At 44.9% G+C, this 54,260-nt stretch overlaps 3 protein-coding genes across 4 annotated transcripts; all 3 read right to left on the bottom strand.

The window, feature by feature from the left end:
• Positions 1 to 1,965: 1,965 nt before the first annotated feature.
• Positions 1,966 to 8,336, bottom strand: LOC122159143 (retinoic acid-induced protein 3-like). 2 transcript variants are annotated; one of them, XM_042816366.1, is made up of 4 exons: positions 8,122 to 8,327; positions 4,768 to 5,738; positions 3,703 to 3,755; positions 1,966 to 3,015 (listed from the first exon to the last, which is right to left on the bottom strand). In XM_042816366.1, the coding sequence occupies exons 2-4, from the start codon at positions 5,690 to 5,692 to the stop codon at positions 2,923 to 2,925; spliced, it is 1,071 nt and encodes a 356-aa protein (XP_042672300.1). In that variant the 5' UTR covers positions 5,693 to 5,738; positions 8,122 to 8,327; the 3' UTR covers positions 1,966 to 2,922. The 2 variants fall into 2 exon arrangements, with proteins under 2 accessions (XP_042672300.1, XP_042672301.1); XM_042816367.1 differs by lacking the exon at positions 1,966 to 3,015 and adding an exon at positions 3,269 to 3,364 and having other exon boundaries at positions 8,122 to 8,336.
• A 15,786-nt stretch (positions 8,337 to 24,122) lies between these two features.
• Positions 24,123 to 32,317, bottom strand: DDX47 (DEAD-box helicase 47). Its single transcript, XM_042816243.1, has 12 exons — positions 32,216 to 32,317; positions 31,818 to 31,911; positions 29,749 to 29,937; positions 29,011 to 29,082; positions 28,431 to 28,549; positions 27,844 to 27,915; positions 27,597 to 27,713; positions 27,290 to 27,436; positions 26,854 to 26,991; positions 25,467 to 25,537; positions 24,836 to 24,965; positions 24,123 to 24,739 (listed from the first exon to the last, which is right to left on the bottom strand). The coding sequence occupies exons 1-12, from the start codon at positions 32,303 to 32,305 to the stop codon at positions 24,617 to 24,619; spliced, it is 1,362 nt and encodes a 453-aa protein (XP_042672177.1). The 5' UTR covers positions 32,306 to 32,317; the 3' UTR covers positions 24,123 to 24,616.
• A 5,380-nt stretch (positions 32,318 to 37,697) lies between these two features.
• Positions 37,698 to 42,941, bottom strand: APOLD1 (apolipoprotein L domain containing 1). The gene is made up of 2 exons (XM_042815868.1): positions 42,743 to 42,941; positions 37,698 to 40,438 (listed from the first exon to the last, which is right to left on the bottom strand). Exon 2 carries the CDS (start codon positions 40,427 to 40,429, stop codon positions 39,689 to 39,691), a length of 741 nt encoding a protein of 246 aa, XP_042671802.1. The 5' UTR covers positions 40,430 to 40,438; positions 42,743 to 42,941; the 3' UTR covers positions 37,698 to 39,688.
• Between the last annotated feature and the right edge of the window lie 11,319 nt (positions 42,942 to 54,260).

Here is a 54,260-nt window from a genome sequence, read left to right as displayed (position 1 = left end):
CCTAGGAAGGGCTTAGACCCATCAAACACAAAAAGCCTTCAGTATCTCACCAACCCCGGCCTGGGTATAGTGATGCTGACAATATGGTTCCCAAGTGCTGGGCTTGCTGATGACGAGGAACATGTCTTCTCTGACTTCTGCCATGAGAAAGATGTCACATGCCAGCAGGGACCCTTGGGCTTCCTGGCGTCCCACCAGGAGGGGCACCTGCAGCTCTCAGCTCACAGTTGGCCTTGGTTGCTGCTTTTGGCCTCTGTTCACCTGCCTCAGAGATGAAACCTCACGACTGAAAAGCTCCTACTATTTATAGCCATATAAGTTCCTCCAGGGCAATGGGATTAACTGGTGATAGCCCAGTGATGTGTGCTCATGGCAATTTAGGCCAGGAACATGCCAGGCTGCATGAGTAAGGGTGATGTCAGCAAGGTGAGAGAGGTGGTTCTTCTTTAGTTAGGTCTTGGGAGGCCGTATCTGCACCTGGTTTTGTCTTCTCTCTGCAGCAGAGACTGAGCAAGATGCATGTCTGGCAGAGGCCCCCTGAGATATCTGGTGGCTGGTGGAGCACATCACCAGAATGAGAGACCCAGGGAGCTGCTCAGCCTCAGAGAAAAAAGGCAAAGGGGGATCCAGTTGCTGTTGGCTATTAAGTAAATGAGGTCTATAGCAAAGATGGGGCCAGGCTTTTCTTAGAAGTGCACAGAAAGGACAAGAGGTGACAGGCACAAGCTGCAATTAGGAAAATTCTGATCAGACACAAAGAAAATGTCCAAATGAGAATAATCAGATCTCCACCTTTGGAGATAGTCAAAGCTTAACTTGGTCAAGGCCCTCACAACCTGGTCTGGTTCTCAAGTCAGACCTGCTCAGGGCTGGATCACTCCCGAGGTCCCACCTGACCAAAACCTTTGTGTAGCTGTGACTCTGATAAAATGCAGAGAAGGGCTGGAAACAAGAAGGGCAGCAGAAACACCCGCTCTGTGCACAACCTGAGTCACCCTGTACACTGCTATGTTTTGAATATCAAAACAGTGAGGGAAGCAGGCAGCAGCATAAGTGATATATAAGGGAGGGAGGAAAGGGAGCGCTGTATGTCATCCATTGCTGGGGGAAGGAGCCTTTTGGTACAGCTTGTGAACAGTGAGGTCCTTCCCCAACATCACCTGCTCTGTGCTCTGCCCCAAATTCTTACGGCACCCCTTGTGCCTGTATTTGCCCAGGTGCATGGAACCCTGGAGAGGTCGTGGTGACGCTGCTGTTCCTTACCCTTCTCCTGTGACACTCTGACCTACAGATGCCAAAAAAAGCCCAGCGTAATGCCTCCTCCACACTCTTGTTTCTTTCAGGACTGGCCCATCCTGCCCCACCAGTTTGATATTACATATTACGGGGCACTGTGTGTGACTAAGTGGCCATCTGGGTTGGACAGCAACAATAAGAAAAAAGGAAACTGCTGCTTTCCCAAAAAGCTTCCCCTGGAGATCTGTGGGGCAGCACCATCCCTTCCCAGCCTGTGCCCAGTGCCACTGAGATCTTCTGGCAGTTAAATCAGCCCTCACCTGAAGCCACCTCAGTAATGAACTATTGCAGGTCAGTACTTGAGCCATCATATAGTGGTTTAAAAATGACTTTGAAATATACTGTAAATCCACAGAGTGGGGAAGAACAATTCTGCAAAGCAGCATTCACAGTAACAATCAATTAATCACAAAAATCATTGTCCCCTGCACTGAGTGCCCATAGTATCTCTCATCCCTCCTTATTATATTGCCTCAAGGCCAAGGTGCATTTCTGCTTCCAAATAAAATGTTATTTGTGCGCAGCACATCACAAAAATGTGTTTTCACAGGCTCAATGAAATATCTACAAGCTTCCTTCCTACTCCCAGTAATGCAAATATCCAAAGGTGCTGCTGCCAACACACCAGTTGTAAGGGGAACCCTACCCCCAAGGAACCACACCGGTCTCTCAAAGTCAGGTTGTTTTTATTAATTAAATATCCCATATACAAAGAACTAAATAAATACATAGCTGTGTCAGATGCCAGCATACCACACACACCCACTTGGAGAGCTCTGTGTGTCTGTATACGAAATACCACAGAAAGCTATTTGCTGAATGCAGAGCAGGATGCGGAGTGATTCAGCTCTGTAGGGCGCAGTCCTTGCAGCACATGGGCGGGCACATGTGTGCACACGCTCGTGTGCACTCATCCCTGGGACAAAGCAAATCCTCCGTAACCTGGCTGCTTGAGAAATGTTGGTGATAATGCCACAGAAACACTCGGGAGGAGGCAGAGCTCGGGATGGGGATATTGCAGGCAGCTGCAGAAGAGTGATTTTGACTGCAGGATCCCACAGGTTGGGATGGTCGGGAGGGTCTGTGGGGTATGGCAAGCCCTGGGGGTGCTCCGCTGGAGCGTGTGGTCAGGGGTCGGAGCTGGGGAGGCGAGTAATACTCAAGAGCAAATCAGAAAATGTGTCAGGGCAAAGAGGTGGGGGTGTTTCAGTGCTGGTACCCACAGTGTACTTGCAGGTGGGCAGCAGTTGGGACACGGAGCGCTGGTTCTGCTGCTCCTTTTCTTGTGACAGATGTGGGGCTCAGGAAGACATGTGGGCCAATCTGGGACAGAGCAGGCCATGGGCCCAGCTGGTGAACTTCCTGCTGCTCTAGCCCTGCAGCATTCCTGCTGGAAATAGGCCAGGGCATGCTCTTCCCAGAATGAGCTCCATCCCACGTAGAAACGATTGCCACAGCCGTGTCTGAGAGGTGTCTTCCAGTAATGAGAGGGGTGCTGGTGGGAAAACTGAGGGAAAACAGGGCTTCTCGTTGTCAGCCTTGCCAGTGTGGGTCTGAGTCTGTCTCTTCTGTGGGATCAGCACTGTCACTGAGTGGCCTTTAGTCCCTTTGCTCCCCGCACAGCTGCTACATGGGGCCTTTCCCACCAGTGTAGTCATGGTATGGGCTCGGGTGGGCTTTGGCCCGAGGGAGGGAGAAATCATTCTTTGTGTCAAGAGTCTGAAAAGGAAGCGAGGCAGTTTTTACTTTTAAAAGATGGAAAAAGGAATAGAATAGAGCTAAAAAAAAAAAAAATAAACAGGGAAGGGAGAAATGGAACGGGAGGTTTCTCAAGGGCGTGACTGATGACACTGTAGAAGAGGATCCTGGTATGGCAAACCAGTTATTGAGATGTGTCACCAGAGGACACGGGAGAACATGGTGTGAGCTGCTGGATCTGGCCAGGCTGTGTGCTGGAGGAGGACTGGTGAGTGCACACAGCGTGACACAGGGTGATGCAGACTGCCGCTCTGGATCTGCATGACAACTTGCAGTCTGACAGCTGATGGGAATACATTCAGGCCATAGGCTGGGGAGAGAAGTACAGACTACTGAGAAAAGGGCACAGACTTCTGCAGGAACCCTGCGCCAAGAGAGAAGTTCTTACGCAATGTCAAATCAATATATATTGAAAACTATCACCTGAGATTTTGCCTCGGGGTTTCTCTCCACCAGGAGAGAGCAGCAGCTCTCTCCTCCCAGCCACGGACACCTCCATGAGTACAGTGTCATGGCATCATCTGATCCAACGGGAAGCATCCACCTGCCTCTGCAGAGACTGCTCTGGACCTATCTGGTTTTGCCCCTTCTCCTTCCCTTCTAGTCAGCCCCTGAACAGAAGCCTACATCAGAGGGCTGTGAGCTTACCTTCATCTGGAGGTGAGCAGAGTACGGGGAGTAGCTGGTGCCTTCCTTGTCTCCTAAGTCACAAGACAAAATGGGGGAAAATTTCATGAACTACTGTTACATGGTAGCTTGGAAATAGCACGTCGAGGGAGACTTAAACAGACCGTGGCTCACATTAGCAGCTGCTTTTAGACTGACCGAGCTCTATGCAACATGCAGTCAGGAATGCATTAAATTCCACTGGTGAGTTTCTTGTTGAATATTTCCATGTGAAAGCAGAACTGACTGGTATTGTAAATAACAGGACAGAGGTGGCCTTGGAGTTTAGATTACCTCATGTTGCCTCATGATTACCACCCTCATCTCCAGCCAAATCCCTCCCACTGGCATGCACCAGACCCCCTCAGCAGTATTCCCTGGGAGATCACACCCTTTCTCCACTAGTCTCTAACAGACTGGGATGTCTGACTGCAGGGGGCAAATGTGATCTCAAGAGCAGATTCACTGGGAGGTCAGTCACACCTCTGACACATAACTTTGGGATGCCTCAACTGATAAAAACTTTTGCTTTTTCCAAAAACTGTATGAGATCTGTACAGTAAAAAAGACCTCCATGCTTCCTTTTTGGGTGATGGATTTTTTTTTTTTTTTTTTTTTTAATGGATCATGGGAACAAGGTCAGAACTGGAAGGAAAAATCTCCCAGGTATAACCTGGAGAAGTCTCAAGTGCTGAAGCATTGCTAAGAGACAATAAAAAACTTTCCTGAATTTTTATCTGAGATTTCCAGACCTAATAGAGTCATAGGGAATTACATCTCAGCCCTGACACCCAGGAAGTCCCTTATTCAGTCATTCCTCCTACACATCTGCAGCTTCTGCTCCGATCTGTACTCTTCTTCTTTGTCTGTCTGAAAATTCCTTTTCACTTGCATTTCTTCATCAGCCTTAAACTTTTGTCTTTCTTACTTCTAAACTACTCATCATTTTCAAGCTCTTTTCTTTTTAGCTCTTCTACCTTTTTTAACTTGTGAGAGGTGCATCTGTGCTTAGGGCTGGGGGCAGTGCAGTCAATCAATTGATCATACCTTGCACAATTTCATCTTGGGTATAGGCATGGTTGTCCACTCCAGCCGCCTGCTTTATGAACGTGGGTTGGCAGAAGTCATTTTCTGGAGGGTAGTCCCCCAGCTTGAGAGGGGCAGTGAGGAAACAAATTTCAGGGATGATATACATTATCAAGAAGACCCATCCATTGGACACCAGAGCAATGGCCACAACAGGATCATCCCAATTAGTTTTCCCTAAAGATTGGTTGCCCCTTGTGAGCATAGTGATCCACACAACCCAAATGGCAATGGAGAACAGGACAGTGACAAAGATGTGTGCTCCATGTCTCTTCCAGCTCTTATATGGCCCACAGAATGTGAACATGGAAACCAGGAAGGTCAAAGCCATCAAGAAGAGCACATAGATCAGAAGCATGACAAAGTCCTTGTTGGCCTCCTCTGAATCCATAGTCAAAAAAATGTTTCTATCTTTTACCATCATGGTGACTAGGTATTCAATGTTGATCACAACTTGCACCAGAGCAAAGGAAACAATTAGTAGCAGCAACACTGGCCAGGAGAAGGACTTTTTTCCTCTCACTAGTCTGACGAGATTGGAGGCATGGGTGAGGAGGCAGGAGAAGCAGAGTGCAAAGAGGACTCCAAACAGGAAGAAGCGAGTGGGGCGAATCCTGTCATTGCTTCTAATAATGAAGGCAAAAGTGATGCCAAAAATGCCGAGTGTGCCTAAGAGGAAGAAGAAACAGATGGAGACCATGTGCCTCTTGCTGTTATCTTGGATTTTACAGATGAGGAAGAAGAGGGAGCAGATGAGGAAAACGGTGACAAGGACTCCAGCTGCAGCCAGTGACTCCAGGACAATCCCCCAGGCCTGATCCATGTCACAAAGTAGGAAATAGTCAGCATGGATGCTGCCGCAACCTCGAGGAGGTGGTGTTGTCATCTTGATGTCTTCTTGAGCAACTTCACAAAGAAATGTTTCCTCAAAGCTGTGGAAATATAAAAGACATAGGCTGTTGGATCAACCACCTGGGTGCTGCAGCAGCGGGGAATGAGAGGCAGGATGGACATCCATTCCCACCTCACTGGGCAAGGACACCACAGTGCTAAAGACATGTGGCTGTGGCAGCTTAGCCATCTCCTTGCTTGGCATTGGCTCTCTATCAGGAGCAAGCCAAACCCTTCAGCAGGTGATGATTCACCTTGGAAGTCCACCACACCATGCCTGGGGTTGTGCAATGTCGTGGCAGCATAGGCAGCAGGGGAAAGTGAGGCTCTTTCATGGGGCAAAGAGGCTGAACTGCTTTGTCACTTTTGTCCCAGGTGATACAAGAGCAAGTTAGTCATAGTCACATTTACACCCTTTTGCTGGATTTAAATAACATCAGTACCTGGCACCAGTGAGCTCCAGAGGTGAGCACTACAGAACAGGAAATTATTCATCTTGTTTTCCTTCTGTTACTTTCTCTGAAACACCTGTGGCTTTGGTTTACGGTATGAGTGAAAGGCCCTGCAGATAGCGTACCTGGATACCTCCAGCACAGTTCCTCTCACTCCAGATTGAACAGCAAATACAGGAAACCAACCATTAGCCACAAACACACAGTCCTTCTTCAGGATAGCACAGCAAAAACAACTATCTCAGACATCTCAGTCCCCTCCCCAGTCTATTGCCTTGTGTGGCTAGAGAACCAACATGTCAGAGCCAATGCTGGCACTGCATGAGGAGTACCGAACAAGTTACTGCTTGAGAAGCCCATGAGCCAAGGATGCACAAGGTCTTCCAACACACCTAGCACACTCCTGCTGTTTCATGTGAAGAGTTAAGTGCTGGCTGAATAAGCCTGAGGTAAGGCTGTCTGGACAGGGGATCACAGGGCTTTTTGGCTGAGCCCTGCCCATTTCCTCAGGGGATTAAGTTGCTGAATCCTTTCTAAGCCTAAAGCACATTCAAACACCACTGCATGAGGATGCTGGACACTGCATGGCACTGAATGAATTTAGATCCCAAGGCAGGTAGTGCTTTCGAGGTGCCAAATTATGCAGTCAGACTCTAAAATCTCTCAGAATGGAGGTTTAAATACAGTGTCAGCATTAAACAGGAGGGAATCTCTCTTTAATGGTGACCTGCACTAGAAAACCAAGGGTTTTCTTTTCTGACATACAAAGAAAAAATGAGTTGATCTTGCAAAATTTAGTGTTTTGTTCTCCCTGTGCCATTTACTTCGATTCCCCCCCATCCAGAACAACATACTTCAATTACCAGGCTAGTTCAAAAGACAGATTCCAGGGAGGGGAGGTTGAGTCCTCAGTAAATGGCATCTGACCCAACCAAGGGATAAACAAAGGGGGAAAACATCACTGAATCACTCTCAAGCCTCACATAACCCTCAATGTTACTTAATTAGAAATAGTGGAATGTATTTCCAGCTTTTAACATCACCATGTTAAAGGAGATGTGCAGCTCTTCAAAAAGCTGCCTGCAGTGAAATGCAAAATATGCAAGCATGCTGGAATCTCATGGAGAGAACAGAGCTGGTGAACAATGCATGCAGGAGTGTTTGAAGATCATTGTTCACAAATGATTTTTGAACAACACTCGCACAAATAGCTGAGAGCTATTTGGACATTTGTGAAAAATCAAAAATGAACATTCTGGAAAAACTAGATAGCTGCAATTTTACCCACAGAAAGTTACTGTTGATCAGATTAGCTTATCTCTTTACTCCTCCGACACATACAGGTCAGTGACAGCTGGAGGGATCCCAGGGCAGCACAGAGCACAGCCCCGCTGCAGGTCCTGACTGGGGCAATTACGATTGTAGCAGATAAGAAAGATAGAAGCTCATTGTCTTGAACTATTGGGCCACTTGCACTGATCTCTACACCCTTTTCTTTTTTTCTAGCATGGATGTCCTTCGGGGCACGAAGAGGCTCTGACCTGTCTTGCTTTTCCCAGAAGCAGAGCTTGCCCATCTAGCCCCTGCATGAGCACTTGGGATTTCCTCGGGTTTCTGCAGTCTGTGCAAGGAAGCATGTGCTGTGGTAACTTCATGCTGTTGCATCTACATCACAGCTCACCCCGAACTGTTGTCCTCACTGTAGTGCTGACTCTTCTCCCTCCAGGCTGTGCCTCCTCTCTCATTCATGCTTTTGCATAAAACATGCCCATCCAACAGAAAATTTCAATCACATCCCAGGAATGTTTGCCCCGGCTCCAGCTGCCTGTCTCAAGTTGGAGCCAGGGCTGGCTCTGTTCACTGTGACACCCCATGCCCCCTCCTCTCCCACCCTCATGGATGAGGTCTTGCTGCCATCCCACCCCAGAGCAAGGGTCTGCCCTGGATCCTGCAGGACATTGTCTGGAATTACCTTGGTGGATCCTGCCCTGAGAAGGCAGCAGGGAGAATCCGGCTGGAAGAGGCTACCTCTTATCACACCAGTAACAGCCACTTCCACTCCTGTGAACCCAGCGGAGAAACAGCCCTGCGCTCACGCTCCTTGGGAGCTTTAAAGGCTGGATGGTTGCGGAGGTGTGGCCAAGCACGCCTATTCCAGTTCCACTACCTCTCCGACGCTGCTACGAAAACATGGTCCCTGTGCCAGGAAATGAAGTCAGACTTCCTCACGTCGGCGGGGCAGTCACCTCTGTGACAGGGTGGGGATAGAGCCTCTGTCTGCCCCAGCCCAGGTCTGGCTGAGTCTGCTCAGCCAGGCATCTGATAAGGCTCCTTTGGCAGCTGGTGCCTGTGGACCATGGCTGGGAAAAGCAGGGTGCCCCTTTCATACTCCAAGTCCTACGCCTACGAGTGTGCTTTCTGACCTGTGCTTGTGAGATGGAAATGGAGGTCTTGGGATGAAGATAACCCTACAGCACATGAAACAAGGGCACCTGCAAGCCCAGCCCAAGACAGCTTCCTCCGGGATCCTGCTGCAACACAGTCTGTGCACATCCCATCATCTCACTGCTCCCAAAGGCAGGAAGATTCACATGCTGCTGTCCCCCTTGCAGCTTGCCTTTCACAGCAGCACAGCTCCTCCAAGCACTAAGCCACAGTATCCACACTGCTCCACAAACAGCGAAGAGATGGCAATGACAAATTCTCCCTTGCCCAACATTGTACCTCTGGTCTGACACACTAATCGGGACAGTCCCTTATGAAACTGGTGTGTCTTCATTAGGGTCATGACTTTGTCTGCTACTTCAAATGTTACTTACCAGGAATATTTTATTATTCTGATTAAGGAATTGACATCTGGGCCTATCCACAGCAAGCCCTGAACTCAGAAATCCCTCCCACCCTATGAAGGATATGATCCTCGCCAGCACTGTAGGAGTGGCTGTAAATCATAAAAAATCACTGAATCATAGAATATCTCAAGTTGGAAGGGACCCATAAGGATCATCGAGTCCAACCCCTGGCTCCACACAGTACCACCCAAAAAATCAGACCCTGTGTCAGAGAGTGTTACACAAACACTCCCTGAACTCCAACAGCTTGGGGCCACGACCACTGCCCCGGGGAGCCTGTTCCATGCCCATGCTGGGGGTCTGCCTATCAGTGGTTATCTCACCTATACATTTGTCCTTATTCTTTTGGTTGTGGGATGCTATCTCAGGTTTCTGAATGTCACACACAGAGATAGTCACAAAAACACGTAAAAATGTGCTTTTCCTCTCTTGTACGTGCACTAGAAGCATGTGCAGGAACTCTTGGCTCATTTAGTGAATGGCAGTGCTTGGTGCGTAACTGTGGGCTGGGCTGATCCTCATGTCCCTCATACTTTCATTTAACCGTAAAATCATGACGCTTTTTGCAGAGAGGCATACCAGGTTTTAAAATAATAATAACAATAATCTTATCATTTAAGTAGGTCCCTGGCTCCGTGAGCCAGTCAAAGAAGGAGGCAGCTGCAAAAAATGAGAGGTGGAAAGGAAGGGGCGATGGAGACAAGTTTAGCACCGGTTCAGTGGGACCCAGCTGGCCAAAGAAGAAATCCTCAGAAGCTTTCAAAGGTCACCAGTTACTCGCCAATTTATTTGCATCTTGTCAGAGCACATTATGGACTGCTAGCTACTTTCCTTGTGTTTACACAGATACACAAAACCCCATAAAATCAGTGTGTCAAATTACATCAGGTTTGTGGGGAAAAATGAAGAAAAGATAAGAAGATTAACACTGACATTTTCCAGAACGTTTGAGAAATCCTTGTGAGTCAGTCAATAAACACAGCCTGTGCTTTCAAGATACTAATGCATGGGGCTGCACTTGTAAAAGCCATCCTCAGTGACCCAGGAGTCCAAGTGCTGCTGGCTCCTGGTAGCATGAGAAGTGGTGTTCATGGCCCTCATGCAGTCTGAGGGCGGTAGAGAAGCAGCTCTGGTCTACATCCACTAGTTGTGAGCTGGGTATCTAAGTTCTCATTTGAGATGCCATAGGATACCCTGCCTGGCTCCTATCAGCTGCTCATGGGTTTTCCATACCTTCTGTATCATACCTTGAAGGTCTTTTCCAATCTAGATGATTTTGTGATTCGGAAATACCTGGCAACCCTGTGCAGATGTTTTGGATATACTCATGCATCTCAAATCACCTTACTAAGAATAAGTGGTTCAGTGGAGTTCTGAGGTTCCACTGGCTATTTCAGAGCTAAGATATCCAGTTTATGTGGATGGGGATGAGGATGCTTACCAGACGGACTTTGTTCTGATGTATCAGCACTGACAAATATGAAAAGGTGTTGCAGAGTAACAATTACCAGCATGGGGTTGGCATATAGGATCACAGTATCACAGAATCATAAAGGTTGAAAAAGACTGCTAGGATCATCTAGTCCAATTGTCAGCCATCCCCAGCATGCCCACTAATCATGTTCCCCAGTGCCACATCCACAAGGTTCTGGAACACCTCCAGGGATGGTGACTCCACCACCTCCCTGGCACTGTGGGACATGGTGCTGATGAGCAGCCAATTGGACTAGATGATCCTAGCAGTCTTTTTCAATCTTTATGATTCTATGATTCTATGATACAGTAGCAAATTAATTTCCTTTAGCCATACCATGTCCCTGAACAGATAAGCTGGCTGCTGGTGAATGAGAGGAAGTAGCAGCCGGGCTCTCCCTCTGTGTTGGCTCCACTCCTTTCGCCTTTCTCACTACTGGCATTGCCTGATCCTGGGTTGCCAATGTCTGGTGCTGTCCACAGCACCCTGCAGCCTGGGGCCAGCCAGGTTTCACCAGCTGCAGCATGGAGCCACCCGCACAGGGCAGAGCACTGTGGCCTTTCTCACCTCAGCTGGGTCCAGGGGACAGAGAATGTCTGGGAGTTTTGGAGAGTGAGTTTGTAACTTTCATTACACCAAGTAATAAAGCAATTAGATGCCTAGGGAGTGACAGTGCATGGTGTTCTGTGATATGTTCAAACAATGTGTTTATTTTTGGTCAGTGATATTGGCTACACTGTGAATACTGTCACTCCTTCTGCTTAGCTACCTGTTCAGCACACTGACAACACAACAAACTCTCTCCTTGAAAAATCCCACCTCCAGCACGTAATCTCCTTCATGCTGTGCTAACAGTGCAACAGCCTCCACCCTGTCCTACCCCTTCCATTTCCTCCGTCTTTAAATCAAATAAGAAATAAACAGTACAACGCCCTTGGAAATAGTCATGGGGCAGAGAAATGGCCCAGAGGTGATAGACCAAGCGGTCAGCTCAGAGCACCCCCTCTTTAGCCAGTGCAAAGACAAAAGCAGCATTTGCCATTTCTGGGTGCCACCTCCTCACAAATTGGACTTTGTGCTGGAGTTCCCAACCATGAACTCCCTGTGTTCTGGTTCTGAAAGCAAGTATTCAAGGCTTACCAAAAACCCCATCTAAACACTGAATGATTTTCCTTTGGACCTGAAATACTTGACACCAAGAAAGGAATGATTTCAAAGAAAAAGAAAAAAGGAAAAAGGAAAAAGGAAAAAGGAAAAAGGAAAAGGAAAAGGAAAAGGAAAAGGAAAAGGAAAAGGAAAAGGAAAAGGAAAAGGAAAAAACTCATGGCAGCGTTCTTCAGAGCTGTTACTTACTTGCAGCCATCATCTCTTCCAAACTGCATGTATTGCTCCCCCATTTTGAGTTCCAGTAAGAAAATAAGTGTTTCAAATACATAACGGTGATGTGCTGCTTTGGCAGAGAGTGCCGGTTGGTGCTTCCTTCTCAGAAACTTCCTTCTATAAATGAGCTGGGTTTGGTCAATCTCTTTCTATTCCTGGCTTCTAAATGCCTGGATTCCTGGTACAGAGGGGTTCATTTTCTGAGAAGATAAGAGATTTGTACAAGAAAAGGGCAAGAGGATTTGTTAAAATATTCAGGCCAGTGCACACTGGGAGATGGTTAGATCTGCCATTGCATGGGCACTGTTGGCGACATGTTTTCCAAGACAGCTCTTCTGCCTTGGAATCAGAGGCAGTGGCTTGGTTAAGAGGCTCTATAGAGGGTTGTTTCTGTGCAAGAAGCATTCCTGGGAATCAGGTTGCACACTAAATCTCTTTGCTCAGTGATACAGAAAATTCTGCTTTGAAGCTCCAACTACCTTATCAAACACCACCACAATGACATAAAACAAAGCTGAGATCCAACACCAATTTTTCCTCCCACTTTAGACTTCATAAAACAAACAAACAAAACAAAACCTGCTGATAGGTTTTATTTTTCTATCAGTGTGCTGGTACTGATCTGTACCTCCACGACAGCCAGCAAAAAAAATCCCAATACCTGGCATAAACTCGCCGCCTTTCCTGGCTAAATTATCAGAAATAACACTACATTTACACGCTTACTCTTAATCAGGCACATCCTGTTGGGTGATATGGCTGTGCACAAATCTGCTGTTGGCTGCAGAACCATGGGATCAGTCAGCAGTTTCTGTCTGTGTGCTATCCAACCAAAGCTAGTCAGTAATGATTCTTCATGAAGGCAATGAGTTACAGTGAGGAAAAAATACAAGGAACAAATGAAAGGTAAAATTGAGGACAATTAGTTAATAGGCTATCGCTCCTGCAGATTTTCTTGCAGTATGGAAGAGGTCCCCGTGACAGGCAGATTGTGATGGCTGGATGTCACCAGTCCCAACGTCACCTCTTGCAAAGATACTGAAAAGCCACCTTTTAAAATCAATGGGAAAATCAAGCAGGCTCCAAGAAGGTGTAACTAATGTATTTGATAACACACACAGCTTTGGTATCAGCCTTGGAGATGGAGTTTCCCTTCTGGATAGTTCAGACTTTATGTTGTACTATAAGGCCAGTGGGCAGCTTTTCTGACCTCCAGGACAATACAAGCCCCAAAGTGCCTCAGATACTGCCTTGCTGGAGGTTTGGGACTACAGCTCATCTTTTTACTCCTCACTCCATAACACATTCTTGAATGAATCTCCCAGGAGAAATCAGTTGTACTGGTGTGAAGATTTTTCTTCGTGTTTCCTCCAGTCCTACCTGCTGATGACAACTGATGCTTTATGTACCTCCAATCCTCTGGTATGACTGTTGACTGACATTAAGCTCCCCAGGGGCTATAGCGATGTTTACTTTATGCATGCCTCTCCATTTGCCGGTTAAGCAGCGTTAAAATCGATGACATCATGATACATATTCAAATAGTTGTACTTGGGAGAAAAAGCATGGGGAAACAGTACCCCATTGTATCTGTTTAACTGAGACAGAAGTTTAAATGGGTGTGCCTGTGATAGCATTCCAGCCCCAGCTGCTTGCTCCTGTGAAATGCTGCCTCTCACTGCAGCTGATCTTGCTGGGCACACTGCTGTGCACAGACACACATTCCTGCACGCAGGCATGCACAGGTAGCAGCAGCCGCACCCAGCCCTGCACACCTGTGGCTCTACTGCCTCTACCACTGCAACAGGTATTAAAAATAGATACAATATGGGATTTGTAAGGTGAAGGGGTTGGTTAAAGCAGGAGCCAGGCAGGCTAGGAGAGAGAGGACAGTTGCAAGCAGCAACATCACAGAAAGTGCTTTGCCCTAAAAATTCACTGCAGGATGTTCAGTATATGCTCCTCTGGGGCAGGAGCTCTTCTTGATCTGCACTCTATAAATGCTGCTTAATGCAGTAGATGCCCTTTGTAAAGATGGAGCACTTAGGCCATCTATTTGAATACCTGCCAGAGAGATTAAGTACTTGAGAAGTGGAGCTGAGGTCCTAATCTAATCCATTTCATTATTCTCTCTTTAATTCTATCATAATAAAGAGTGGAGATCTCAAGGGGAGAGCTGACTGGAGGGTGCTGCAATCTGTGCATAGAATTCTCACTCAGTGTTTTATATTTTCCAATAAATGCAAAGGAAAACCACCTCCTAGCATATGCAGCCTAATGCAAGGAGCAGCTCATACAGCAAGGAGTACGTGCACTCTTCATCACACCAAAAATCCAACCTTCTTTTGAAACTTCAAAAGGAAATTTCCACTGGTGATTCAGACCAGATGGTGGGACCTCCTGCTGCTGGGATGGTTTCTGCTTCACCTAAAGCCTGCATTCCAGATAAAACTGGGGCTGTCTGCTATCACACCGGTGTGTTCGCCTTCCTGTCCTTGGTGGTCATGAAAGACATTGCAAACATGCCACATTTACACAGGCATACCCAAACAATAAGCAGTGATGAGTTAGAAAACAACACGATGCTGGTGAACGTCACATTGAAACTCTGGGAACATCCAGTCTGGTGCTGGGCCCAGGACTGGAAGGGGGAAAGGATATCCAAACCAGGGAGATAAGGCAGGCTGTCATTTCTTTGGCCTTAATTACTTTTCCTCCAAACTTCCTGACAGCCCAGGAGCACCCTGAAGCTAGGGGGAAGAACAAAAATATCCTGTCATTATTAGTAGTCAAATAGAGAGGACTTAGCAGGGAGGAGACAGGTTTGCAAGGCTTCTGGCATGCAGTATGGAGAAAGATAGTACATGCCAGATGGATTTTGTTTGGTCCAATTTGGACCAATAACCTCAACTAAGGAACAACTAAACTCACTCTCTGGACTCCCTGCTTCCTGCTTCTTTCCAGACTCAGCAGCCCTGGACTGCTCTGTTTGATAAACAAAGTGACATCCCCCCTAGTGACAGTCATATTCCAGGGAAAGGTTTAATTTATTGAAGGTGTAGTTGCCAATTAACCTTCTTAGAAATGCAAACACAGCTTCAGCTAATGATAGGAGCAATCCAACAAACATTAGAGAGATGAGGGACTGCTCTTGGTGTGTGTGTGATAGGGCAAACGGAGCTACGACCTTCCCACAGCAGGTTCTGCTCCTCTTTCACAGTCACTGCATTGCCTGATAATCCTTTCCTTGCTCATTATTAACAAACCACTCTAACAGATATTTGTTTGTAGTAATAAAAAGTCTACTGGCAAGGGAACAGCTGTCCTGTGGAAAGGCTTTGAAGTGCTTTTCCAGGAAGCCATGGCCACATACAGGATCTCACCCCAAGGTAACACCTAGCTGCTGTTAAGCACCAGGAATCACCACCATGTTTTCAGAGTAAGCAGTACCACGCCTATGGGACCTGCTGGGTGGCTTATTTAACCATGCGGAAAAATCATCACCTTCGTGTTTACATTTTTAAAAGGCAGAAGGGATCACCACACATTTTGGCTCTGACCTGTTTGGCATGTTGCATATGGCATCACGCGTGGAATGGGCTAAGGTTACAGGGCCACAGTGCACGTAAAGGCAGCAGTTACCATGAGATCTTACACTACAGGAATTAGCGTCTGAGTGGTATTCTGCAGTGAGGCAGCTGATGAATCACCACTAGCCCTATGACCTAGCACACTAGCCTTTCACAGCCTACACAGTCTGTCCTGCTCTAAGGAGCCAGCCACAACCTGACAAGCCATCTCATGGTCGCTTTCCTTCAGCCAGAACTGAAATCACTCAGTGGATCTGAAGCTGTGCTGAACTGGAGCTGCATTATGTTAGGCTTTGTTCTTATGTGACAACCCAAGTAAGAAATAAATCCAACTAATAATGATTCACCTGTCTGATTAGCAGCATGTTTTTCCCTAGAGGTAAAGGCAAAGGGAAGTGACAACCCACGTGTGATTCTGCCAAACAAAACACACATTCTGGATGTGTTACACGACAGTCGGCTTTCTTTAGCAAACAGCATCTGTTGCTATTCCATTTCCAATTAAAAAAATGTTTGGACTTACATAACAGTTGATCCCGAATCTCAGTAGTGGTTAATCTAGCTGTACACGTGGTTAAAAATTCCGCTGGCCAGTTGAAATCTGACTTTCCTATCTAGTCATTTGTATTTATTAAGTAGAGATAAATGAATCTGTTGAGTTCTACTGTTTAGGATGTATCTTGCTCTTTCAATGCAGCAGAAAATTTTGATAGGTTTGCCCTCTATTTAACCGTCCCTTTCCTTACTCACCAAACAAATTAAGTTGCTGAAAATAAATGAATGATCTCTTTCTAACAAGCAGTTTCAGACTGTCAAGCATGAGGAGATTGGTCCGGTGCGCCCAGGCAATATAGTTTCTACTGCCTCGTTTCATTGATTTTATTGTTTTATATCTCCTAAACTCTATAGCATCTATAAACACAGATCTCAGTCCATCATGACTAGATGAGATATGCTTGCAGTTGTGCAATGAGGGAACCTCCACCTGCGTGGGGCTGTAAGTAAACTCCTCTGGCAAGAGGCTTCAAAGCACAGAGGCGTCTCCTAGGTTGCCATCAATAGAGGAAGAACAATTCAGGAACTGCTGAGACAGTTTGCATCTCCCCACACCCTGGAAAACGCAAGACAGGGAGTGCTGGAGGAAAGCTGCTGCAGGCAGGCATCTACCTATTATGCCTATTAGCAAGGAGAAGTGTCTGCAGGACCACATCATGGTGTGATGTGAACAGCAAAACAAAGAACTGGCTGAGTATCTGAGTATCTCAGAGATCTTGCCAAGAGGCAAGGCAAGCAAGGGAGGGTGCAACAGGTGCTTAGAAAAGGGCACAAACAAATGACAAATGCATGAGGCTATCATGGTGAAGGAAGGGAGTCAGACATGTAGGGATAGCTAAAGAGAACAAGGAGATGGCATGTCCCAAAAAAACTCAAACTATTGGAAGCTCAAAAAAGGCATCATGTTTTGGGGCACACCAAGCATGATGAAATCCTGCTCAGAAAAGATCTCAGCAGAGTTCAGCAGGCCTGTGCCAGCTCTAGGAGCAAAGCACTTGGGTGCCAGTTAATTACATGAAGCCCTTGGAACAAATAAGCCAGTGTGCACCGAGTCTGGAAGGCAGGGAAGGAGCTGCACCCTGGGAGCTGTGGGTGGAGGAGCTCCCTGCCCCAGGCCATGCAAGGAAATTCCCTTCCTTACATTATGGCAGAGGTGGCTCCAGGCTGTTCCTACATGGCAGCACCACCCAGGATCTCCGTCACTGAATGCTTCCAAAGGTTAGTGGAGTCCCTTGGTCAGCTTTATCTGATCGGAAAGTGGGAGAGGACTGGGTGGTGATGAAATCCTGCAGACAGCACAAAAAAAGCGGAGCTTGCAACTGTCTGCTCACCTAGGCAATAAGATTTCTCTTATGAGGTAAGCGGGCAGGCTAACCTGCTTGGAGGTTCCAGTACAGCCTCCTGCGTCAGGCTGCCCTGGCTTGTACCTCGAACACTTCTAAGTTAAGCTGGATCTGGGGCAGTGCACACATTCACCAGCAATTTCCTTCAATCCAAGATTCACCATGGCTTCTAGTGCAGTTATCTTACTTCAGCAAAGCAGGCAGAAAATCACACATTTGTACAGTCAGTGTAAGGACAATTAGATGAATGTCCAGATCCTGAAAGTCAGACAACTTCAAGCAAGACAAAGTCTCCTCACCATGGTTGGCTTTACATTTCTGCTTCCAAAAGGTCTTTCCCCATCTAGAAGTAAAAGCTCTATGCAACTTAGCATCCAGCTTGTGAAAAACTGGAATCTCTCACCAGTCATCTTTATTCCTCCATTTTCACATGTCAATAACCACTGCACAACAACCCTTCCTGCAGACTTCAGCATATTTTTGGATGTTAACCTCAGAAGAAAGAAGGAAAGCACCAACTACACAAACTGATAGCACACAGTTCTGTGGAGTTCATCAGAGAAGCGCAGGGTTGACATGGCCAACACAGCTAAGCCCTCCCACCAGGAGGCTGCCCTGGCTCAGGCAAGTGAGGCTAAAGAACATGGCAAGGGAGGGTCCTGCTTAAGGACCTAATCTGTGTCCTGCTTGGCACAGGACAAACAAATACTGCTGCTTGAGGGTTTCTGTCTTCCTTGCCAAGAAAGAACAAGCAAACAGCTTCCCAAGGGGTTTTTTTGTTGTTGTTTTTTTGTTTTGTTTTTAATTAAAAAAAAAAAAAGAAAACACACACACAAAGCAACAAAACAAACCAAAACCCTCAGAACCTCTGCTGTGTGTATGAGATAAAGAGGATTTCACTGAGACTATGCCTGCCAGCAAGGTGCCCTTCCCTTGTTCAACAGATTTATCAACAGCTGGAGGCTACAGAGCCTTGCACCGACCACATCTTTCTTAAAGTAAGCAGCTTCTGTTGATTTCAAAAGAGCCACAACTGCCTGCAGTTGGATTTTCAAAGGAACATGGCAGTCACATACTCACAAAAAGAGCAGAGATCATAATTACAGCAATTGTCCTCGCATCAGCTTAACCATGCAGTGATGGGGAGGGAGAGCCCCCATTAACCACAAAGAGCCATTTATAGGACAGACCAGATGGTAGCATCTGACTTGCAAAAGAAGCACTGGCATTTTCAAAGTGAGGTAGCCCAGAAATCACGGAGGGGGTTTTCAAAAATTCATCTTTTGAACTACATAAAGGCAATTTAACCAGAGTAAAAGTAGTCATATCTGACTGAGAGCACTGGAAGAACCAAAGGGCCAGTGTGCTAACAACACTTTGCAAGGACCCACTACAAACCTGACTGACAAGAGCAAGCCTGGCTGCACCAGACCACCAAACAGGTGGAAGGGAGGCTCTCTCTAAATTTGATTTTAGTATGTGTAGACTAGCAAGTTATTTCTGATATTCATTACATAGATAACAAAGTAACAAATGATTATGGATGATCTATTCTGGACAGTAGAGCCAATACTCTGCATTTTTCAAAACTTTGCATTTTCACCTAAACTTTTATTGATATTTGGAAGAGTGACTCCAAGATTCCAAGTTAATATTAAAGCAGTCCTCATCAAAGGGTGCAGAAAGCCTTAAACAAAGAAACACTTACAGGACTTGAGTATCTAGTGGAAAATTGCCCATAGATCTGCAGAATCTTTAAGAGGCATTTGAGATCTGCAATTGGAGGGAAGGAAAACTAACTGTTTAGGTTCTGCTGGTGGAGTCTATTAGGGCATCTGCTTCATGCTGTTGATTGTATTTTGGAATGACCTGTCGTTAACAACCATACAGAGCCTCTGGAATACACAAAGATAAGCAGCTGTATGCATGCACATGAACAGCAGCAATAGGAAACCAGCCATTAGTGGCAAATTTACCATTCCTTATTTTTTGTTGCTTTAAATAAAACTAAACAAGCTTTTCTCCCAGGCTTGCTCCAGGGATCCTGCACCCCAATTACATTGTGACTCCAGGGAAGAAGTTGTTATTGTGACTTCAACATCGTTGTGCATAGACCTTTTCCTAGGTCAAAACCAAGAGATTTAATTTTTAACTCTGTTAACAGAATGAACAGTAGGACAAGAAAAACACACAAAGGAATCATTCCCTTCTGGAAAGCCAGCATAACCAAATCAATTCAATCTTATCATGAAATCCTCCCTTCTACCTCACACAAATGACTTGCCGAGCAGGATTTGCTCTTTGCCTTTCTTTGCACAAAGATACATTTGTGTGTGAAAAATCTTAACAAGGATAAAGAGAATTTAAATCAGTCCACATGGAAATATGCCAACTAGAGGCCTGTCAACAGGGTTCTATCTCTGCCTTTATAAGGATTTGAATGGAAGATAAAGCATTTACCCTTTCGGCAAAGAAAGCCCACAGTGTGTCTCCCATTCCTCAGGAATACTTGGAAATACCAAGCTCAGTGTGTAATGGAAGGCAGAAGCTTCTGACAGCATTATCTCTGGAGTTTATTTCAAAAAGGCAGAGAAGCAGCAAGTATATCTCTGCAATTATGATGATCCTCCAGCACAGAAGGCAAAGAAAACGTTGCTGTATGCCCTCTTCCTTGTGGGCATGCTGAATTACTCTGTGTCAGCCTCCAGTTAGCTCAGCTTCAGGCTTCCAGATAAATCCCTGAGAAGCACTGAACAAACTCCAAGGGACAACAGGATGGTCCTCAGGAGAAGATACAGCACCGCTGGCATAGCTGTATTTGTCCCTGCACCAGAGAGGAAGAAACCATTCTTTTCAGATACCAAAGGGAAAACAACCTCTGTTTTTCCTTTTAAGTAGTTACTTGGGAGCTTTCATAGTTTGATTAGGAGAAAAAAAAAATCATCTATAGACTAAGAAAACTTCTTTCAACTTTGTTTTTTTCTTTCTCCTCAAAGTTCAGGGGTTAAACCAAAGCTTGGGCTTCTATGTCAGAAACTCATATTCTGTTTCTCTGAGTTTACACATTGAGTTTTTCCACAAAATGAATTGCTAAGTATTTAGAAAAGAGTCAGTAAGAATCCAGAGTGACTACATAACTACTTCTGGCACCAAAACTGGATTTTTACAGTATTTGTTTGCTCTGCAACATTTACAAGAATTACTTGCTCAAATGTTCACAGAAGCTCCTCACATGCTACCTAAGGCAGACCACAATTTCATATTTATACAAGAGTTAATATTTATATAAGATCAAAATGCCTGGTACGTGCCTCTGTCTTCCACAAGTCATGCAATCAATTTCATTCCTCCTCAAGTACTTCCAATGGCTCTTAAGTATGTTGGATATCTTCCTTTTTCCTGTGCTTGGTACAACTGTGAATGTTTTCTAATTTCAGCTTCACTTCATAAACAGTCCTTCCAGATTCCCAATCACTTCTTACTCAGAGTTCCTACCTAAAACTAAGGCTCTTCAAAGCACAGATAAATGGTTCATGGTAGAATGTTATCACATACAGCTCACTCTCTTTGTCATCTCTATTTCAGGGGGTTTGCAATCATAGAATGCACTTCATGTTCTGGACCATGGTGGGATTGCAAAGAATGCTACCTTTTGGCAGCTATCCTCTCAATATTTATGCAGAATAACAAAAAAAAAAAAAAGAAAGAAACTCTAGTTTTGGTTTCCTACAGATAGGTCTGCACACAACACTACTTTCATCCCTGACACCAGTGTTCAATTTCACTCTTCCTCCCCAGAGGCTCTTCCCACCTCTGCTGTCTCTGTAACATTAAATTGAAAGACACAATATCCCCATTCTTTACTGCTTGACGTAAACATCTGCGCAGCATTAGAAATCAAAACTATAAAGCATTTTTTATATCATTACAAGCACATAAACAATCATGTCATCGACTTTGGGAAGTACAGAACTGTTTCAAACTGCAAAAATCTCTTCTGAAGGTATCTTGAGAATACAATTTTTATTGAACTGTTTGAGTTTCAACTACAAAAACTGGCAGGTTGTTCTAGCCTGATCCTGCTTTATGGCACCAAGATTAGTCCTTCACCTCAGCTCTCTGATGTGCAGAGGCTTGAGAGGCTCTCACAGAAGTGTGCTTCAGAATTACCCCCTAAGCGTCCACCTGACTGAACAAACACACTGGCAGTAGTTCTTATACAGAAGCACGAAGCCAAACACATATCAGTACTGGTGTTTTCTATTATCCAGAGGGACAGGTCTTCTTCTTTTTTCTCCCTTCATGTCTCATTAAACCATCTACAGATTTTCCTTTAGTCTGGATGTGAGATGTTTTGACTAAATTTAATCTTTAGACACTCCCTATCCTACTTCAGTTATATAAACACCCTCCAGCCCAACCCTCATAACATCTTCACGGTATGAAACTATTTCCTGTCACTTCAACCTGTTGAGATATTTTTGGTTGAAATTGAATGTGCATACCTGTAGCAGGTAGGTGAGGCACCAGTGAGAATGTGGGTGGGGGCAGACCTTTGCTTTTCTTGCGCCAAGGACTTCTACAGTTTGTCGTGCCACCCAAAGGGAGGTGGCCAACTGTCCAGGGGTGACTCAAGGAGTGACTCTACATTCTTTTTATAAGGAGTAAACTACTACTCTCCTGCACTACTCTTGCCAGTAGAGGACCTTTGATCCCAAGAAGGGTCATGACAGATCCTCCCTGCTGATGCAATCTTCCACCCAACAAATGAGTAGAGGCTCTGTCAATTAAGCATCAGCAATTTCCAGAAAGAATGACCCTGTCCCACCTCCTCTAGCAATAAAATTGCCCTTCACATCATTTTATAAGGTTGACTCTGTATGCCACCTAAGTTATATTGCTAGGATAGTATTGGCAGGCTTATCATCAAGAGACTAGGGACTCAGAGAGGTATAATCTTTGTTTGTTGATAGCAGGTCCAATCCTGTTCAGTTTGTGAATCACTGCATTCAACTATCTGCAAACCAGAAGAGCAGTTGAGAGCTCCCTTGCTCCACAGCATATTTGCATCTCATGCTCACTCAAATTCCTCTATTTTCTCATCTCTGGTATATCACAGATTGGCCAGGGTTGGAAGGGACTTCAAGGATGATGAATCTCCAACCCCCCTGCCACATGCAGGGCCACCAGCCTCCACATTTCATACTAGACCAGGCTGCCCAAGGCCCCATCTAACCTAGCCTTGAACACCTCCAGGGACAGGGCATCCACAGCCTCTCTGGGCAGCCTGTTCCAGCACCTCACCGCTCTCACGGTAAAGAACTTCCCCCTGACATCCAACCTAAATCTTCCCTCCCTCAACTTAAAACCATTTCCCTCTGTCCTGAAGTTATCAACCCTTTCAAAGAGTTGATTCCCCTCTTGTTTGTAGGCTCCCGTTAGGTACTACAGTACTGCAGTGATGTCACCCACAGCCTTCTTTTCTCCAGGCTGAACAAGCCCAGCTCTCTGTCTTCGTAGGGGAGGTGCTCCAGTCCCCTAATCACTCTGTAGCCCTCCTCTGGACCCTTTCTAACAGCTCCCTGTCTTTCTTTACTTTCTTATCTTACGGCTATTTCCTCTTACCTAAGGTAATGACTACTAAAGGCACGTGCAGAATTAATATACTTTGTCGTTTTGCCTCTCTGCAGCAACATCAATAGAAGATTTGCGCACACTTCCTCAACTGTAAGAATATTTTCAGCTGTCAACAGACCTGAGTTCTGTAGCGTTATGTATCTGCCATTGAGCCTACAATGCTTTAGAATTATCATACTTGAAAGTGAATATTTGGAAAATTTGAGTAAACTACTAGAAAAGAAGGACAAAGGACACAGACACTTCTCACAACAGTGAGTACATCTCTTCCTCATTAAGAGAAAAGACAACATAATACATGTTGCCTCTATTTCAAAATAGCTTAGTCAAAACCCACCTTTTCTAGAATGTCTTGCCTCAAAAGTATAAGAACATTCTGACCAGAACAAATGTATATGAAGATACATGCTAATACTATGAAATACCAATTTTGCCATTTTTCAGTATTGCAATAGTTCTTGATTTCCATCTTAAACAATAAAATTTTGATCATCTTTCATGAGCAGAAAGTCCAAGTTTTTTTCTTCTTCTGATGGGCACTAAATTTCTGTGTTGAATGATCATAAAGCAGCTTCTCACCTATCTCCTGCCCAAGAAAAGTGGCAAGCGCAAAAAAATTTATTGCCAATGGGAACTAGCATTAACCTTCTAGCCTGTAGTGAAGTACACTTCCTCCATTTTTGCAAGTCAATAAGACTCTGAACTCGGTACAAGACAGAAAAACTACCAGAGGAATAAACAGGGCGATGCAAAAGAACCCCTTCAAAACCTGTTTGTCTGTCACCCAGCTCATGGGCTGTTTTTCTATGTAAATACTACCCTCTTGTGTTAGTTTGTAAGTATTACAAGAATTAATCGCAAAACCACAAAAGAAAACCAACCAAAAAAAAAACCTCAGCCACCAAATGCAGACCTCCCCTTGGTCTTACCAATCGTTACATACTCTCAACTGAATTCCAGGCTGTGAACAGTCCAACCAGCCAGAACAGGCTCTCTCTGTTGGATCACTCTTCACCTGACCCACTCAAGGTATTTATGTGACATCTGAATCAGTAGTAAGAATGATGTAAGAGGAAAACCTTCTGGTAGCGCTGATATTAGAAATAAGCAAAACAGGTCAGTGACAATACAAATAAAACCAATTTGCTTTAAAATTAAGCTATATTTGGAGTTCTCTGAATCACATGTCCTTTCAGTAAGGCAAAATCATCATGGATGTACAGTGGAAACTTGGTTACTTCTTTAAACTCTCTCATCTCTTCCATCTTCCTTCTGGCAATCCAATTTGACCCCAGAGGTACTCAGTGATTCTGGATACTGAGACAGAGTCAGCAGCAATGGGAAAGCTGCACCCACCTCTTTGGGGATGAGCTGGGCCATACCATTCAGGCTTCCATTCCCTAAGGGACAACTTGGCTTCACTGAAAGAGTGACACCATTATACCACAATGACCAAGCTCAGTCTGCAAACAGTGAAGCAGAAGAGAGGAAGATCTTTTAGGCCTTTTCCAGACTGACTGCCCAATGCAACATTAAGCAGTTCTGAAAAAAATCCACTGCAGATGGCTGTGGAGACTATTTTTGCCAAGCTCATGTAGCCATAAACAGGAAAGTAAAAGTTTGTCCAAACACTGAGCTAGAAGGCTTTTCGTTTCTTCTTTTTCCCACCTGCCACCTTCTTCCTTACACCAAGAGCTTCTTCTGTATCATCATCATCACCATTCCGAGATCGCTTCTTCTCTCCCTGTTCCCTCAGCTCCTGCAATACAATCAAGAGATTGATTAAAGAGTTAGGGCAGACAAGGAAATTCAGACCACCACTGAGAGTACACAAGGATGAAGTGTCACCACTCACCATGCGAGCAAACCTCTGGGCCTCAGCCACACGCTCTGTTAGCATCATAACTTCCTCCTCTTGCATGGGGAATGCTGGCAGCTTCTTGCCAATCAGGTGCTCAATGCGCTGAAACAGCTCTACGTCATACCTGAAAAAAGATGCTAGCCTGGACCAGCCCAACCGGGACGCCTTCACAGTTACCTCTGTCCACAGACACTGCCCCTAATTGCAGATATTTTGTTGGCTTGTGCTAGTGCAGAGCAACTCTTAGATACATCCCAATAATGTCATCCTTCAGGGTGGCTTTGCTGATTTACCTGAGAAGTATCTGGGCAAAGACTTCATTCAGCAGTTATAAAAACATGAAAACCTATTTAACCTGTATCACTTATTACAAAAAATGTACACATATTATGCACTGAAGTTATAAACAAATAGTTCCAATAACTGCATAGCTGCTTCTAGAATTTATCTTAGATCTTTCTCTCTCCCCTCCCTGAATTTCAAATGCTCTCCCTTTTTCACTAAAGAAATCCAACTGGTCCCTCAAAATGAAACACAGTATTTTCCTCTCATCAAGGATGAGGCCAATGCACTCTGCTTTGAAAGACAACTGGGAAGAATAAGTCTGCAACATTTAAACACTTACTGTGTGACAAATGTGATTGATTTACCAGATCTTCCAGCTCGAGCTGTTCTTCCAACACGATGAATGTAATCCTGAAAGCAATTTTCTTGATAAGTGATAGGAAATACACAACAAGCAAAGAGTCTGGGGAAGAGCTGGGGCAGATCCACCCTTATGATTGTTTCTTTCTTTATGGGGAGAAAAGAGTCAGGATTTGATACGCTAACTGTACGCAGTATTAAAGGTTTGATAAGACATTGGCTTGTGGAAGTGTGTATTTGGTTTCAATCTTTGCTTGCTTTCTAAAACAAAAGACCACTACTCAAGACCTTAGGACAGAAGCTGCGAGACACGGATGCTAATGGAACTATCACTTCCTCAGAAAGCTAATACTGAAAATAAAATCAAGCCAATGCTTCTGCCTTCATTCTCAGGATTTAGTTTTCTACCTAGCCTGTCTTGGACATACGCATGCACAATGAAAGGCAGGATGAACGAGAACAGTTTGGAAGCTTCCACTGAAAGCATTCCGTTTATGATTCTGGGCTGTTTTCCAGGTTTTATACTGCATTATGGAAGTCAAAACACTCCATACTGCTGGCAGTACCTGTGGATATCACTAAATCAGGACGTGTTCTATGACACAGTAAGCTGAAAGGGAGGTGCACAAAAACTGTAACAATGTCATTCACGTGACCGCTTCCCAACTTTAACTTTTGCCTTTCCATAATGACAAAATCAATTTCTCCAAGGATGAGCCACTTTTTTTTTTGTTTGCAGTGCATGGTACTTTTGATCTATACAGGAAATAGCAGCAAATCTTGAAGCGTATGTCAATGGTGTGCTTTCTGAAACCAAGCTTATGAACAAAGCCACATCCACAAGATAATACTATGCTTTCTACAAAGAAGAAAGCTAGTAACTCACATTTTTCAGCTTGCTATACATCTGTGATATGGTAGTGGAACATATCAAAGATACCATTCTTGATCAATTGAGCATGTGGGAAAATTTTATATTTTAAACACAGCTTAAGCCTGGATTGCAGGAACACAGATGCCTACTTGAAGCCTGTACTATGTTAAAACTATTTCTGAAAAGTCTGTAATCTGTTCAATGCACTATTACAAAACACTCTTGAGCAGAAATACCAAGACAAAGAACATCCCTCATTTCTCCTCTTCTCTTATGGATTCAGTTTTGCAACCCAGATCGGGCCACTCAAACTGAGATATCAACTCAGTCTTTGAGGCCAAACAACTTCTTTTCATCTACATGAGTGTGAACTACATGCCCCGTCAGCAGGACGAAAGAAAAGAACAAAAAGTTGTCTTTCTTCCTTTGCCTAGCTTCAACACTACACTTCCTGGTGATAGAGGACCCTCAGCTGGCACACAGACTAACTTACCTTAGAGTGCGTAGGAATATCAAAGTTTATCACCACATCCACATGTGGGATATCCAGACCTCTGCTTGCAACATCAGTAGCCAGCAGAATAGACCGTGCCTTTGCCTTGAACTTGTTTAAAGAGCCCAAGCGTTTGTTCTGGAAGAGGGGTGGACAGAAAGGAAATGAGAGAATGTTCACTCTGGTTAATATGCTCTTGTTGAAATACTGACAGGGATGGACTGTAGCAGAAACCACTCAAAAAGAAAAATCTCACTTCTCTAATTTCTAATTACACAAATCAGCAATGGCATCCACATTAGATTAACACCTATGGATCAGTCCAGTCCACTAACTGTGAAATGCTTCTTCAAGGTAGCTGTGACTCAGTATGATATAGTCCATTTTCCAAGTGACATATTTCCTGTCTAGTCCATCCTGCGAGATATGCCCCTACCTGACTCATCTGCCCATGGAGAGGAATAGCAGTGAACCCAAGGTTACGGAGCAGTAGAGCAGTCCTCTGAGTATTGTTACATGTACTACAGAATACCATGAAAGAATTTCCAGCTAGTTCATTCAAAATATAAACCAGGTAGCTATCCTGTAAAGAGAGGGGGAAAAAAGAGAAATTAATAAAGAAAATAATAAAATATGCTACATTAAAGAGTAATTTAACTATAAAGGCAGAGAAAATACTTTGCAGATGTGGGAATAGTAAGACTAGACATAGAATAGGAAAGAAACAGAAGAAGCAGCGATACCTTGAATTTGGATGGGATGAAAATGTAGTACTGCTGTAGCTTTTCAACCGTCTGATATTTGGAAGAAACAGCACATTTAACAGGATTCTTCAGAGCAGCACGCTGGAGTTTTTGAACCTAGGAAGATCAAAGTAAATCAATACTACAAGCTTCTGACAAAGTCTCTGCCCTTGTATCTACATCAGACAGTCTAGTTGACAGTACAGCCTGATGAAAGAATAATTAAAGGAAAGTACTCGCCTCTCACCTGCTTGGTCATGGTGGCAGAAAACAGGAACGTCTTCCTGTCTCGAGGAATCACTTTCAGTATCTTATCTACCTGCAGAAGGAAAATGGAAAGAGAAATGCTGAGTACAGCAGCAGTCAAGACATTAGTCTTCCAAATATAACAGCCATCCAAGAGAAGAGTGCTGCATGCACTCATGCAACTTTAGCTCACAGAAGGCACAAGTTTCCCCTTTCTCATGGGAAGTTTTGGGCTGATACTTCGTTTATAGTTAAATAGCACAGACTCCAGAAGTCAAACAGCAGTACAAAAAAACAAGCAATATTCCTGCAGCAGGGTGCACATGATTGACATTTATTGTAGAACACAATGTCAGGCATTCCAGAGAAACCAGCTGACTTCACAGACGAAATGCCTCCTTACTTGCCAGCTAGTACTCTGCAGAACTCCTCTAGGTTTAGCTCTCACTACAGGCTTCCATGCAATTATGAGATCTTAGTTACAAGTTGCCACTGACTTCCTCAGAACTGCATTTTCTACATGACTGCGTGTAACGATTTAAAGGGACTTGTATGGCATTCCAAAAAGCTCCTTCAGCACATTCCTACCTCTGTCTCAAAATCCATGTTAAGGATCCGGTCAGCTTCATCCATCACTAGGAACTTCAGAGCTCGTAAGTTGAAGCCCTTGGTGTTCTCGAGGTGATCCACTAGACGGCCAGGAGTTGCTACAAGGGAGTCAGAGAGAGCCAGTTAAGAATTAAGACCCAAAGAAGTAAGAGTTGTCATTTACAGAAATGAATTATTCACCAAATGTGAGTATAAGTAGGTTGCTTTGAGATAAGCACTATTTCATCCTTGAAGTGTTTTGAAGTAAGACGAGGCTCCATGAAGAATGCCCATCTTCCCCACTCCCACGAAGCAAAACAGACAGCAGATGAGATGTACTAAGAATGAGACCAGGGTTTTGAATACTTCAGGAGAGATAAAGGCAATCCAGCAGGAATGCTTTGGAATGAGCTTGTAGCTGCAAGGCTATTGGGGCCCATTTTAGAAACATTAACATCTCAAGATTCAACAAATGAAGGATGTATTCCTGCTACCCCAAAGACACAAAAGCTTCTGCAACGCTTTGGATGACTGTAATCTAATTATATTCATACCCCACACCTCGTGTATATTGACTTACCAATTATAATATGTGGTTTCTTGGCTAAGGCCAGAGACTGAGACATTGAGTCAATTCCACCGACAATAACCGCTGCAGAACAAACAGAGCACAGTGAATACCTCTGTTTATCACCAGCCAACCTCTAGAGAATAATGTGCTTATTTTTACTCCCTGCCACGCACAACTCTACACAAATGAAAATTTTGCTTTCTTTATGAGAATTCACTCTATTTTAGTATATGCCTGACCTTTCCAGGCCTCTTAAGCCACACACTGAAGTCCCTACCAGCCTCACTTATTTTGTCACAGTTGAAGAGCTAAAGGCAGAGTCTACTCTGCAGCCTAACTCAACCTCAGAATCTGAGAATTCTTAAAATATCCTAAAAGCTTCTATGTCAGCAGCAAATATTAAAAAAATAAGTAAATACAGACTGTCTGTGGGAAAGATTAAACTACATCATATATAGCAGAGCTCTATGCAATGTAACACCAATACAAACTTACTGCTGGGGAGATTCTCCACTATTCCATCTTTAGCAGTTTGGACATTAAATGCTGAAGAGCTGCAGTTTTCCATAAGGGAAGACCACACAGTTAACAGTAGCTTCTCTCCTGTAACTGATATCAGCATCACAAAACTCTTACACCTTGTATTCAACCCTCCATACAACCATTGTCTACTCTTTCCTTTGCACTCTGGGAGCTGATCTTCAAGCCTTCAAAACAAAAGTATTCCAGTATCACAAGGCTACTTACCACTGTGGACACCAATTGAGGACCCAAGAGCTTCAAACTGCTCTGAAATTTGGAAGGCCAGCTCTCTTGTTGGCGTAAGGACAAGAGCAAATAATCGCTGAGGTGCATCCAGCAGTGCTTGAAGAATTGGCAAAGCAAACGCTCCTGTTTTCCCAGAGCCGGTTTCTGCTAGTCCAATGATATCTCTGCCTACAAGGCATAGCAAGGAGAGCAAAAAGTGTTACAAATCTGTATTAAATACAGTGGATTTCAAAGAACTGTGCAATAAAGCATAAGAGTTCACTAAGAATAAAAAGAATAGCCTCAGCAATAAATCCCCTCCCTCATTCCCCCAAAAAGGGCGAGACACGAAAAAGGTGAAAGAAAACAGAAAGAGGTAACAGCAAATTTCAAAACATCTCCAGAGAATTCTAAAGTGTAACTTCATTTGTACATTATAAGTTATAGTCCTAATTCCTTTCAATTATGTTTCCGGGTAACATAACAGTGTTCTTACATCTCAAAAGCCACAATGTATTTTATGCTGTAGATGAAAACAATAATCAAATATGCTTGCAGCCAGCAAACATTAGGATGGAAGTGCCCTACCCCAAAAAAAGCAACACTGTAGAATTCATCTGTAGGATTCATTCTCACTTGCTAAATTCCAACAGCTGAGAACATGCTGCCAACAGGCTGTAAACCAAAGAAAACTCAGGAATATTATCTTTTCTTTTGCTTTTGAAGAGAATCTTCTATATGTATTAAAAGAGTCTGACAACAGTTAAGTGCCAGCACAGAGCAGGCAATGAAAAGCCATTTCCATTTTAAAACCAGTGTCACTACATTATGCTTCTGTCTGATGGATTCTTTCTGAATAAGATATTCTAGAAGTAGAAATATTTGCTAAATTTAGTAAGGTATTTTCCAGTCTTCCAGGACGTTTACAGAAAGACACTGTGGCTTGTTATTTCTTTCTTCAGAAATCTGATTTCATGGCATCTCCAACTTCAGAGGCAAATTCTCTAGATCTCTAACAGAAGAGGCACAGCCTCAGGCATGCCAGAAGTGCCCAGCATACCCCTGTGTAGTTCAGAAAGACCACAAGCGACGCAGACTAGCAGCTCAAAAGACTGGGAACAGTTATATTTACCATGGAGTGCCAAAACTATCCAATATAGTGAACAGACAAGAACCTATGCACTAATGGGAAAGCTTGAAATTGAAGGCAATATTACAAGAGAAATTAACCTTCCAGCTCCATCAGAGGACACAAGAACAAAGATAAAAATTACTTCTATATACAGAACTTCCACAAGGAAGATGGGAAAATGGCCTCAGCCCTGCCACTTCACAGAATCATTAAGGCTGAAAAGACCACTAAGATCACTTAATCCAACCATCATCCCATGCCCCTAATAGTCCATGTACTTCAGTACCACATCCGTGCATTTCTTGATCACTTCCAGAGACAGTGACTCTATCACCTACCTCAGCAGCCTGCTCTCCACTTTCTGAGAATAAACTTTTTCCTAATATTAAACCTGAATCTCCACTGGCACAACATAAGCCATAAGCTCTTGTCCTGTCTTTGTTGTCTGGGAGAAAAGACCAACTCCCAGCTCCCCACAACCTCCTTTCAGGTCACTGCTGAGAGTGTTAAGGTCTCAGTCTTCTCCAAGCCTCCTCCAGACAAACAACCTCAGTTCCTTCAGCCGCTCCCCATCAGACTTGTGCTCCAGACCCTTCATAGCTTTGTTGCCTTTCTTCTGGACATGCTCCAGGGCCTCCTCATCTTTCTTGTAGTGAGGGGCAGAGAAACGAACACAGCACTTGAGGTGTGGGCACTCACCAGTGCTGAATACAGAGGGATGGTCACCTCCCTGCTCCTGCTGGCTGCATTATTGCTGATATAAGCCAGGATGCCGTTGGCCTTCTTGGCCACCTGAGCACACTGCTGGCTGACATTCAGCCAGCTGTCAGCTAACACTCCCAGACCGTTTTCATTTGCTCAGTTTGTGCGAAATGGATTCGCACAGAGTTTTTGGGGAAGTCATCCCCACACTACGGATGGGAAACATGCTGCTTACCCTGCAGAGCCACAGGAATAGCTTCCACTTGAATCTTCGTTGGTACCTTCCATCCTAGCTGGTCACAAGCTTCACACAGGACATCCGTCACTCCCTGAGTATCATCGAAAAGAGCGGGAAACAAAGCATCAGTGAGCAACGAACGAAGTCACCAATCAAATACATACTGTAACACAGTCGAGCTTGTCTCCATCACAGCCAATCCCCAAACCCGGGCCCGCGCAGCACCGCAGCGACATCCGCGCACGTGGTCGCCCCATCACCGGCACTGGCGGCTCCGGCCGAGCACGGGGCAGCTCCTCCCCTCTCCCCGCCGCAGGCCTCATCTGCCGAGGCGAGGGCAGGCGGATGAGTCTCGAGAGCAGCGCAGACCGCAGAGAGCCCCAGCTCCGCCTCACCAGGTCCTTGAAGCTCCGCGCCTCTTCTACCACCTGCACCTCCTCAGCTTCCAGCCCGGCCGCCTTCCCCGGCTCCCCTGCCGCCGCCATGTTGGACCGTCCCTCCGGCGCGGCGCAGGGCACGCCGGGAGCTGTAGTCTCCCAGGGGCCGCAGCGGAGGGGCGGGGCCGGGCGCGGAGTCTCAGCCGGCGGCCATTGCGTGGCGGTCCGTCACGGCGCTGTGATGCCGCCGCGTGGCGGTACTCGCGGTCAGAGTTTGGGCAGCGCGGGAATAAAGTGATTAGGTTTTTTCTTTGGTTGCAGCCCAGAGTGAGGGTGGCTTTCTGGGGCTGTGAGGTCACACTGCTGGCTCATGTCCAGCTGCCACCCACCAGTAAACCCAAGTCCTTTTATGCAGGGCTGTGCTCCATCCTTATGTCCCCCAGCCTGTACTGATAGCGGGGGTTGCCACGACCCAGGTGCAGACCTTGGATCTGTTGGATGTCATGAGGTCCACCTGTGCCCACTGCTCTGCCTGTCCAAGTCTCTCTGGATGGCATCCTGTCCCTCAGGCACACTGACCACACCACACATCTTGGTGTCATCTACCAGCTACCGAGGTGCACTTGATCCCACTGTTGACATCACTGATGAAGGTATTAAAGAGCATCGATCCCAGCACTGACACCTGAGGGACACCACTCATTGCTGATCTCCATTCAGGCAGATACTGAGCCATTGACCGCCACTGTCTAGGTACGGTCTTGTAACCAGTTCCTCACCAGACACTCCACCTGTCAAATCCATATCTTTCCAATTTGGAGAGAAGGATGTTGTGAGGCACCATGTCAAAGATCTTACTGAAGTTCAGACAGACTACATCAGTGGTTCTTCTCTTGTCCATTGGTGCAGTTATGCCATGGGGATCCAATCTTTCAGAGAGGAATTGTCTTGTGGGCCATGTATATGTAGGCTACATCAAAATAAATGCCCCCATGGAATTTACAACCGATACAAAGAGCACAATAACACCATTTGATAGAGCAAATTCTCAACTGCAAAACACTATTTTTCAGCATAGCCACCACCATTAGATACATATTTTTGCCAGCAATGAGCAAGTCTGCATGCCACTCATTAAAACCTGCTCTGATGGAGGTGACCCACTGTAGCTGTCGCCGTCACCACTGCTGAAATGCAGCACCCACCAATTCACATATCCACAGTCTGGTCTCCACAGGCATTCAGCAAACATCAAAGAATGGCACCCATTCAACTGCCATTTTTTCAGCATGGAGGAATTCAATGAAAAATCTTTTCTTCCTATACACTTCCTTGTTAGTCACCAATATGCCAAACTGCCTTTCCGTTGCCATCTGAAACACAGCAACAAAATATAATGGGATACTGGTGAGAAGGTTCAATCTCTACTGCTATACCACTAACATTTGCCTCTGATATCATAGGCTAACACGACAAAATAGGAGGCATTATTTTCAGAGCAGATCTCATAGTCTATGTTATATAGTTAATGTATGTAAGTAACAAAATGATTTTATTCTTCAGTATTTTTATTCAAAAAAAGAAAAGGGCACAAGAATCATAAAATTAGCAGGCTATTTGACTTTTTTTTTTTTTTTTGTCAAACTAGTGTATCTATCTGGTTCAATGGAAGTAGATGCAATTCTTAGTGAATTCTCAAGGTGTTCATCAGAGATTTTTGTGAAATTTTACTCTTATACTTCATCCTTTATAAGAATTGTTCACAAACGTATTTGGCACATACTACCAAATAGCAATGACATGAATAAGGCATGGATGTGAAGTGAGAGATGTTTTTCTCTAGTAAGAGAGGTCTTACAGTAAGTCTAGTAAAGAGATGCAATCAGATCTTACTTTAAGTGGACTGTCTGATTGCAACTCTGAACATTCCATTTGAAAATTCATAGGTAGTGTATTTATGTCATATGAAAATAGAACTGCAAATATACCTTTTTCTTTTCTTTCTTATTTACAGTCTATTCTCAAATTCCTTTAGCAAAGCAGAAAGCAGAGCTGTATGTTCGCAAGACTGTGTTTAGCCAATGTAAAAATATGCATAAAGTTTGGGCAGCCTGGTCTACTGGTTGGTGATTCTGCTCCTGTTAGGGGGGTTGAAACTAGATGATCTTTGAGGTCCTTTTCAATCCAGGCCATTCTACGATTCTATGATTCCAAGATTCTGTGATTCTATGATTTGCCACAAATTGAGTTAGTACTGTGCTGTGCCTTCCCTGAGTCCCAGTTTCAGCTCAAACAGTGCTGATCACATACAGATGTTTGGTCATTGCTGGCCACAGGTTGGACATGCCTGAGTTGTGTCATCAAAGAAAGGCACTAAGTTGATCAAGTTGATGCCCTTGATGAAGCCATGCTGGTTATCCTATATCACCTCTCTCTCTTCCATATGCTTAGCTTAGCTTCCAGGAGGATCTTCTCCATGACCTTCCCCTGCACTGAGGTGAGGCTAACAGGTGTGTAGTTCCCTAAGTTGTGCTTTCTACCCTTCTTAAAAATGGGTGTGACATTGCCTTCACAACTTCGAAGAGCTGGAAACAACAAAACACACTTATCTGGAGAAATAGAGCACAAAATGAGGGAATGAGAGTTGGGAATGGAAGCCAGCATTCCCCACCTCTTATGATAGGTGCTGTTGCTGACCAAACAGGGAACCTGTGAAAGGTGGAAATAATGATGAATTTAGTGGCCTTTGAGGAAAATATGTCATAACTGTCATTCCTGAGCTGCCTATTTTCCATCTGGTCTGAGTGTGGCCTCTCTGGTCTGTAGTCCCAACACTGAGTGCAGCGGGGCACCCTCACAACTAGGTGAATGTCCTTTGCTCTATGGAAAATGGATGTTAACATGTCAGAGAGCTTGGGCCTGGAAGAGACAGCAGAGCTGATGACAAAACAGAACTTGTGACAGCATTTGTGAACAGACCTCCATCTCTCTTGCCACTCGGGAAGCCAAACTGGGTGTGCCCACAATGAAAATGCTGACGTTCATGAGCATCTGTCACTGGATTCCTAGTGTGCGATTTCCTCTGCTCCCAGAACAATGAGGAAAGTTAGAGGAAATCCGAACAAACTCTCTGCATGACAGGGAAAGGAAAGGAAACCTGGAACAATTCACTGGGCAGCAGTGGAAATGAACTTGCTGCATCCCACTGTGCTCAGGAGCAGTGATTTAAAAGCAAACAAACAAACAAAAAAAGAAAACACTCAATGTAGACGCTAGCTATGACCACACAGCTAAAAAACTATAACAGTTTGAACCATGAGCTTGCTGTTCATCTTTAGTGCTAAAGGTTAGGCCTGGCCAGTACATAAGACGTGAGCCCTTTCTGTGAGATGCCTCAGGAAATGGAGTCAGGGATGTGACAGGAAGGTGCTCACTCTTTGTTGAGCTTGCTTCTCAGATAATACGGTAAGTGCTGATCTGGTGGGGGCAGGGGGATCACTTCACCATCTATTCTGATACATTTCAGTTTGGGTAATTCTATTTTGTTAGAAAATGTGCTTTGAATGAAAATTTCTGACTATCCTAAACTCTCAAGAAAATCCCTGTGTGTGATAAAAAATGTATCGCTTCTGAATGGTGATTCTCTTTTTGTGCTTCTCAAAACAGGGCACCGTAAGTTACACTGGACTTCAACATCTTCACTGCAGGGATTTCAGTCTTGGCCTTTGAACAAGCACATTCCTAACCCTACTGCATGTTAAAAGCTTATTCTTCTGTAGGAAGTGCAGTGTGGGCACATACATGCATGGGCAAATTTTAATTCAGATGTAATAGCAACTATTCCCTCTGTACTCAGCAGTAGTGAGGTCACATCTCAGGTATGGTGCTCGGTTTTGGGCCCATCACTACAAGAATGACTTTGAAGCCCTGAGTGTGACCAGAGAAGGGTAACAGAGCTGCAAGGGGTCTGGAGTGGCTGAGGGGACTGGGATTTTTCAGTTTGGAGATGAGGTGTTCAGGGGAGGCTTTATTGCTCCCTACAGTGACCAGAAAGGAGGATGAGGAGAGATGGGGGTCAGCTTCTTCTTCCAAGTAACAGAGAGAATGGCCTCAAGTTGCACCAGGGAAGGTTCAGGTTGTGTATTAGGAAAAATTTCTTCTCTGAAGGAGTGGTGGTGCATTGGAACAGACTGCCCAGGTAGCTTTGGGGTAACCATCTCTGGAGGTGTTCAAGAAACGTGTGGATGTGGCATTAAGGACATGATTATTTGGTATGGCGAGGCTGCACTGATGGTTGGACAGGATATTCTTAGTGCTCTTTTTCAACCTTAATGATTCTATGATTCTGTGATTCTATTTCATGAGTGATGCATGCTAACACAAGATGGACAATGTATGTAATAGATCACAGTTGATGATAAATAATTCAATCTACTCATCAGGATGCCTAGTGAGAGGCTATTGGCATATCCTCATACCCTGACTCTGTTCAGATTCCTTTGCTATAAATAACTTCTATTATGCTTTCATACTATGGGAGTTTGCATTAAAATGGTTATTGTATTATTGCTTCATCATTGGATCATTCTTCCCTGCAGCATTTTCAATAAAAGGAGAGTAAGAGTGTCAACAAGATAACTGCCAGCCCAGGCTAATGATCAACACACACACTTCTCCAAGCCCAGCTACTGAAGGAAGGGTTCAAGCAACATATCTGTGAATTTGAAGAGTAAATAACTACTGTGAAAAAGCTGCTTATGTAAGGCACTTCCCCTAGATGCTGCTTTTAATTCTATATTGAAATCAAGCCGTTAAGTGGAAAGGGAATGAGACCTGTCCAGCAAAGTATGGTACCTTAGGTTCTGTCACACTCTCACATCTGCACTGCACAACAACACATATCCTGACCTCAAGTGAAGGATTAACCTAGGAAAAAAACAGAACAGAAGCAGGATTTTTTGGTCGTGTAGCTGGAATGGAAGTAAAAGTGTCTCTCATTTGTCCTTAGCTGCTGAAACAGTGCAGGGCTGTGCTAAGCAAAGCAAACCAGCCCTCATGAAGCAATGAGCTATCCACTTCATATTCTTCATTCGGATCAGCTCATTCAGAGCTGTGTTGTTGTTTCTATGTTGTTCCCTGTATAGTGGTACACAGACAAAAGTGACATTGCCAGAAAATTGAGAAGGTAGGAGAAATAGTCTGTGATGAAAACATCTTTCTCGAAAGAATGGTGAAGTCATAACCATCCTTGTGGAGCTGGCTCATGAGATGTTGGAGCACTAAGAAAAATGTTGCACTAGGCCTGCCTTTGCATAGCATGCAGTTCACACCCCAAAACCACACATGTACTTGCATATATACACCTTGAGATGTTTGTGTGCCAGAGGCCAGCATGCACACCAGGATGTGCACTCACAAAGACACAAAGATATACACTCATACACAAATGATGACATCATTTTTTATTCTCCCTTTCTGAGCACACCCCTACCTGCTCATAGAGATTTCTTGGCTTCAGTGTCTGAAGCATGAAATTGAGTGGTTGAGGCAAGGGCAGAAATGTGATCACATGCAGGTGTGCAGAGAGACACTAACACAAAAGTACTTCGTATTCATTTAATTGAACTAGCAGTGTACTTTCCCCTTACAGCAAAGAAGCATGGGCATTAAAGGCAACTCAGTCACATTCTGAGGGACAAAAGTTTTTGTTTTACACATCAAAACACATGTTGAAGTTGTGAGAGGGAGAGACAGCTTGAGAAGGAGTTGAGCTTTGTGAGTCGGAGTATAGCCCTTCCCAAGAGTTTATTCGGTGTGATAGAATTACAAATCATCTTTTTCATCATTTTGATTCACAAACCCCAAGCAAAGTTCCCCTCACTATTTGGATTCTACTCGTGGGGGTGGAATTGTCCCTGCATTAAGTTCTCTGGTTGTCTCAAGCTAGATTTTGGGGGTTCTTCTTTCTATCTCTTCCAGGTACTGACATGATCTCCACCACCACAGCACCTGAGCACTTCAGAATATTTGTCCCAGAAACATCCTTGTGAGGTAGAGAAGTGCTACTGTTCCCATTTTTGCATGGAGAACTGAGGCACTGAGGTGCTGAAAATCACAAAGGACATCCTTAGCAGGACAGTCACTTGAAATTGAGTCCAAGTCATTCCTCCTGCTTCCTCAGTGCTCTGACCCCTGAATCATCCTCCTTTTCTTCACCTTTGTTGACTATTAGTACCAGTATATATATATTGCTGATGTGAAGCCTTCCCTGGGAAGCATTGCTAAGCATATGTGTAGCTCTGTGCGTGCTGCCTCCTCCCTCCCCAGACAACCGGTGTGGGTCTCACAGGCTGTTTGACTGCACAGAGAGCAGCACTACCACCTCTCAGGTGTGCTCTTCTCTCAGCCGGTCTCCAGCTCAGAGCATAACACCAGCATATTCTTCCCTCCATGCTCCAAGAGGTACACTGACTCTTCTCCCCAGAGAGTCTCCTGAGGCAGGCTCTGGTCCCAGGGTCATTGACCCACCTCCCTGTTTTGGTTTCTAAGATCTGTCAGTGATTAACCACAGTTCATCTGTCTTATAACTATCAGTATTCATCTTTCCCTTTCCTACAGAGACTTACCCTCACAGCCAAGAACTTGTAACTTGCTCTCACTTGCCACAGACTTGCTTTGCCTCTAAGAACAGCTGCACTCCCTTGGAGCAGAGACCTCTTTTTAAAAGGAAAACAAAATACTTAAATAAAATATCAAAACTTTAAAATACAATATCAAAACTTTAAAAACATCTCACGTAAATAAATAGAACACAAACATCACAGTTCTTATCCTGGAGAGGTTACTTTATAAAGAATAACAGTTTCTGGCTCTTCTGCTTCACCCTGGAATGACTGAGCCATCCACACAGTCTGTCATATCTGGGGCTGCTCCTTTCAACAGCCTTCCCAGATGTACCTTTGGAAATAGGGCTGTACTCTACCGGAAGTTGGTGGCTGCTGGCTCTTTGAGGGTATCACAGCCCCTTCAGCATTCACAGATTCATGAGTTATCCACAGACCAGGGTCTGTCAGCCCCAAGACTGCAGGGATTTCATCACTCTGCTGACCTACTTCTTTCTGCTACATGAGGAAGCAGAGTCATGGAGATGGATGAGGAAACATGGAATTGAGGAATGGCCACCTACCCCTGTGTTCTGGCTCTGGGATCTGCTGCCATGTACCCAGCAGTCCTCGTGTTCATCATGACATCTACCCTGAGCCAGGGGGCTGCTGTGAGGCAGTGGGGTGTATCTGTGTGTGTGTGTGTGTATGTGTAACTCTGTCTTGATATCAGGGAGAGGTTTGTGTTCAAATATAAATAAGGCACAAGAGATGTGTGCATCTATGTGGATGAGCACCACCAATATTACAACAGCATCAGGTTGCAGTGCTAATGGTGACAATTACGTAGTGTTTTCAAGCCTGGTTTCATTACAGGGCAATTGCTGTTTCAACTGGATGGTCTTGGGGTCTCAGCGGTGGTTCTAGCACCCAAGTTGAGTTTCCTCATTTGTGGGGAAAGCTCTGTCCTGGACTCAAGGAGTTCACAGACTTCGTCCATTGCTCTGGTGCAGATCTCGAGGTTGGCAGCCAGCTTCTGGATTTTGGCCTTCAGCATGGCCTGGCTCACTTTTGTGACCTCTTTTGTATATTCTGGAACAAGGAAGCTGTGGGAGCCACAGAAGACCATGAAGCAGACAGAGTTATACAGGGAGATGGATGCTCTCTTCTCTGACTGGAGAAGCTTGGGGTCCCCTGGGCCTTGCACACGGCGGAGGAATTCCAGGCAGCTGAGGATTTCCCTCATCTGTTTCCGACAAGTCATTGCAATTTCCTGCACCTTCTTCACCTCCCGGGAATTGCAGAGCACGGCAGAGAGATCGGAGGTGATGCTGACAGCTCCTCCAGCAGTGGCTAAGCCCAAACCCACTGCCGATGCCAGGAGGGAGGCTCCCAGTGTAGCTGGGCTTAGAGACAATCCCACGATGGCCGTGACTGCTCCCACGGCTGTCAGTGAGCTCCCACTGATGTTGGCAATCAGGGATCTTTTGCGAAGCTTGTTGATTTTGCGAGCTGCCTTGTGAAGGTGAGCAATCTGACCTCGCAGCCTCCGTCGCTGATCCAGCAGCGCTCTGTGGAAGTGGTGCGTGGGGTCTGGCGCCTGGGGACGGGCAGCACCGTTCCTCTCCATGGCCTCTGCCTAGAAAAAGATGTGTTGGGATTTATATAAAAAGCACAAGACTTGCTCAACCTTGACCTCCATCCCAAGGATGGCATCCAGCCAATTTTCTCTCTTCGCTCTACTGCTTGGAAGGTTTGCTGTCTGCACGCATGCACATGCTCACGTACACATGCGCACACACACACACGTACACACACATATGCTTAGTTACTCTATTCTGACTTTGGAGTTTTTTTGTCATCCTTGGGGACATTAAAATATCTATATAGGAGTTGAACTCGATGATCCTTATGGATCCCTTCCAACTCGGGTCATTCTACGATTCTATGGTCTTAAGGGCTGTGGTCAGGGCTACTGGTGTTCTTCTGTGAAAACATGAAATGTTTCTTCCAATCCAGGGGACATAAATTCCATTAAGGTTAAGTCACTCAGCACCCAGTGCAGTAATGCTGCCAGAGCTATATGGTGGTGTCCTCCCAATGGGATTCAGAGGTTTTATAATATTCAAGAGCATATTTCACAGGAAAGTCCAGACTTTGAGGAGATAAAAACCACCGATCCTAGGTTGCTATTTAGGGGTCCTTTCCCACTAAAGGAGGACAGAGGGAAGCTGCTGAGGGGAGTCAAGGTCTAGTTTTTCCATCTACAAGCTGAAAATGCCTCAGACGGCAATTGTGAACATCCTTCCTCTCTTTATGCTTAAATAACTCAAGGACCTGCACCACTTCTTTCTTATTGTAACCTGGCGTCAGGATCCAAACAAAGATGGGAATCATTGTTTTGCAGTACTAAGTCTAGCCTATGGGTGTGAATCCACAGTGGTGGGAGGCCCATGAACCATGTGTTAAGAGGTCCATGGACTATGTTTAAGAACTCCATGAAGGGCACAACAGAATAGCAAGCCCCTTTTCTGTGTACACACTTCTGGGGGACTACTGGGGAGAACAGTGCTGGCTATGGTAATGTCTGCCTTCTAGATGGTGAATCCTCAGGGTTTCAGAGCTGTGTGATCTCTCTTATCTGTATGTACTTTTTCATCACGGTGGAAGGAAATGTTCCAATGAGCATTTTCAAATTGCTCTAAGGTTACAAAGTGCTTTATAAAGGAAGACAGCATCCTTATTCCTGTTTTACCTGGATGGCAACTGAGGCATAAGAAGCAAGAGAAGGGACGCAGCATCACCAGCTTTCTGATGACAGCAGTGCTCGTGCTCTCCACACCACTGCACCATATACAAGGCTGCATTGCCTCTGTGTTTAACAAGATGTAGCCATGGATCTAAGAAGCTGGTCACATTCCATATTGCCCTCATAACCACAATAAGACTCCATAGTAGAAAGATTTTGTCCCAGGCCCAGATAAGTGTAAATATTAATTACTGCAGACGTGTTTTCTAATTCCTCATTACTATATGAACCAGAGTGGCCTGATCCCTCACACTGGGAACACTGTATGGTTTAGTTCCTCAGGGCTTTCATTCTGCAGACTCCTTGTCTTCCAGAAGAAAAAAGCCATCTACCATTAAGAGTCTTTCCACCCTAAAGAGTGTAAATAAATAATTCTTGCTGTCATTCTTCTTTTCTGCTTTTACTAATCCATTTCAGACAGAATCCTTTAGGGCTTCCTCTGCCCATAATCAGAACAATCATTCCAGTTTCTCTCAGGCCTTTCTCATCACTGGGCTATTTGAGCCATTCAGTACAGTGTGCTTTTCTTAGCTGGAGGCTGTGTCCTCTTATTTTTTACTCTGTACTCAGAAATTGAGCCGAAGGCACAAGGACTAAAACTAAGCCTAATAGGTACTGGTGTCAAAATGAGCAATGAGCAATCATCAATGACTTAGCAACAGATTATTAAATATATTGATTCCTTCTTAACATCTTGTTCTGCAGATTTTCTTGTGGACAAGAGTCTCTGGTAATGCCAGCAGCCATCTCACTGCACAATTAGTAGAACAGTCATTTAATATATAAATAACATCAACCTTACAGTGATGCGTGTCTTTTGAGTGCACAGATTTATGCCAGCAAAAAGGAAGACAAAGCCATCTCCTGCTCTTAGAGAAAAATCCCCCAACAATAGCTTTTTAATTAAATTACTATCAATAGTAAATAACAAATTCTATTTGTTAATAAATAGTAATTAATTACTATTTAAGTTAGTAAATTAATTAATTACTATTTAAGTCAGTAAATTATTAAATAGTAAGAAATAGTTTTTTAAAACATTATGAAATAATGTATACATTAGTCCCAATCTGTAACTAAACTCTAAATGCTTTCCTAATGCAGTACTCAGGCAGATTCAAAAGAGAAACTTACCTTTAGTTTCTGGCTGACCTCCCCACAGACAAATTTTGGTCTGTTTCTGGAGGAGACCAATTTATAGCTCCCGTGGACCAATTGCTGCAGTGGGAATGCTTTGCCTCATACTGGGAGTTTGCCATTTCCTGCTCTCCCTTGTGCAGAAGGATGTGACACACTGGAAAGTGACCTGCGGGACAGCAAGCACACATCATGCTCAGGAAACGATCCCTGCGAATGAACATTGTGTGTTCGCTTTTCCTGAAGTCTAGGGGAAAAAAAAAAAAAAAAATTAAATCTCAGCCTATTCCTGGCTCTGAGCTAGTGCAGTCATTCCCTCCAGGGAGCAGTTGCCTTTCCTTTCCCTGAAATAGCAACTGACTTTACTCTGCGCTCGAGCCACCAATTACTTGACGACTGAAACTTCTCCCCTCCCATATCTAGAGCATTAACCAGCCAGCTTCTTCATTCAAGGCCAGTGTACTTTCAAAATCCTGGCTTTTTGGGACAACCATGCTTGCAATTGGCTGCAAAGCAGCAGTGCTGCTTGCAAGCTGGAGCAGAGCTCCAGCCCATAAAAGGAAAGCAGCTCCATCGCAAATCAAAGAATCATAGAATTGTAGAATTTTTTGAGTTTAAAGAATCACTGAGTCCAACTCCTGGCTCCATACAGGATCACACAAAAATGAGATCCAATGCCTGAGAGCATTGTCCAGACGATTCTTGAGCTCTGGAAACTTGGGGCCATGCCCATCACCCTGGGCAGCCTGTTCCATGCCTACCACCCTTTGGTGAAGAACTTTTTCCTAATATCCAACCTGACCCTCCCCTGACACAGCTCTATGCTGTTCCCTTGGGCTCTGAGTCAAGATGTTTGCTCTGGATTTCCATTCTTACCCCTTCTGAGTAGACAAAGCCATGCACAGACCTTCAAAAGGGATGATCTTCTGGTGGTTTTGCCATTTCTTAACCGTGGGCACTGTTCTTTCCCTAAGGTGCCTGCCCAGCAGTTGATGACCAGAAGGAAAGGTCACTCGGATCCCCTCCTCTGCTGCCTGCTCTTGCCTGACAGGTGTGCCTACAAAAGGATGTGGCCTGGATAAAGTGGTCAGAGTGATGGGGATAGAGTGACACTCCTGCTCACTGAAGAGGAACTGCGAGCTGCACAGACACTTGACTGCTGAAGCTGACCTAAAGAAGAGAGGACTGTGGAGCTGCAGGCAGAGAGAGAATGCTGAGGCTGTTCATTTTTGTGTGAGCTTAGTTTTGGACCATCTTAAAATGACTGTGAAACAGTATGGCAAGCGTTTTATCAGAGTGGACTTACATGACATTGAGCACTAACTGAAAAAACTGATAGCATTGAAGAGCTACTTCAACCTGCCACAGACTTGGAAAGAGAAAGCATTGTTTTGAAGGTTCTTAAATAAGCAATCTTTGTCAGTTACACTTTGTACAGATTACATGTTAACAGGAAGGTGAATTTTGACACCAAGGGAAATTGTGCTTCAGCCTTTCCCTTTGTTTCAGCAAACACGTGCTTGAATTGCAGCCCATCAGCTTTGGCGAGGGTTTGCAGCTGACAGATGTGGTATTTCTTTTGTACAAGGAGAACACTTCTCCATAACCCATCCCAATAACAAGATGCATATCCAGAAAATACTTTCCACAAAGAGTTACAGATAATAATCATAGAATGATAGAACAGTTTGAGTTGGAAGAGACTTTTAAACACCGCCTGGTCCAGCTCCCTTGCAGTGAGCAGGGACACCTACAGCTCAATCAGGATGCTCAAAGCCCTCTTGCCTGACCTTGGATGTCTCCTGGGACAAGACATCCATCACCTCTCTGGTCTAACCTGTTCCAGTGCCTCATCACCCTCATCTTCCTTATACCCAGCCTAAATCTCCCCTCTTTTAGCTTGAAATCATTTCTTCTTGTCCTGTCACAGCAGTCCATGCTGTGAAGTCTATCCCCTTCTTTCTTACAGTCCCCCTTTAGATACTGAAAGACTGCTAAAATGTCAACTTGATTTTTAAAAATAAATGTTCATTAGAAAAATAAGCATTATTTCCTAGGGAGCATACTGCAGCGTGCTGTGGTCTGTCTTTGTCCCTGCTCACACACTCACAAGCATCCCTTTGGTGTAAGTAATGCTTTTTTCTCCCACTGATAGTACGGTGACCTCCCCAGCCAGGAGGGGAGACCATCTGGGAGAAGGATCAGAGAGGAGCATCTTCCCTGAGTCCCTCCTAGGTAGTAAAAGGCTTTCATCACCGTTATCCCAGCTGTCCAGATGTGAGGACATCTGCTGAGTCACCAGAAAAGTCCCGGGGCTGTGAGTGAATCTCAGCTACCATGGACCTCAAGACTGGTGGGACCCTCACTGAGCAGTGCTGTCTGCTGTATGTTTTCATCCAAATCCCTCTGCTGTTGCAGTCCCCTCATTCTTGACCCATGAGGACCTGGGGCTGGAGGGAGAAAGAGGTACAGCTGGTGTATCACAAATGTCCTAGCCAAAAATGGTCCCTCTGCTCCACCCTTTCCCCATCTAGCCACATCCTCTCAAAATGGGCAGAAGCCAGACCCATGCAAAATCTGCCCTGAATGCATTTTGTGGGAGCAGATGACAATCAAGGGGAAGGAAGGATGTTTAATTGCTTGTGCTTTCTTCCTTCCAGTGAGTTTTGGCAGAAGAGACCGATCTTTCTGCTCTCATTCTCTCCAGCAGGAGGGATGTAGGGCAGAAGTGTTTATTTTGAAGCTGTTTGGAGCAACTGCAGCATGACATTTGAAGATAGAGTTTCAAAGATACACTTCCTTTATTAATACAGTTAGCACTTCTCCCAGGCTCCTGGTTCAGATGCATTCTGTGCACTCTGCTGCCCAATGTCTCTGAAACAGTTTAAAGAGAGAATGAAGGTGGTCAGCAGCTCTTGACTCAGGTGGGTTTGTCCTGTTTCCTAACATCTCCTGATCAGAACATGGAAGGGAGGAAAGGAAATCTGAGAGAGAATATACTTCCGCGCATCTGCAGATACACCCAAAAACATGAGCAGAAGCCATAAAGATGGGGCGAGATCAAATGACCTCTTGGTGTGCAAACGTGCAGTTTTAAAAAACGCTTACTAAAGATGGCATCATCCCAAGAAGCAAAAAAGCTCAGAGGATGAGGAGAAATTTATTCACAGAGCAGTGCTACAGTGGCACAGGCTGCTCAGGGAGGAGGTAGAGTCACCATCCCTGAAGGTGTTCCTGAACCATGTGGATGTGGCACTGAGGGATGTGGTTAGTGGGCATGGTGGGGATGGGCTGGAGGTTGGACTAGGTGATTGTAACAGTTCTGTGATTCCGTGAGTCTCTCTACTAGTGTTTGATCGCAGCATTTTGAGCAACCAAATAGTGCCTCTTGCTACTTGCTTGGAGAAGCCAGTTGGGTCATCCAGACTCATAAGACAACCTCATGAACCTCACTCAAGTCAATTCAGAGAAAAGAGTGGAAATTATCTTCTTCCTTACTTTAAAGAAAGATGCTGATGTGGTAGGCTCTTTAGAAACCTTAACCCAGCAGAAAGAAACTCAAAGGAACAACTGGGTGTATTAATTTTTCACAGGTGGATGGAGATGGCTGCTGATTGATCATGCTGGGGAGGCAATGGCAGAGATGCCACTAACATAGAAAGGCTTGAAAAGGCACTGATAACAGCAGAGTGAGCTGAGGGTAAGGAAACATCATTCAAAAAGCTGCAGGTGTGTCTGCACTAAAAAGTATAATATAAACTCTAGTGGATAAAATATAACTGAGCCATCCCACAAGGGATCAGATGAGTCACTAGTTAAAAAATCAAAGCTATTACTAAATCCTCCATCTGTCGCAGCAGCAAAAGCCCTGTCTAAGAGCCTGTCAGGTCACAGGGCTGCAGCTGTGGCTATGCCAGCCACACCAGTGGAGCTGTAACAAGGCTCAGCATAACCTCCTGGATAAATACAGCTTTTTTAATCAAATAGGCATAGTTTCAGCATTTGAAGGCAGGTCCTGCCATGTAAACATAGTGGAGGTTTTTTTTTTTGATGGGGTCATCCAGTATGTGGAGAAGTGTGACCTGGTCATTGTGATTTGCTTGAGTTTCCAAGGCCTTTTTACAAAGCCTCTCTGAAAAGATCTTAAAACTCAGCAAGAAGATAAAAGGGAAAATCAAGCATGGATAAATACGAGATCAAAGACTGGGGAAAAAAAAAAAAAAAAAAAAGCATAGGACTTTAAATAGGAAAAGGTCAATGTTGAAGCCTGCAGGAGTCTGCACTAGGATCTGAGCTACAGAACACAGCTACTAAATGACTTGAAAAAAAGAGGTGAACAGTGAGACGATGGGCTCTGCAGACAATACAGCTAGCTAAAATGCTGGTACAGTTGTATATTTAGAGAAGGTTTTCTATCAGTGAATTACCAGCAGACATGCAATGTGAACCTGAGGCCTCATTCAAGCTGAGAATCTGGGAATAACACAAGAAGTATCAGAGCTGCATTTAGGAGGGCAGAGTCACTGTTTCACCCTTTGCTACTGCTGGGAGTAAGGATGCTTTTGCTCAGAGCATCTCCACCTCCAAAAGCCTGGATCTGCACACTCTGACGATGCAATATATGGAGGAGGTATTAGGAAAGGTTTCCTTCTGTAACTCCTAAACATCACTCATGCAAGTACTGCTGCAACATCTGTGCTGAGCTCAGTGTTAGGAGGGGAGGTGTATCCAGCTGTTGGGATGTCCTTTACATCCACTTTCTGGCTCTCCTGTGCCTTGCCAGTTGCTGACCCTTGCAACCCTCTATCCCTGCTTTGAGGAGGGCTGATGAGAATTAAGAACGCTTGCAAATGACTTCATTTGCATAGCAGCCAGATGTTGGCAATCCCTGAGGTGACTACAGCAACGGTATCCTACTAGACAATGGAACCAAGGGCTGTGCGGGCTGTGCTGGTTTCTGTGCAGGTTTCTTCAGGTTAGAGATGAGATGCAGGAACAAGTCTGGCAGCAGGATCACAAAGCCGTGCAGGAAAGTGCACACTGGAGTGTTTTTAGTTAACAATCCAGTGCTGCAGCCCAGACCTGTTTTGTCTCTCGTGATGTTCTTCCCGCTGCAATGAGACAGCCCAGCCCTGCTCCCAGCCACAGAACCATGCTGGGAAGCAGCAGTATGAGGGTGGCACCTTCCTATTTAGCAAGTTCCTCCCTTCCTAAACGGACTTGTAACCACTCGCTTTAATGATCAATCGAAATTTATATTTGATTTTATTAATTGCTCCATCTTCTTCGTCTTTAGAGACCAAATGCTGCTAGCTACACTGGAAAATCTTGTTTGTTTGTTTAACGGGTGCAGATTGCTGTGTAGAAGTAATAATTGGGATAGTTGGATAGATGGATGTATATTTATGATAACAAGGTCCAAGAAAGGAAAAATCCAGCTTGCTTCCTACATCCCATGTAGGCTGGTATGGTGGGAAGTTTGGGAAATGCAACAGATTGTGGATAAAATAAATGCAGCTTGTCTGTGATCTGTGCTTCATGTTAGGTGCAGAGAACTCCAGCTGAAGGTGGCTGTTAGCAGTGCTTTAGGCCAGATGTGCAAGAAGGATGTGCTACAGGCCACAGCAATGCACACTGAGCATCCTGCCACCAAATGTATGTACCTCTGGGAGCAGATACTGAATTTGACAAAGCTGCCTTGGAGACTGCTTGTGGATTCTGCCTTTAAGAACAAAACAAATTCTTGATACTTACGTCAGATTTTAATCCAAATCCATGAGGCTAAGCTTATAAACACTGACATCTCTTGGAGTGTTCTTGGGCTCATTTCTAAGCTGGTTTTATTTCATACTTCTGGCACGTCTGAGACTGAGTGACTGTTCAGATCAGGTGGCAGCATTTTGTACTGAATGTTAGAGCTCTAGTAAAACTTTTTCACATCTGATGCAGCTCTGCAGGCTGGAAGAAGGGGAACTGGGCAGGGAAGATGGACATGGCCTCTTGTCATACACCCTTGCTTGAATGGGGAACTGGATCAAAGCTCAGAAAGCAAGTATTTTGCTCCCCTTTGTGCTTCTTTAGAGAGGTGTCAGAAGATGAGCATCCTTATTCTGTAATGAGGCTGAAGGAAGAAGTATTGCACCTGAAGCACTATTTTTTCTTCAGCAGTTCCGTAGTAAGTTGTTCACATGCTAAGTTGTTATGAAGTAGCCCAACAAAAAAAAACAACCAACGGTCACTTTCTCCAAAATCTCCTCCATGGTAAGGGACTTTTTCTCTCTAGCACAGTAGGCTGTAAGGAGGTGTTAGCAATCAGGCTACCTACTTCTCACTGCCTTTCATATTTCAGGAAGCATATGGAGGCTGATGCATTTCCTGATGTACATTCAAAAATAACATCAGTTTGAATCCAGGACCTCTGGTACCAACCCGAAGCTGCAGGCAGCTGATACTTTCTGGCTGTTCTGCAGCAATATTTAATGAAAACTCAATTTTAGAGTTTTAGAGTCACCTTAGCATAAACCCTTCTGATTCACAAGGAAACAAATTGCTAAATGGGTAGGTGATGAATGTAGGTGACCAATATTTTTAGTGAGTGCTTCCTGAAGCTGCCCTGTGACCCAGCACAGCTTTAGTAGCACTGATCAGGCTTTCATTTTAAATTTCTTTTCTCTGGGCTCAGTCACAATAGGAGGTTGAAGCTTTGCCATTTCTAAGTGTGTTTCATGCTGATTTTCGGAGGCTTGATGTGAGGAGCATTGATTTGGTCTTTGAGGCCACAGTGTTTTTTTCTTTACATATATTGGTGAAGAAGAGGTACCAGTAGACCAATGGGAATCTCTGGAACAAAATTTTTCTTTTTTTTTTTTTCACTGCATACAGCAGCTGTCACAAGAATTTCTCATTTCAATATATACCAGGAAGAAAGAGGGAAAGAACTGGGGTTGGAACTAGATAGCATTTAAGGTCCCCTCCAACCTAAGCCATTCTATAAATGTTGCTCACTGGTAATTTTTAAAAACTCTTGGAAATTGACCACCAGTGGAAAACTACAGTGGTGTCCAGTGGAAAAGGAACAAGAAAGACAAATGGATTCAGGGTCTGAGCTCTGTACATAGCACACCTTGCATATGCTCAAGATGAAGGTGATGAAAGAACCTGCTAGAAGTATCCACCCTCCTTCAACCATTCTCCAAATACGTCTCCTTGCCCAGCCCCTGTGATGTCAGCAGTTATTTTTACACTGAACTCAGGGCAGCACTTCAGCTGCTGGACATGGGTGCCAATCCACTCATTTCCTTTGCAGGTTCTGCATCCCAGTGGCCACCTGGAAAAGTGCAGGGAACATCATCAGCACAGGGAGAGGAGGGGGATGTTCATCTCAGCAGCCAGGCACACACTGCTGTGGCCTTTCTGCTCTGGACAGGCTGGGAAGGAAAGCCCAGGATGAAGCAGCCACAAGTGTGATACTGGCAGCCTTAGTGAGCAAATGGCTGTTTCTACTGGCCCCCTTAGGGCTTTGTGACTTGCTTGTGGATATGAAAAGACTTAGGTCACTGGTACCAGCTGCCCAGAGGAGGCTGGAGGATCTCCTTCCCTGGAGATACTCAAAAACCCATCTGGATATGATCCTGTGCACCCTGCCCTGGGTGTCCCTGCTTGAGTGGAGTTTGGGGTAGAGAGACCCAGAGCTGCTGCCAACCTCAACCATCCTGTGTGTCTGTGAGGTGTTACCTCATGCCCTGATCCACCCCCACCTGCGGACTCACATCCCCATTTGACCTGTGTGTGTACAGGAGGGAGCTGAACTTTCTAACAAACTGGAAATGAAAATAAGCAAACTGATTCATTGGATTTTTTTTAAATGTTGTTGTATTATTTGTTTTATTTTATTTATTTTGCTGTTAAATTAAATGAATCATCTCTGAACTGTTTTCCTACTCTCAGGAAATGGTGAGAGTTCACATGTTGACTCAACAGGAGGAGGGTGGAAAATCTGAGCCAAACAAAAGTTGGAGGATCAAAATAATTTAATTTCTAAGAAGTGTGGACAAGTGACTCTCAGTTCTCCCACCCCTAAAGCAGATGTGGCATCTGCTTATTTGGAAGGTGTAGAAACAAGAAGTGTGCTTAAACATGAATGGCAGGTGAAAAACTTAAAAGAAAGGGGAGAAGAGAAGCAAACAAATTCAAGAAGAATTACCCTGGGTATGTGCAGAAATGCATGAATAGTGAATCTCTATAAAGTGGTCTCTCTAGGACCAGTGATGTCAGTGGTGGTGGTCTCTATGCTTTATCACCTAGCACAAGGTTAAGTAACATAAAAGAGACAAGAAAAGAAATGGAAAATTGCCCTTATCTTGCAATTCTTCTCTATCTTGCAGGCTTGAATTTGGTTTGAATTGCAATATGTTTTCTTTAAAGTTAGTAGGCATATGTTATTGGTTATAACAATCTATATCAGACTGGCTGGAAGTGCTCCGAATGGGCTTTTGGATCTTGCTCTGCAGCCTGAGCTGCCTCACAGTGATTGTACTAACAAAGCTCAGAAGTGCTCAGAAACAAACATACAACAGCTCTGGCATTTATATTATTTCTTGATGGTCACCTCATCTAACCTGAGGCAGTAGAGCTTGCTGTAACTGTGATGGCAAATGGTTAAGAGGAGGGAGGGAGGGAGAATCTCTCCAGCAAGTATGCTCTCTATCTGCTCTTTTTTTGTGCCTGCATTGCAGGGAAATGTGTACTGCTTATGCATATCCTAATTAAGACTGAATATGACTACAGTGATAAACTCTGGTGCATAACTTCCAGCTTCTCTGCTGCTAATCACACACAGGGAAGAGCTGTACATGGGGCAGGAGGGCAAGTCACTGTCCTTGTGCTTTCACTACCGCTATTGAATGAAGTAGTGCTGCATTCACCTTGTCTTGAATGCTTTGGTCTTCTTTGGCACTTACACATTTTCCCTCCTAACATCATGGCTTTGCTGCTTGCTTGTGCAGAGAATATATTGCCTTCCAAACAGTAAAAGGGGAATCACGGAGTAAACACATAATCAGAAAAAATCAAGCAAGCAGAAGCTCTTAAAATGATTACAAAAATTGTTTTGAGTTGAGAAATAGCCTTTTTTGATGGATATAAACTGATGGAGGTCAATGGCTTCAAAAGTGGAGTGAGGATCGCAGCAATGTGCTGCAGTGCTGCTCTGGCACATGCTGAGAGGCTCTTCCCCTGAAGATGGTGGGTACTGTAGTTATCACCGCTATGTACGTTTTAGGCACACACTGTATTCCATCAGATTGTGTGTGTGGAAGATTTTTAACACCCAGAGGAAAGCAGTCTCAAGAAGATCAAGTTACAGATTGGAGAAAAATCTTCTATTGTGCTGCATTATTGCTCTTGCAAAACAGGAGTTGCAGAGAATGAAGGAAACTGATTTACTGTGGGGTAGAAAGGCTTCTGCCTCAACCCGAGCACTGGAACCACAATATGAGAAGAGTTAGTGAATGTAAAGAGGTTAATCTTGCGGAATCTGTAACAAGGTTAGTTTTCAGAGGGCACAGGGTTTCATGTGATGGAGCAGAATTCATCCACCTGGATTCGGGGAGCTTTATGAGACACTACCAATTTCACTGTTCAGTTTTCTATGTCCCCTATTGCCACATGAAGTATATCTGGCTTATGGTTATGTTGCCACTGTAAATTCCCTGGGGAATATCGCTCTATGAGCCACCCTGCTTCTAGTGCTGCTTGAAAGGCCAACGTCCAGATCTGCTGGATTTTCCATCTCAGCCACCCTCCCTGCCTGAGGGACAACTCTCAGCTGGGAAACTTCAGTGATGAGGAAGGGTCAGAGAGAAAGCAGAAGTCAGAGAGACAAAGATTTCTATTCACCTTCCCTATGGTGGAATGGCAGAAGGGAGTGTGTTGTTATTATTTTTTTCCCAGTCACATATCTTTCATGTTGCTGAAACAATGGAGCTGAGCATCTGGTCAGCATCATGCAAGAACGATTTGTACACATTAGGCAGAAATGCAGCAATATGATGGATAAGAGCTGTGAAAGGGCAAACTTCAAGATAAATGAATGAGGAAATCCTGTCAAGTACTGAAATACGTACAAAGTGTTAGCTGACAGGGAAGTGTGCACGCTTTGATCCAAACAGCTTTGGATCACTGCATGCTGCAGCCAAAGGTTCTGTGTACATAGACTGCTCTGACTTTGACTGCAACTGCTGAGTGAGCAGTGGGTAAAGACGGAGAGTTTTCTTCCTATTCTGGCATCATAATATGCATGAAGTGGCATTGTCACATCTCCTGCAGATGCACTCTGTCCATTATTTCCAAGTTACTGAATCACACCAACATATTGTACATAAATAGCACTGCATGTTTTAGTTATGTGGCCTGTTTCGGTGTGCCAGAGGTTTCCATGCATCTCAATCACTTGACACAAACGTTTTCCCATTTGGTCTTCATGTCCCTGTTCAGCCATTATCATTAAAGAGCCCTGTACCACGTTAACAGCAGCGAAGGGTTACAGAGAAAGCCTCCCATTTGGAGGCGCATAAGCTGTACATCGTCTCCTATGTCACACAGACACGCTTGGAATTGTAGCTTGGGAAGTTTGGGGAGAAATATCCCCAACGGAGCTTTTCGCAGTGGCGGAAGACTGCAGAGGGATGGACAGCGCGCAGACACCGCAGCCGGCAGCTGTGCTACCTTGGCAGATTTGGAGCCGTGTGGTTCGGAACAGCGAGGCCCTGGCTGCCCGCTTCCCACTCAGGGGGAAAGAAGACCCTCTGGAGATTGAAGCCGACTTTGCTGTTTCGCGCTAGCATTAAAGGACAACATATAATTTACAAAGAAAAACAAAACTTTCTCTCTCGGAAGGACCGCTCGGTTGCAGGACACGGGATTTATCGTCATCTTTCCGCCCGAACGCAACTCTTTCTAGAACAAGACAACCGCAGGTGAAAATAGACCCCTCCACGCTCCCTCAGATGTAGAGAAAGAACGATTTCGTGACAAACAAAGTAGAAAAAACACACTTTATTCTCCCCGAAGAAACACAAGCTGAGCGGTCGAGCGCCGAGCAGCAGCGGAGCGGGGCGGGGCGGCGTGCACCAATCAGCGCCCGCTGCGCTGCTATAAATGGGAGCGCTGCGGCCTCCGCCTCTAGTGCTACCCGCACCGCTGTCATGGCTGAGACCGCTCCTGCTGCAGCGCCCGCCGCCTCCCTGGCCCCCGCCGCCAAGGCTGCCGCCAAGAAGCCGAAGAAGGCGGCGGGCGGCGGCAAAGCTCGCAAGCCCGCGGGCCCCAGCGTCACCGAGCTGATCACCAAGGCCGTGTCCGCCTCCAAGGAGCGCAAGGGGCTCTCCCTCGCCGCGCTCAAGAAGGCGCTGGCCGCCGGCGGCTACGATGTGGAGAAGAACAACAGCCGCATCAAGCTGGGGCTCAGGAGCCTCGTCAGCAAGGGCACCCTGGTGCAGACCAAGGGCACCGGCGCCTC

This window comes from Centrocercus urophasianus, unplaced genomic scaffold (genome assembly GCF_019232065.1).
Source record: "Centrocercus urophasianus isolate 14NV4802_14NV808 unplaced genomic scaffold, USGS_Curo_1.0 seq_15, whole genome shotgun sequence".
Taxonomy (NCBI): domain Eukaryota; kingdom Metazoa; phylum Chordata; class Aves; order Galliformes; family Phasianidae; genus Centrocercus; species Centrocercus urophasianus.
The sequence above is the reverse complement of the archived record's forward strand: the minus strand, read 5'-3'. Positions and strand labels throughout refer to the sequence as shown.

Bases quoted from the DNA above. Each gene is read 5' to 3' on its own strand.
- APOLD1 (XM_042815868.1), bottom strand. From the start codon at position 40,429: ATGGAGAGGAACGGTGCTGCCCGTCCCCAGGCGCCAGACCCCACGCAC.
- LOC122159143 (XM_042816366.1), bottom strand. From the start codon at position 5,692: ATGACAACACCACCTCCTCGAGGTTGCGGCAGCATCCATGCTGACTAT. The intron at 3,756-4,767 runs GTATGATCAATT...CTTGTGACTTAG, and splicing joins CCAAGATGAAATTGTGCAAG to GAGACAAGGAAGGCACCAGC. The intron at 3,016-3,702 runs GTAAGCTCACAG...CTTCCTTTTCAG, and splicing joins CTGCTCACCTCCAGATGAAG to ACTCTTGACACAAAGAATGA.
- DDX47 (XM_042816243.1), bottom strand. From the start codon at position 32,305: ATGGCGGCGGCAGGGGAGCCGGGGAAGGCGGCCGGGCTGGAAGCTGAG. The intron at 27,437-27,596 runs GTATCGCTGCTT...CTCTCTTTACAG, and splicing joins TCATCCCATCCAAATTCAAG to GATAGCTACCTGGTTTATAT. The intron at 25,538-26,853 runs GTAAGTTAGTCT...AATTGCTTTCAG, and splicing joins ATATTCCTACGCACTCTAAG to GATTACATTCATCGTGTTGG.